This window comes from Physeter macrocephalus, chromosome 18 (assembly GCF_002837175.3).
Source record: "Physeter macrocephalus isolate SW-GA chromosome 18, ASM283717v5, whole genome shotgun sequence".
NCBI classification, from domain to species: domain Eukaryota; kingdom Metazoa; phylum Chordata; class Mammalia; order Artiodactyla; family Physeteridae; genus Physeter; species Physeter macrocephalus.
Window position 1 is genome coordinate 87465570 of NC_041231.1, and position 69816 is coordinate 87535385.

Genomic DNA, 69816 nt, shown 5'->3' on the forward strand with positions numbered 1-69816 from the left:
GTATTTCTACGAGTTGGCTTACGTGATTGTGGGGACTGGGAAGTCTGAAAACTGTAGTGTAGGCTGGCAGTCTAGAAAATCTCAGGCAGGAGCTGATGCTACAGTCTTGAGACAGAATTTCTTCTTCCTTAGGAAAACCTCCATTTTGCTCTTAAAGTCTTTAACTTGTTGGATAAGGCCCACCCACATTACTGAGGATAATCTCTTTTACTTATAGTCAACTAATTGTAGAAGTTAACCACGTGTACAAAACTACCTTCACAGCAACATCTAGATTAATGTTTAATTGAATAACTGGGCTCTATAGACTAGCCAAGTTGACATGTAAAACCAGCCATCACTGCGGTGGACTCTCCTCCTCCTCTGGGTCACAGTGCACTATTCTTCCAGTTTCTCTCCCAAGCATTTGGAAAATAGTAGCACTGCCAGCCATTTCCACTGTCAGCAGTCTGTGACACCACGATCTGCACCTTCTCCAATTTCAGTTGTGTGGAACAGAGCCATTGTGAGGGGCCTTTCCATGGTCTTTGCAGGTCACACCCAGATTTCTGGAAGTGATTGCTCTGAGTCTTAATTTTTCTCCCAAGACTTGTCTCTGGCTTGTTAAAAAACTCCTTTGACTTCCCAGAATTTCTGTGCAAATTTTGACAGCTGCCAGTCAAAGGAAAAACCCAGACCAAATATTGTTGGCTCTGTTGTCTTTCTGAATGTCTACCACAGTTTGGTCAAAGCCATGTTAGGTGTGACTCTGCTGTTTATGATTATCTTGGCTCCAAGCACATTAATAATACAATGGTTAATCTTATACTATTAAAGAAATCGGTGCTTATTTCATGGAGTGAATCAGACTGTGTGTTGAGTTCATAGACTTTCAATCGTTTCATGAAAAAGAAATCTAGCAGAGTCATGGGCTTTTTAACCTCTCCCCCAAATCATGTTTGTAGGCAGAGATTAGTGCCAATGGCTGGTTTAGAGTGAGACAGAGAAATCCTTCAATATTGATACAGTTCAGAAATACTGAAATGTTAATTTCAACATTTTCAGAACGGCAACAGATTTCAAGCACGCAGCCAATCATAATTACAGGTTTCATTTGGGAAGTTACTTTCACAGCTATGGCAACAACTTGTAAACTCTTCCGAATTCCACTAAAGCCCTTTGCCTAAGGACGGATCTATTTCACAGAGAATAGAATGAATTTGGAACAGTTACAAATACACAAGCCCCCATGAAAATATAGAAATTCTTGTGAATGCTTTCAATTTGACAGCTTGTCAAGCAGATCCTTTGGACAAGTTTTCGGACAAGAAAGCGTCTCTCTTCCTCTAGCTGCAGAGGAGAGGAGACTGCTCCTTTATCTCTTTCCAAACTAGGTTTTAATGATGAAGTCTTGAATTTTTTAAAGATGCAACTTAGTTAAGCAAGAAGCAGGCAGGTGGAACCCAATTTTACGGAAAGAAATGGGGTAAGGAAGAGCTGGAATTTTAATTAAAATCCGTGAAATAAAGAACACATAGCTTGCTTCCTGCAGGGACCAGTTCTTGGTGTTGGAAGTGTTCTGGTGTAAATGTGGCCGATTTCCTCTCCTCCAGGGCCCCAGGTCATAATTCACCCAAGGAAGCTGCAGCTGCTGAACTCTTGCCCTTCCTGGCAGTTCCTGGAAGAATTCTCTGTCGCCGCCTGAGGGTTCAGGCTCGCGCCAGAGTTTCCCTCACCCCACCCCCGCGCGGAGGGTCTCAGTTTTCCTATGGCTGCGCGGTCTCTTAGGTCTTTGGGGGCGAAGCAGAGGTTCATCTTTAGGGTCTGAGAGACCACCTGGGGGGGAATAACGAGGAAATAGATGCACAGAACAAAAGCTAAGATCATTCCTTTTCTATGTTGATTTGCAGCTTCGCGGACGTGTCGGCTCCGTGGCTTAGCTGGTTAAAGCGCCTGTCTAGTAAACAGGAGATCCTGGGTTCGAATCCCAGCGGGGCCTTTTGTGGTTTTTCCTGCCCTCGAGAAAGGTATGGGGGATTAAAATGTAATCAATCTTAAGGGTCAATTTTCCCTACGGAGTTTCACGGAACTGTACTATCTGAGTCTGAGGGTGGGGACAGTTTTATCGTTTACAAAAAAGAAAAAGAAGAGACAAAGATGAATTTGTTTTTCTTTCAGAAGAATTTCTATCTTTCTTGACGTTCTTGCATTTTTATGTATTGTTTTTTCAGCAAGCAAAAAGGGAACCAGGGAAAGCAGAAGGCAAAGTCGCCAGATTTAAACTATAAGCAACATCATAATCTCTGGTCATTCTATTATTTTTCCTGGGGAAATCCCAAATGGATGCACTTTCATAATCTACAGGCAATATTTTTTTAACAAGATCAGCCTCTGCAATGACTGATAAATGCGTTGTTGAGAAGGTTGCAGCATCTCAGTTCATAGCAGCCACTAAAATCCAACTATACAATGCAAGTTGTAAATAACTATTTTAAAAGGTGGTCTTGTGGTCAGAGTTTCTTGGAAGGGAAAATCAAAGAGAAAAATATTTGTCCCCGTGATTTCAGAAAAGAAGCTGTGAGGGAGAAGAATCCTTTGATTGCATATCCACGGAGTGGATAGCCCACTAGAACAGACAGACCTGAAGCTGTTAGCATGCAGGCTGACTTGAAGAAGCAGTCCAAGAAAGGCTGAGGTGCCTTCTTCCAAACTCTCTGTAAGAGAGAGGAAGGAAACATGAGAGGTGGAAAAGAAGTCTGGAGTTTTAATCATTACTGGGCCCCTTTGCATAGAAACTCAAGACCAGGGAAATGAAGTTCACTGTAACTGTTACCCTCTTACTCATCTCCCAAGACCAAGCCTCCCTCCACCTGGCCCAGAAAGTCCCACCAACCTGGCTTTTACCTTCAGAGCACATTATTTTATGTAGATGGTCAAGGGTTGAAATGTGATCTCCTGTTCTGTCTGCAGAAACAAAATGTCCCAACACTTTGAAGAATAGTTCAGGAAACAATTCTACTTTTATGGAGACTTTCTCCACTCACTCTGAAGCTTGATTCCCCACTTTTCTTTATAGGCATCACACAGCAATGGAGAGTACCAATGAAAATTCAATTAATAATCAAGTTGAGAAGAAAAAAAAGCGGATTTTATTTGAGCTAAACTGAGGATTATAACCAGGAGACAGATTCTCAGAAAGCTCTGAGAAATGTTCCACCTGTTCGAAGTCGAATGCACAGTCATATACATTTTCGAGACAAAGGATAGTACATCAAAACGTACGGATATGTATGCTGATATTTTACATAAAGTTCACCAAGGCTATACGTAGTCCACATAAGCGCATACAAAGTGAGCAGCAAGTCACCATGACCCTCTACAAATTTGGTAAAGAACGCTATTCTTTTAAGAAGTTACATCGCTAACATCAGCAGAAAGGGGGAAAATATGATCTTTATGGTGGAGCAGTCACTCCCATCTTTGAGGTGCTCTGTTTAATGTGTAATGCAAATGCACACTGCACATGAGGGAGGAGGTCCAAACAAACACAGAGAGAGAATATTATGTTTAAGTTTTCTTGCCCTGCCTTAAAATATAAATTTTATTTCATCAAAAGACAGACCCTCTTTTTCACATTCTCCTATCTTCTGCTCAAAAAAGTCTTTTTCCCAGGCCCGGATTGCACACCTCCCTCAAATGGTGAGGCCAGCTGCGTCCCAGTGTAGATGTCAACACTAGACCACTCCTTCATCCTGTCACCAAACCTGCCTTAACCTTCACCCTTCTGCTCCATCAGGCTCTAGGAATACCTTTACAAGGATGCTTCCAGCCAAGTGGCCCTCAATAGATTGCCTGATCTGTACCAGTGAGGTAGTGTTGCTGGCTACTGAAGCTATAGAATATTCCAGGTGAGGAATCTAACCATCTCTCCCAAAAGCCTAAAAATCTTCCTAACTCTCCATGTATCAATCATGAAAATGATTTATGTGTACAAGTGGAAATGGTTTACAATCAAATGCTTGTTTATCCACCCAGTGCCTATCATGTGGCAGGCACCATGCTAATCTCACATGGGTCATGAGTTCCGTCCTAAAGAGGCTGGTGGGAGGATAAGTCAAACAGTTCAATAGCAATTACAGTAGAGTGGGATATAACACCATTGGGAGTGGAGGGTACTGTAGGCCACGCTTTGATACTTAACTCAGACTGGGTGGAGATGGAAGGAGGTGGGGAAGACGTCATGGAAGAAGTGACACCCAAACTGAGCATGGAGGAGATGTAGGCAAGATGGAGGCAAGAGAGTGGGCTGGAGAGAGAAGTGGAAGAGGTGCTCCAGGCAAAGGGAACAGTGTGTGCCTAGAGGTGAGAAAGAGGACGCTCAGTTCAGGTAAGCAGAAGCAACTAGAGAATGGGGTGTGCAGATCTTGAAATTCTTCTTTGTCTGGCGATGACCATAGGCCCATAGGCATCCTCATAATTTGTGGCAGGGGTCCCCAACCCCCGGGCCACGGACCAGTACCGGTCGTGGCCCGTTAGGAACTGGGCCGCACAGCAAGAGGTGAGTGGCGGGCGAGCAAGTAAAGCTTCATCTGTGTTTACAGCCACGCCCCATCGCTCTCATTACCGCCTGAGCTCCGCCTCCTGTCAGATCAGCAGCGGCATTAGATTCTCACAGGAGCTTGAACCCTACTGTGAACTGCCCATGTGAGGGATCTAGGTTGGGCACTCCTTTTGAGAATCTAACGCCTGTTAGTCTGAGGAGGAGCTGAGGCAGTGATGCCAGCGCTGGCGAACGGCTGCAAATACAGATTATCATTAGCAGAGAGGTCTGATTGCACAGACACCATAATAAATCAATTGCTTGCAGACTCATAGCAAAATGCTATCAGTGAGTGACAAGTGAAAACAAGCTCAGGGCTCCCACTGATTCTGCATTACGGTGAGTTGTATAATTATTTCATTATATATTACAATGTAATAATAATAGAAATAAAGTGCATAATAAAGGTAATGCACTCGAATCATCCTGAAAACATCCCACACCCCCCTCCTTGGAAAAACTGTCTTCCACGAAACCAGTCCCTGGTGCCAAAAAGGTTGGGAACTGCTGATTTATGGCATCAAGAAAACCACAGATGGACTTGGTTTGACAGTTGATAAGTCTCAAGTGTTTCATGGTTTCTTTTGAAAAGACCATACATTACCAAAGCAGTATGGATGGAACTTGAATTTACAAGTTGTGGATTAAGTGGGACCTCTAGCTGGGCTGCTGAGATTCCCCTAGGGAGATGTAAAGCTAAAAGGGTCTTTATTTCCCATTTCTTCCTGGGTAGCAACACTCATCTACTTGCTCCATACCTGTTTTTGCTGCCAACATGTCTATTCCTCGGGGTAGGAGCTGCACCTGTCCTGTTCACAGGCCTTGGCAAACAGCGGGTGCTCAATTACAACAATAAAAAGATTTATTAGGCATTTATGCCAGGGATTTATCAGGCCTTTATTATTTGCCAAGCTCTTTGTATATACCAAATCATGCAATCTCACAGCATACATATGGGGTAAGTTTCAATTATTTCCTCCATTTTAAAGAGGGAGTCACCAAGGCAAGGGATACAAAGTCATTTGCCTGGAAGGTCATACAGCTCGTAAGTGGCAGAGCCCAGGTAGCCTGAATAGCATTGGACCCACCTAGTAACCCTCCAGGCACTTCTGAGTGCTTCTCCTATTACCCTAGGAGTTGTGCCTATTTGCCATTTCCTCCTTTCTCATGTTTCCAGGGCCCACGTGGGGACCCTAAACGGGCAGAAATGGACAATATGTGGTCACCTAGGCAATAAAGGGAAACTTCATTTGTTTGTTCTTTTCTAGCCTTGCTAATGAGCATCTTTCTAAGACATACCAATTCACTTTTCTTTCAGTGTATGTATGAACCTTTCTGTGAGTTCTGAGGAATTTAGAGGAGAGAGAGGGCAGAACAATTCTAGATATCAATTATCATAAGAGATTCACTCTATTTTCTGCCTTTGTAACCTGTTATTAGATTAGATTTCTTTTTTAAAAAAGAAATGGAGAGGAGAAAATTCCAGTCACCTGAGATTTTTGATTTTAGGGGGCTTTGCAATAAATTATGTAAAAATAATATTCACTATCCAAGTTTTGAGTTCAGAATAGAAACACTGTAGGTTAATATTTGTAACTGTAGTATTAATGCTCAAAATAAGCGGGCTGGACGTCAGGAAAATTGAATTTGAGGGATGTTTCTGGAGATGTCACTAAACATGAATTTGTGTGTGTCTAAATCTCCCTCCCAGGGTCCTGGGTCCTGGGTGCTGTTCTGAACTGCAAAATTTGTAAACTGTCAGACCCCCACGACCTGCAAGTCAATCCTGCGGAAAATCTTACACAGCTTCATAATGGAATACATAGGAAGATGTTCATTGATGGCACCCTTATTTGTGGTGGGAGGGCGTTGGACCTAATCTGGGAGTCATCCCTGGGTGAGGACACACACTGCAGACCTCTGTGCGGTAATTAAAAATAATAGTTCTAGATGTAGAGCTACGCACAGCAACACAGATTAAAAAACTGTGGCACGAAAGGGACAAAGTAAAAATAGAATGAGATATATGACACAGCGTCATTTATGTAAATTAAAAACGCATGTACCGAAACCAAAAATACATGTTCTACAAAAACATATAGCGAGAAAGAAAAGGACGATCTTTCCAGTGATTTCTTATGGGGGTGGGAGACGAAAAATGAAATTGAAAGGCAATTAAAAAGGAATCCATAAATAAATAAAACAAAAGAAGGGCCCTGTGGACATCAGTGATAAATAATTGAGGAGTAACATTCATTCGACTCCTTGAATGTGAAGGAGAGAGAGAGGGACAGACAACTAGAGACAGTGAAAGGAGATGAGATTAAAATGACTAGATCTTAAATTGTGTTCTGGGTACAGAGTGCTTTCATTCTAGAGCTTTCATTATTTTTTAAAAATATTTTAATTTTTTTATTTCGGAAAATTTATTTTAAAAAAAAAAAAAAAAGTATGAATCCACGAGGTGAACATGGAAGACTGCGATACACATACAGTCATTAACAATTCGAAAAGCGAACTGTCAGGAGTGGGATTCGAACCCACGCCTCCAGGGGAGACTGCGACCTGAACGCAGCGCCTTAGACCGCTCGGCCATCCTGACTTACTGTGTACAATCGCCGCTCGGATTTCATTTCCGTGTCTACCTCAACGCTAGTCAATTTTTTTTTTTTTTTTTTTTTCCTGAGGATGTGGAAATTCTTCGGTTAAAAAGCGAAACCACAAGTTTGCGAATGGCCCCTGACGCCGACCCAGGGTGGAAGCGTCAGGGAATAAGTGCCAGGTTGCCGGGGCCGCCGGGGGGCGTCTTCTGCATGAAAGCGGATTCGATTCCAGGCTGCTGCGGGCGTGGCGGCGCAGGCCTGGGTACCCAAGAGTAAGGGAACTTTTTCTCCATTCTCGACAGAATTCTTGTTCAAATAATGGCACCCACGTTGCTGAAGTTGCCTTACTTAAACTGACACCTGCTCCCAGGAGGTTTTAGGCTATTTATTCAGTTTGGTGCTCGCCGAGGCCCAGCCCTCTCGGGTGCTCTCTCACTCCTCCCTCCTGTCCTTTCTGCTGTAAATCTCCCCGCTGGGGTTACCCTGGGGACCGGTGTAAGGGTGTTAGGGTGTCTTGCTTCTTGTTCCGAATTATCTAGCTGTACACTGAGGATTTGTGGATTTTTCTGTATGGATGTTATACTGTTCTCAGAAGGAGGCCTCAAACTGAGACCAGTTTTGCCTTTCACTTTCTACAAGTGTATCGCTTTATCTTCCATTAATTCTTATGGCTTTCCTAAATCTCTGTTTATGTCCAGCAAAGCTACCAGCTCTGTACCACAAAGAGTTTCTAATTGGTATGGAACACTCCTCAAAGAGAATTCAGTTTAGGTCCTTAGAACTAAACCATGGAGATATAGTTTTGTTTTGTTTTGTTTTTTAAGGAGAGGATAAACCTAAATTTTGACATCGGTTATATTTGAGTGATGAGATTTTGATCATTTCTATTTTTAAAAATGAACTTCCATATGTATTCAAGGAAAAAGGCTATTTCCATTTTAAATTTTAAAATGAGTAAATGTGCATGTAGTTGGGAGTGGACTCAGAGGTTTTGAGAAGGAGTTTTGAGGAGACCTGAGTGGGTCTCGAGGCAGAAGGGACAGATGAATTGGGATATGCAGAGAGATGGCGTGGAAGAGCCGTTGTTGATAAGGGATGATAGAAGTTGTACAGTTATTTTTCTCTTAATTTGAATGTCTGAGCTCAACTATCTCACAGAATCTCTGTTAAAGAGAGGCAGGCCCTTTCAAACATGTGATGACCAGAGTTGGCATTTGGTGTGTGAAATGAAGTCTATTACTATCATTTCAGTAGCATTTGCGTTTGGGGGCTGATCTTTAGCTGTGGGGTGAGAGGTTTTTGTTTCTGGTTAAAAAAGAAAATCAGGCCTTGGAAATACTACAATTATTTGCAGTGGTGGAAGAGACACCTTTTTGGTGCTTCTAAAATCACAGTATCACCGATTCTGCTTCAGGTGATTAAGACGGGCTTTGGCAAAGCATCAGCAAGGCCACCTTTCTTCTCTTTTGGAAGATTTGAAAATAAAGCCAGAACGACCAAGACTGTTAATTTCTTCCAGGCACTGGTAGCTGGTGCCAGCTGGAAAGAAAGCCTCAAGGCTCATCAGATAAGTTCTCCCTCAGTGTGCCTCATGTAAAGCGGCTAAACCTGGGAGGGGGGTGGACATAGATGTTTCCTAAGAATCTACTACCAGCTCAGTACTGTGTTTGGTAACCATTTTCCTTGAAGATCATGAGGAAATAGGAAGGGGAGGGAAGTCGCAGAACTAATTAAAACCTATGACGATTTCTCTTTCTACTCTCAGAGAGGGGTTCCTGTGGCAGTCCCATCTATTCGGATATTTTACGTATACATTTCAGGATACACATTGTACATTAAACTAGCAAAACAACTGCTTGAGGTTCTCAAGTATTTTTAAAGAAGTTTGGACTTGGTTTTTTGAACTTTTTTACTTTCTAAAAGTACAATTTGAACACAAATGAATACTTTTAAAGCAGGGGTAAATGATGTTCTTCTCCCAGGAGTGCAGTGTAGGGTGGGGTGAGTAGGGTTTGAAGAAGGGGCAAGGAGAGGAGGACCTTGGGGGCTGGGGGTCCATAAATGATGGAGGGAAGAGCCCTTTTTATCTGGTTCTCCAGGTGCCGGCCCTCAGTTCAACTTTGGTAATTCCTCTAAACAATTTTCTGAAGCTCCAGTCCCCAGACGAACTGAATCTATATTCCTATTCAACTGTGGTTTGCTCAGTGGAAGATGTCCTGGACAGAGAGCAAGGACCCCTGCTTTCAGGTCCTGACATGGGCACATACTATGTGCCTTTAATCAAATCATTTCATTCCTCTTAGCTTCAATTTCCTCATCTGTGAAAGGAGGAAGTTGGAGTTAATGTCCACAGTCGCTTCTCATCTATTACATTTTCTTCTTGACCCTTTCCCAAAGTAAGACCTCTGTGGTCTCCTGATTCATAAGCCTGGATGTGGATTCACTTAAAAATAATCTAGCAATACATCCATGAATATATGATTATCTAGATATTGTTATGTAGGTCCCAAGTCAGTAGGGGGACACCAAAATCATAACCAAAAGCTGAGTGGAGCCGACAATGACAAAAAGTGAGTGGTGGAATATTGTTGTCCTTGTCATATTTCACTTAAAGTATCCCGAATGTGATGATAATAGACCTGTCTGGTGTTTAGAATTTCCACCTAAGAGAGAATGCTTGGTTTTAATTTGTCATAGTCCTCTATGAGGGTAGCAGGTAGACTGAAAACTTATAAAAGTTGGTTTTTAGCTTAATCATGAGAAATATAATGTGGTGCAATAATGGAAATAATATGTTAGTAAGAACATAACTTGGAGTTCTTGTCTGATGAGTAGAGCTCTGATTTTAATAATTTCTCAGCAAGAGGCATACATAGGAGGTGATCTCCCACCACTCGGTGAACCTTTGGAGACTCACAGTCTGTCCCTTTGGGCAACAGAGCTGCTTGATTTGCATTAAGGTCAGACCCTCTGTGAGGGGGACTATTCCTGATCCTTGCTTGGGGCAACATAGGGAAGAGTGGGCATCTCGCTGAACTATCAGGGCCTTCAAAGTAGGAATCCAAAGTGCCTTTCCTCTGGAACAGTGGTTTAAAGATCACCCAAGTTTGTTTGTTTTTCCAATTATGAGGCATCACCACTAAAATTTCCCAAACATTTCCTCCAGAGGCTAAAGGCGGGTAGCCATTGGCACTGTGGCCTTATTGTAAGTAGCTGGACCGTCCTGGGACAATAGCCCCTTCCCTGGTGAGCCCACTGCCATCAGGTCTGGGGATGGGTCTTGGATAAACAGACCCACACTGCTTTGGCTCACTGCATTCCCACACAGGTTTCTCTCCTCTGTTTTTGTTTCAGTTCCACTTGTTGGGATAAAGAAAGGAAGGTGCAGATGCTGTTTTCAGCAATCAGACAGACTTATTTATTAGGTTAAGACCATGGGCGACATCTATCCTGGAAACTGGAAAACCCAGTGGAAATGGAAGGTTGGAGCCTGGGTAAATTTGCAGTCTATTGGCAAGACAAGACACACGTATACAGGAAAACGCAAATACAGACAACTGCGATCAATCCAGCTGTGCTTAGCACAGTGATGCAGCCTTCAGGGAACCGTGAGGAGAAGCAGCATGTAGGAAAGCTGGGTGGGGAGAGAGCGATTGGTGGTGCGGTGTGGAAGTGGGTGGTAGTCGAAGCTAATTAAAGGTATGGTGGAGGGTTTAAACCAAATGTTGGGTTGAGGCTGAGACAATGGCTGATAAAGTGGTGATCTTACTGAACGATGATGCCCGGAAATGCCTCTGGAATGGAGAGATTCTAGATCAAAAAGAAGAAGAGAACCTGAGACTTGTGGAGTCAACAAAGTGAGGTTGACATGAGCCCCAGGCAAGGGAGAAACGCGGGTGCAGAGAGGGGAACAGGGCCGAGGCATGGCTGTGAACACAACCTTTGAATTTTATCTAAAATTCTCTCCTCTATCAAATGTTCTGTCTGATCCCTTAGCCCTGCTCATTTCATCTCTTCTTTACTCTCCTTGCCAATTGCTCAGATCCACCCCAGAGGATATGACTTAAAAAATTTGACATATAGGCCCTAAAACTCTAGGGGGCAGGCCAGATGTCCATCACTGGCCTGGGTTCACCTCACTTTCTTCTATCATGACTTCCCCAAGTTCCTTTATGGGATTTCAGCCTCGGATCTTCCCTTCCCAGGATCCTCTGGGTTTTCTGCTTGCCTAAAACCTGTTCCTCTACATATTCCTATTCTGGACACCAAGAGGTTTCTGTCACAACCCTAGGCCAGCCTAAGCCCATCTTGTTCCCTGACCTTCAAGTGCCTTCCTATAGGCTTTGGCCTCAAGGGCCAGGAGAACGCGAGAAGCAGTTTGAGTCATCTCTCCGCCCCCTGAATATTGAAACAGAAACGGAAGCAGATTAGGAAGGTCCTACACCCCACACTCTATCAGCAGCAACACAACCTTCTCAAGATTAATTAATCCCTACCCAACAGGAAGAAACGGGGGCTGGGTACAGCTGGCAGATGAAGCCCCAGGGGGTGATAGAGAAGGGGGTAAGAGCGAAGGGAAACGGTTGAGCTGGGGTATTCCTTAAGGTACCCGTTGGCTGGGCTGGGGAGGGATCAGTTTAGAATGGAGGGTGTCTGTGTCCCCAGAGGCAGAGTCCTGCCCTATGGGCGAGAGTGGGATGTCCTTAGAAAGGTCCTTGGGATCAGCAACCACTGTGACTCCCTCAAGCCCATCAGTGATTGGGCAGATGGTCAGGGGCTTTTTACCACAGGACCACAGGCAGAAGAAGGGCCGGAGGGGGCCTGAGAACGAGACATTAGAGAAGGTATAGATATGGGATCCATCAGTCATGTTGTAGAAGCAGACGTCTCCTGACTCACAGTCTAGGAAGATCCCAACTCGGCGGGGGGGTCCCGCCAATGGGAGAGGGGTCCGCGGGGGGGTGAGAGCCCAGTACCCGTTTCCATACAACTCCACAGCCCAGAACCCATTCTCGGGAGTCATGGGGTCAAATCCTTTCTTCATCACGTTCTCCCTACACACCCCGATTGCCCAGTCAGTCCTGTCTCCCACCTCCACCTCCCAGTAATGTCTCCCTGAGGTGAAGGCCTCACGACCCAACACACAAGGCCAGGAGTCAAATCTCTCTGGTTTCTCAGGCAGTTTCTGACGTGAATCTTCCAGTCGGACAGATTTTGAATCCTCATACAGAAAGAGGTGGGGGTGGGCGGTATCTGGATCCAGAGTCACATCAACTAGAGACAGAGAGAAAGTGAGTCTGAACATCAGTGAATGTTAAAGGTTGAAAGAACTATCCTTTCTTCTCCAAAGAAGTGGGACACTGCTCTAGCAGTTGACAGGTCTCCTCAGGAAGAGAGCTGCCTGGCCTGCTCAGCTGTCTCTAGTCCCCTCTTCCATCCACAGCCACAGGGTGATGTATGAACTGACTGTCCCCAGTGCCCCATGGGACCCTGTCAGAGGGGACTTGTCTTCTAGCCATCTTCCAAGGGCCCTCCGTGTACCTCAAGGAAAATGTTGAGGCCATTTGCCATCGTCTATCCCCTGTATATCCTCATCACTAAAATATGTTAGTGGTTTTTATTTCCAAGTACTGTAGGACTTTGAATCCCTGCAAGGTAGATCCTCGGAGCCCTTGAGATATTTAGTCACTGACCTGCGTGCAGTGTAGCCTTTTTCCATTCTGCAAGGGGGGAGGGGGGAAAGAGTGTTATTGACACGTTTTATAATAAGAGAGAAAACCTTGTGGATGAAATAATTAGAAGAAGATAGAACTTACTGAGCTCTTCCAGGAGTTTCTCTGGAAAACAAACAGAAATACCTTAGTGACATTCTAGAGTGGGCATGAGGTAGGGGACAAAACAGGTGTAAGAAACACACAAAGAAGTAACTGTTTACTTCATGACCACCTGATTGTTGAAGCATTATCAATAAATGAAGAACAAGGATTATGTTTTGTTTTCTAAGAAATATGCAGGAAGTTCCTACTGGCTTGGGATCAGATCTTTAGTCGTTACTGGGAAACCAAGTTAAAAGTAAGGATAGAGTCTGAAGGTGAGTAGTGAATAAACATCAGGTCTGTTCTCTCAGTTAGAATTGGTTTTGACTCGTCTTGTACCCTAAACCTCTGTTATTCTTCATATTGGGTGCCACTGACTTCAGGAGCCTTATAATCCCCTCTGACTTTCAGAATTCTAGAATCAATTATCTTCCCATTGGCAGACATCCTAAAGGACTTGGATCCAATCCCACTTGGAAGCACTCCCAAAAAGAAGACTGGGATTCTATGACTTACCCTTAGAGCTGAATTCATGCCTCTTCTGTCTGGATCTTTCCTTGTATAGTCTCCAAGTGAAAAATATGGACCCAATTGTGAGAAGTCCTAGGACCATCAAGACGACAGCCACAGCCACCATCCAGGGAGTCAGCCTTGGGAAGAAGGGAGCTAAAACAAAATCCCCAAGAAGGACATTTGTTGAGAAGCTCAGAGCAAGTCCAGCTCCTCTCCTGATTCCAGAAGGGGGTGGAAGAGAGGATGACCTGGACCTCTCACATTCCTCCCATGGAAAAATGTCCCTCCAATGCCACTCTGAGCTTTTCAGATAAATTTTGATCTTAGGTAACAGAGAGCAGAGAAAGAGAGGAATGAAGATGAACAAGAGTCATTTGGGGACAGGACCTGTGAGATAAAGAATATAATGGACCAGTTCCTGTTTTCATGGAAATTTCTCCTTAGCTGTCAATGCAGGATGGGAGCCAAGGGGTTGAGGGAAGTAAATAAGGAAGGGGAAATGTCACATCTGAGTGCAACAGAATGGGACTCAATGACCAAAGAATAAGGAAAAGTTCCTGCCTGAACTAGAGATAGTGTGTAGGGAATAATGAGAAGATTTGCTTCCCTGAGGACCCTGGAAACTTAGACAGAGCTCTAGCATGGAATGGGGAGGAGGGCGAGGCAAGGGTGAAAACAGGAGAACTAATTTAGTTAGATCCAGAAGACCCCCCCCACCATAGAGACAAAGCTTCTCTACCAAGATATATCCCCAAGATAGAAAATCCGGACTTTGTATGAGATCTAGGTAAAATTTATGCCTTCAGAATCTCTACTCTTCTAGTGAGGCTGGTGGGGCTCAGTGAGCAAGAGTTTAGGTGGGGGAAAGCTTAAGGTGAGGAAAATAGACAAGTCTGCCATGAGGTTACAGCCGGGCAGGTGTCCCATGTGATGTGGCCCTGAAGCTGTGTCAAAAAGGAACCTAGCACTGATTTCATTGACCTGGTATAGAAATCTCTCCTTCCTTCTCTTGGCCGAGAAGGAGGTTCCGGATACAGCAGGACACATTCTTCGTGGAGGTGTCCCTGACGATCACTGAAGCTGCCACGGTGAACAGACCTTCTTCATCAGGGTTCCTGGACTCTGACACGGATGGAAACTCCTCTCCCTTGGGAGTTCGCCACTGTACCCGGGGCTCTGGGTACCATCCCACTGAGGTACACTCCAGCCAGATCTCTCCACTCTCTTGAACTTCCATGTGGATGTGAGGATCAGAGCCCAGAGCTATGGAGAAAGGAGGCAACTTACTCCTTTAGCGGACATCCTTCTGGGAGGCTTATAACCACAGGACTGCATAGTTTGAGAAAGAGAAACCCAAGGGAACTGGGGATGAGAGGGACTCATCTCCATATTTTATTACACAAGGAAACAGAGGTATCAATAAAAGAATACATCTTATCAGAGAGAGGTGCTGTGTTGGGATTTAGTGTTGGAATTGTGGGCAGGAGTTTGATGGACAGACAAGGGGTCCAGTCAGTGGGAACAGCAAGCCCAATGGCTTAGGGGTGGGTTAGTGAGTCTAGGCTGGGACCTCCAGAGATGGGAGAGAGCTCTGTGGTTGGAAGTATCATGAGAAGGTTTTGGGTAGGAAAAGGGCTAGGATTGAGAATGTAAGGATAAACAGAGAAGGAGTATCCTTGAGGAGAAGGGGGATTGGAGGTTCTTTGCACTGAGATTGTAGTTGACAATTTAAGTTTCACTTACCTGTGATACTGATTCAGGAATTTTCTTAAATGATTTCAACCTCATCTACCCCCACCCCCCAATTAAATTGACATAAATCAACATGAAGCTGTTTATTATGTTGACATAAATCAACATGAAGCTGTTTTTCCTTTCTGTTCAGCCTAATTATTTTCTTACAATTCCACAAAGTACAGGAAAACAGCAAGCTTCAGAGAAGAGTTCTTAAACACATATCCACAACTATTGGTTTAAATCCATATCCCAAGTTGTGCGTGTACGTGAAAATGTGTATTCTTTTCATGAAAAGGGCCACCACCCTCAGCAGATTCTCAAAGGTGTCTATCACTCAGAAAAGGTAACAATGACAGCTTTATGCTATCAAATCTCTAGGGCTTTATAACCAACCTTTAAGATACTTCCCTAAAAAGGAAATATGAGTTATATATGATGCTGCCACGTGGGGCACTCTGTTATGAGGCAGGGACCCAGATTTCACCCAGGTATTTTTCAAACTTTATCTTTATTTGACTACATACATGAAAAACAATATAGTTGTATATTATACATTGTAGGGCAGTCTGAGGCACAGTAATAATATCTTACAAGTACATAATGCTTTTAGAATTGACAAAGCAGTTTCTCATATATTGTCTCATTTTTTTTTCATTTCTGCAAAACCTTGTTTGAGAGGTGGTGCTTTCCCAGTTTTACAGTAGGAAATATAGCTCAGAAAGAGATTTGTTTGATGCCAAGTGGGAAAGTCAGACCTCAATGCATACTTTCCTCCTGAGTGTTGACCATATTCCTTGTTGTTTTACTCTGAAATTCGGCTTGAAAGGAAAAAGGAAACAAAAACAAAAACTTCTGTAGGTAGATCAAGACCCTTAACAAGCAGCCATGCTCCATGATTCTAGGAAATTGGCCTTTGGGTACTAATCCATAAAGCGGCATCAAAGTATGCATTGGGGTTGCTCACCACAGCCTTAATGTAATGGTGAAAAATAGACACAACTGAAATGGTTAATTCTGGGCTTTGATCAAGCAAATTATGGTCTATTAATAGAAGAGAATGTTATACAGTCATTACATCTTACACTTATTTAATTAATAACATGGGCAAATGCTTATGTTATAATTGAGAGAGAAAGGCAGGACATCATCGAAATAAAGCTCCGCCCAGAAAGATTATTCCGCCTCTCCCTCTCCACTCTCAACTCAAACCCCCTTCCTACTCATCTCCTACTCTAGGCCTGCCAACCTCTTCCAACCTAAAAGGGATTTGGGGAATGAATCTGATGGCTTCCAAAGTAACAGATCCATAGGAAAATATATTCCTCATGGAGTCACCGGAGAAAGTCAAAACCGGTCTACTCACCAGCCACCTTCAGATGCACGGTGGCCTCTTCGTAGTTTTCGTCCTGCCTGAAAAAGCATCGGTACTCCCCATCATCAGAGGCCTTGACGTCCTGTATCCTCACAGCGACGCGCCCCTCCGCGATGCCGTCCTCCACCAGCGTCACTCTCCCCCGGTACTCGGCCATCTGCTCTCCGGGCTGCTCTCGCCCTTCCCGGCGCACGAACACCGCGGGAGAGACCTTCTCTCGGAACCACCGCAACTCCATGCGCTCGGCGCTCACGTTGGGGGAGAGGTGACAGGGCAACTCGGCGTCTTCACCCACCACCGCCAGGATGGGCTCCGGGGGTCCAATCACGTCAAAGGGAGCTGCCAAAAAACCAGGAGGGTCAGACAGAATGTGGAGGTGGGAGATGAAGACTGACACAGACCAGGATCCCGCCGAAGGGCGGAGACTCTCCCACCATTTCTCTTATTCCTACGACAGCCCGAGGGAGTCCATCTCGACCCTTACGGAAGTCGCTAAGAACCAAACGGGATTGTTAACAATTACTGAGAAATTTCAACCTTGTAGGCCAGAGGGAGAGAGAGGAAGAGAGAGAGAGAGAGAAAGAGTGAGAGAGAGAGAGAAAGAGTGAGAGAGAGACAGGGGAGACCTACCAGAATCCAGCTTGGGCACCTGGAGGAGAATGAAGACGAGCAGACACCCTGGGAGACAGGAGTTTGGAAAGACTGCCATCTCCAACCTTTGTGGGCAGCAAGATGCTGGTGGACTCGAGTTTGTCAGGAGCTTCAGCCTAGGAGACAGATGAACGGATAGGAGATAGCTATGGGTTGTTGAGACACTGTTCTCCCGCGTCCTCCCAGCACTTCTTTCCAACTTGGAAAGAGTCATTTGCACCTGAAGCTTCCTTCTCACCTCCCCCAACAGGGCAGACTTTCAGTCCAGGCGGCCCTCAGCACGCTCTCACCTCCCACCCTAAGTGTAGTCAATCTTGTCTGTATAAAACAACAAAATGGGCCCTAAACCCCCAAGAGAGACTTAGGAGAAGGGAATTGTGAGGCATAGTACCCATTAATGGGTTTCATATAAATAGACAAACCTTGGAACCACCGCCCTAAAAAACCTCTTCTTTCAAATACAATAATTTGGCATTTGCTTTTAGCAATGATAGTAAAGATACAGTGATGGAGGTAGAGATGGAGACCAGGGGAGTAAGTTGGAGGAGAAAGGAAGAAAGATTGGGAGCAGGTGGAACAGGAAAGGGAGCTGAAGGGCTTGAAGAGCAGAGGGCCCGGGACTAGGGAGCAAGGAGCCAGGGGGAGAGAAGATGCCTCCTGGCTGCTGGCTCTCTCAGCAGCTGAGAGTAATCCCAGATACTGACCTCTGATGTTGGAGGAAAAGGCACCAACAAGCTTCCGCCACCAAATGAGAAAGCTGGTTGTGGCCCCAGGAGCAAAAGTTAAAGGAGAAGGAAGGGGGAAGTGCTTTCAGGAAAGCCTGCCCCCAGGTCCCTGATGTATTTACTTTGGGGAAAAAAAAAAGTTTTCCAGAAAGGAGAAGGGTCTGTGGATTTGTGTCCTCAGCTGAGAAATCAGGATATGCATTGATGACCTGGGCTAAACAGAAGGGGACAGGGCAAAAAAGAAAGAGGATTCAAGAAAACACTAAAAGGAAATGTAAAGCCTTGGGCCGTTAATTCACCTCTCTCGAAGCCTCAGTTCTTTTATCTCTAAAATGGGAGTATTGTTAATAATACCTTCTTTGGAGTGGTGTTGCAAGGATTAAATGAGATTAAGCATGTTAAGTGCTTAGCATATAATAGGGACTTAGAAGAGAGAAAGTTGTTATTCCATTATTATTTATGTGAGTTGAAAATTAAAGATAGGCTAGGAATACATTTGTGTGATTCAGTTTTCAGGGCCCCAAAGTTGTCTCTCTGCCAAAGCTACTTCCCTAAAAGCAATTCATGAGGCCCGCAATTTCTTGTTTTGGGTTAAACCCCTTATCGTTATGGAAAATTTAAAAATATGTATATTTTTGAAAGTAGAAATCACTCATAATGTCAGCAAATAATGACAGCCTCTGGCACAATTGTTGCTACTTTTGTAAATATAATTTGAAACATTGTGAATAGCTACATAATATCATATTGAAGGTTCCTATAATTCCCAAGATTGTGGGACATCTTGAGTTTTTTGCCTATTATAAATAGTGTGCTTTATACACAAGTCTTTGTCCACATCTTTGATAGTTTCCTGATAAACTTTCTGATGAATTCCCAGAAATATTGTCATCGGGTCAAACGGTATGAACATATTGTCAAAGGTTCTTCCTGAAATGTCAAGCCTAGCACACCATCAACCGAAATGTCCTTCTCACCTAATTCCTGCCAGCATTGAGGGCTATTATTCCTCATCATGACTAATGGAATGGATGATATTGACCAAATTATTCCTTCACAATGCATTTATGTAATGAGGCTCATCATTTTCCATGTTTATATATTTTAATATATTCTGGAAGTGAATTTTTCAAGCTAATTGCCTTTTTTTTTCTAGATAGATTCTGGAGCTTTTTTTTTTTTTTTTTAATCAAAATGTATGAACTTTTTAGAAATTAAAGACATCAACCCTGTATTATATGTGTGGCAAAAACCCTTCACCATCCGTTTGTTCTTTGCCTTTTAATTGAGACTCTGATCAAGACCAACAAAAAATAATTCCTCCAGTGGACCCACCTGAGTGCTAGGAGAATGAATTTTCTCAAATACAAATCTGATCTTGTCACTTTTTGCTTAAAAATCCCTACATGTCTCCTTAGTGACCCCAACACCCAGTTCAGGCACCTTAATCTGGTCAAGAAAATGCTGTAAGATCTAGTGGCCTCCCTCTTTCCTTCCTCTCAGCCTCTTCTCCCCAGAGCCTCTCAGGACTGTCCAACTCACATGAGAAACACTTTTGAAGTCTTTGGTCTTATCTATAATGTTTATAGTAAGTTAAACATTTTGCTGCATTACACAAGAAATTTAAAAAAATATGACTCTGGCTAGACTTTGCCCCCTCCAAGTGAAATCACCTCTCCAGGAAGATGGGCCAGGTTTATCCTGTAACATGGACAACTTCCTGGTCCCTCTTTGCGGCACAAATCTGACCTGAATCCTACTGTGTGATGCAGATATGTTTATTTTTGTCTTTTGTTTCCAGGTCTTCCTTCCCCTCCTAAACTGAGCTCTTTGAGGTCTCTGACCTCTTATCAGCATATAGACCGAAGTAGAATTTGCAGCTTAAATCACACCCACCAGTCCCTGGCTTTCCTAGTTTGAAATGTGCCTGCCTCATTCTCAGCTCCCATTTGCGCTTAACTTTCAAAAATATCACCGATAATGAGTTTCCTCTCCTCAACCCATTCTGATTAGACTTCTATCCCTTGCTCTACATTGTCAAAATATCTTATAGGAAAATTTGGGGCAGGGGGAAGAGCTTTTACTTGCACCCAAGAGAGCTAGACTGAAAGAAAGGAGCTGGGGAAATAGAGAGCAAATGGTATTCAAGGTATTATGTGGCAGCCAAGGTTCTGGCTGGATAATATCTGAGTCATTTAGACAGAAACTAGCAGTTTTGGACAATCAGTGGCAGGATCTCTGAATTGTTCAGGCTCAATCAGGGAACAGAGATTCTAGATGGCCCCAGTTTTCATGGCTCCCATTGTTTTTTAGGTGCCTTTGTGATGTGGGGCTGCTATGAGCAAGTTCCTGTTATTCTGGGGCCCTAGAAACGGAAACTGTTTCCTCTTAGACATGAAACCGTTTGGGCTGAGGAGTGTGATGTGCTCCGGATAAGAGCAAATCCAATGACAAGATGTCAGGGCTTCTCCCCCTACACTCCCCTTTGCACCACACGATTCAAATTTCCTAATATTATAAATTAGTCAGATCCAATGATTATTCTCTTCCTCGTCTTACTTGACATCCAACAGCATTTGACCGAGGCAACCACTTACTCCTTTTTTTTAAGAAGTAGTTTTTATTCTGTCAAAGTAATTCATGCAAAGCATTTAAAAAAAAATAGTATAAAGAGCTTTTAAGAAAAGCACTAGTCCCACTTCCACCCTATCCTTCCTCATTCCCTAGAAGCAGCCTCTTCAAATGCTTTGTTGTTTTGTCTGGTATTTGTCTAGCTGTGTCTCAGGAGTAATATTTATGTTGCTATTTCTTGATGAATCCATTTTTAGATATTCCTTTTCGATGCTCTATCATGAGCAGTGATGATTTCTTTCTTGTGGTGGTTGAGTTTATGTTTCAGCTTGACTGGGCTAAGGACTACCCAGGTAACTGGGAAAAGGTCATTTCTGGGTGTGTTTGTGAGGCTGTTTCCAGAAGAGAGAAGCCTTTGAATCCATAAGTGAAGAGACCATCCTCACCAATGCAGGTGGGAATCATCCAATCCTTTGAGGGCCTGAATAGAATAAAAAGATGCAGGAAGGGCGGATTTGCTCTGTGCCTGAGCTGGGACTTCCAGCTCCTGCCCTCAGACATTAGCACTTCTTGTTCTCTGGCATTTGGACTCTGACCTGGACTTACATCATCGGCTCCCCTGGTTCATAGTTCTTCGAGTTTGGACTGGAACTACACCACCAGTTTTCCTGGGCCTCCAGGTTACAGAGGGCAGATTGTGGGATTTCTTTGCCTCTATAATCATGTGAGCCTATCCCTCATAATAAATCTCCTTCTATATATCTGTATACTGTATATCCTATTGGTCCTATCCCTCTGGAGGACTCTGACTAATGCCATTCTTTTATATCACCAATAGAAATATATCGTTTTTGTTCAGTGTTTCCAATACCATGGTTTTGTGGCTATATTTTTACGGAGCTGAGGATCACATATGATTACATTTACTTTCCTGCACAACTTTTTGTGTTTGAGGGGGATGGGGGAGGGAGGGAGTTAAATGATTCACCTTATTTCCTTTGTTTAGTTTTCTGTGTTCCCACCACAGATTTTTCCCAGCCCTTAACAGTCTCTAAGTACAGTTTCCATAGTCAAACGTCTCAGGTGATTTATTAGCGCTATTACAATCCCTCCCTAGCACCCTCCCCATCCCTCCCAGAGCAGCACTTCTCTAACTTAAGTGAGCATATGCTTCACTGGAGGGTCTTATTAAAAATACGTTCTGATTTAGGTCTGGACTGCTACCAGGATTCTCCCTGCTGACGGCTGCCGGTCCACAGGAGCTTTTTCCTCTTCCTTATTCAGAATCCGCAGCTGAAGAGGCAGCTGCTGGCTCTACACGAATTGCGGAGATGACCCTGGGGGATGGTTCTGGCTGAGTCTTGGGCTTATTTCTTTTGCACGTGGCTAAACCGAGCTAAGACAAAGGGCTGGGTGCGAATGGGCACATCATGCATAGCACCGTATTCTGTGGCTTGTAGTGAGCTTTGTGGTCAGCTGGTCTTTCTCAGGGCACACACTATTGGCATACTGGTAATAACTAGATGTGACCTCATGATATGTTGACATTATAATACTGACATAACCCCCCTATTTACCAAGCCTGTATTAAATTTATGTGCATCGTGTAGTGATTGCTTTGTAATGTATAGAGATATTGAATCACTTTGTTGTGCAGCATGGACTAACATAGTGCTGTAGGTCAATTATACTTCAAAACAAACAAACAAACTCATAGAAAAGAGATCAGATTTGTGGTTATCAGAAGTGGAGGGTGGGGAGATGGGGAATTGGATGAAGATGGTCAAAATGTACAAACTTCCAGTTATAAGATAAATAAGTACTAGGGATGTAATGTACAACATGATAAATATAATTAACACTGTTGTGTAATACATATGAAAGTTGTTAAGAGAATAAATCCTGAGTTCTCAACACAAGGAAAAAAATTTTTCTTTTTCTTTTATTTTGTATCTACATACGATGGTGGGTGTTCACTAAACTTATCGTGGTAATCATTTTACGATATACATAAGTGAAATCATTATGCTGTACACCTTAAACATATACAGTGCTGTATGTGAATTATGTCTCAATAAAACTGGAAGAAAATAAATTATGTGCATTGTAGCCCAACGGAGTTTGCATATGTGAATGGGGGTTAGAAAGAAATTGAAGAGGTCTGAAGAAGATGCGATGGACTTCTGTGTAGAAGGGGCATTCGTGGGGGTGGAGTGAGGTTAAATGTGTTTCCTGGGAGCAAGAGGCTGAGGTCTGGTTGAGTGGTGACATCTCTGAGTCATATTCTGGGAAATGCTTTTGAAATGGAGAGTTCCTAGAACAAAGAAGAGGGTCAGGAAAGGAACGTATGGGAGTCAATAAAGTGAGGTTGGATTGTGCAAGGGAAAAATTAGAAGATTTAGGGAAGGGAACAGTTGTATGGACCACTCTGAGTTCTTCCCAGAATCCACCCCATTGCACCCTCTCTTCCCATTACCTGGTGGGGCAAATTCCTCCAAAGCAGGGCTCTATCCACCCTCTGGAGGACAGGCTATAGAAAACATGAAAATACAGAGTTTAGTATTTTAGAAGCAGGCCATGAATTCACTATTGGTCTGATTTCACCTTGTTTTCCTCTTATCACAGATGTCACTCCATGTTCCCTGATCAGACCTTGTCTTAGTTTGAGTTCTCCCTGAAACAGACCCTCAGACACAGATATGGATGCAAGTAATTTATTTGGGAGGTGATCCTAGAAAACATGGTGGGGAAGGGAAGAAATGAGACAGCGAAGAGCCAATAAAGAGTGTGATAACACCCGGATTACTGTTATGGGTCCCTGGGACTCAATCTTGCTGGGGACTCTCTGAGAGATTGTGTGGAACTGGAAACTACCCAATTCAGAGTTGTCACCGAGGGATGAGAAAGCAGAAGGATTTATCCATAATCCAGCCCCTCATTGGCTGAGGATTTTCTAGGTGAACACCAGTAGGAAGGGTATATGCCGGTGACCACCAAGGGGAGAGAGAGAGACAGGCAGAGAGAGGGGAGACTGAGAATCAGTGAATGTGAGAGATTCAGAGGGCACCTCTTTTTCTTCAAAGAAATGAGACACCGTGGTAGGAATTGTCAGGTATCCCCAGGAGACATTTTTCCGCCTGCCCCCTGGCCTCCACTCCCAGCCTTCCCCGCCCCAGCCCCACACCAACTTCTTTCCTGATTACCAACTACCGATTAGTGTGCCTGAACTTCAAGTTTCTTGGGTTAGCTAATCTTATGGTCATATTCCAAGGGACCTGTATGTCTCCTAAGGAGAACGTTGAGGCAATTTACCACCATCTCTGTTCTCTCCACCCTCATCAGTGAAATGCTGTCAGTATTTTTCATTTTGTGTGCCCTGAGGCTTTGAAGCCCTGGGAGATATGAGCTCTGAGTCCCAGAGAAATGAAGAGCCATTGACCTGCACACGATTGTACTTTTTTCTATTCTGTAGAACAGAGAGGTTTTATAAGAGATACAAAGCCTCGTTTATAGAACAAGGGAGGGAACACCAGAATTTTCTAAGCTCTTTTATGAGTTTCTTTGGAAAAGAAACAGAACAAAACCAGTTAAGATTTGAGTTAAAGATGGGGGAAGGAGGATGGAATGTGAGCATGAAACGCACAATGGAGTGACTGTTCCCTTCTGTGAATACTTGATTATTGAAAAATTATCAATAAATCATGAACAAAGAATACTTTTTGTTTCAATTTTTGTTCTGAGAAATCTGCAGGAAGTTCCTCTTGGCTTTAGATACCGAGAGATTTTGTTGTATCTGGAGAACTGAAAGTCTGGGGCCAAATTTGGGGTGGATGGGAGTGAGCACTGGAGGCTGATAGTGGGGTTCTGCTTGCCTATGACCATGTTGAAGGTCACCAGCCAAAGCCCAACTGCAGTTGAACGAAATTGGATTTGTTGCTACTTGTTACAGCAGCGTGGATTCAACACATCATGGGGGCTTGGGGGAGGGGTGTCTCAGTGAGAGGGTGTGGGAGAACTTATTACGGGATTTAGGTTTGTGTTGGGTGATTTGGGGGAGGTTCAAAGAATGAAGAGTTTGCTCTGGATGACTGCTGCAAGAAAGCAGCGGACTGATGTATGATTGAATATTCCAATTTTTATTAGGAAGTGGAGGAACAGAGTGGGCTGGAATTTCCTGGAGGTCCAATGGTTAGGACTCCATGCTTCCACTGCAGGGGCCAGGTTCAATCCCTGGTCGGGGAAATAAGATCCCACAAGCCGCAGGGCACCGCCAAAAAAAAAAAAAAAAAAAAAAAAAAAATTTAAGCGGTAAAGAAGCAGCAATTACTGCAGTCAGCCGAGAGAGGGAGGTGTATAGTCATTTTTGTAGCTTGCACGGTGTTCTTGTTTTTTGGTCTGTGCTCTGACATGACTGCAGAGTGGATTTGTTTTTGTCTCACTCCATCACAATCACAGAATGGTCTTGCCTGATGTTGGTGTCTGTGAAATCTTTAAGTGGAGAACGCTGGAGCCGCTGCCAGGCTTTTTTCTTCCTTCCTCAGTCAGAGGCTGCCTTTTCCTTCAGATCTAAAGGTATTTGGGGCTTTATAACCTTTAGAGTCCCTTCCAACTTTGAAAAATCTAGAATCATATTTCTAAATTTCTAAACTAGGATGACTTTTGAGTGGAAGTCATCTCAGAGGGTATGGCATCCCAGCACATGTCTACGGATGGGAGGAGTCCTGTGGATGGAAATACTAAGAGAAGGCTTTGAGGAGGACATAGAAATTTGGTTGGATCTTGAACAATGGTGTGAAAGATTGAATTACTGACCTCAATCCTTCAGTCCTCCCTGAATCCTCATCTTTGGTATGGCCTCATCCTGGGCAAGTCACCCCTTGACTTTGCCTTTGCCCACATGATTTGCTTTGGCCAATGGCATGTGGGTGAAAGTGACAATGTGTCTGTCCCAAGACCTCTTAAGAGGCCTTGCATGTTTCTACTCACTCGTGAACACCATAAGGAACTGTTTATCATAAGGAGAAACTGCTCTGATCAGCTCTCTAGTCTTAGGAGGATAGGAGACAAGTGGAATAGTTGCCCCAGCCAACTCATAGAGCTGTTTAGCCACTGCAGCTTGAAGCAGAAAAGCCCAGCTGAGCTGAGGAGTAGATTAGCCACACTCATCTGACACCCGGACATAGGAACAATAACAAATGAGTGTTATTTTAAACCAGTAAGTTGTGGGGTGATTTGTTGCTCAGTAATAAGTACCCAATGTAGAAACTGGTTCCTAGAAGTGCAGTGCTATCATATTAAAAAACAACCTTCTAGGGGGGAGGAGCAATATAGAGGTTGGGGTATGCTATTAGGTATAAAATGAACTACAGGGATATATCGTACAACATGAGGGATATAGCCAATATTTTATAATAACTGTAAATGGAGTATAACCTTTAAAAATTGCGAATCACTATATTGTACACCTGTAACTTATATAATATTGTACAGCAACTATACTTCAACAAACAATTGTTTTAATAAAAAATAAAAAAACAACACTCTGAGGGTCTCTGGCTGGGTGTGAAAATTAAACTGATAAAGACAGATTAACAGGAGAAAAGCATCCACATTTTATTGAATTTTTACATGTACATGAGAGCCCTCACAAGAGGATGAAGACCTGAAGAAATGACCAGAGCAGGAAGCTTTAATACATTTTAGGCAAAGAAACAATAAATTTGTGAAAAATTGACATGGCAAAGGGGCTTGGGCTAGGGGTAGTAAATGGTGAAGAAGTAGCAAGGTTTGTTTATATAGCCTTCTCTCTGGTGATAAGGATATCTCCCTTCCTCCTGGTACAGGGAGGGTACCTTTCATATGCGAGATTTATTTCCTGCCTTCAGGGAAAAAAGGCGAGAGAGGGAAGCCTTCCTCCTGCAGTTTTCTCAGACTTTTTGGAGCAGCGTGCCCAATACCAGCTTCTAGAGGCTACCCATTTCTCCAACTTCAAGTCTGGTAGCATAGCATCTTCAAATCTTTCTATCTCTATCCTCTGCTTCTGTTGTTCTGTCTCCTCTGACTCTCTTTTAGAAGGAAATCATTAGGTGTTTTTTGTTTTGTTTTGTTTTCTTGTTTTTTGCTGCAGCGCGACCAGGAATTGAACCCGCTCCCTCGGCAATGAAAGCGCGGAGTTCTAACCACTGGACCTCCAGGGAATTACCGGAAATCATTATGTTTCTTCCTTGTTTAAAATCATACAGTGGCTTCCCATTATATTTAGAAGAAAACACAAACTTCTTTCGCTGCCCCGAGTCTACACTGATCTGGCTCTCCCTGTTTCTCTGGTCTGCCCACTCTTTTTCCTACCATCCTTTGGCTGCTCTCACCTTTCTGTTCAGGTAGTACCCCAAATCCAATTGCACCCTAGTCCTTTGCCCTTGATGTTCTTTCTCAAACTGTGTAGTAAGAGGTCTGCTTTGTCCAGGCTCCTGGGAAATAACCTAAACCCTTGGAATTTCCCGAGTGTTAAGAGTGTTGTGTTATTCCTGGTGAGCTCTCTGGAGTGTACCTGATAGTTTACTCTAATGAGATGACTCATGGGGAATCACCAAGCCAGAAAGTCCAATCATGTGATTAGGGGGTTGGGGCTTTGGGCTATGTGCTGTCAGCTTGACTCAGGAAGAGAGAGGGGCTGGAGATGGAGTTCAATCTCTATGTGGTCAATGATTCAATCAATCAAGCCTACGTAATGAAGCCTCAATAGAAAGTATGGCCATCGAAGCTTGAGTGTACTTCCTGGGCTGGCAATACTCCACGCATGTCACCTGTCCCAGTCACTGTTATTTTCCTCAGTGCCTAGACAGTGCTTGGCTCACGGCCAACAGCCAGCGATTGTTGGATGGATGTAAGAATAAGCTGCAGGCGTGTTGACTCATACTCACCGGAAAGTGCTTGGATATAAATGTTAGCTTATTTACTGATCACTGTACATGTACCTTATCTGTGTCAGACTACTTCTGTCTCTGATACCAAAGGCCTCTAAGTTTGATTAGTAACTGTAATTGAAAGGTCTGGGATAATTATACATGCACCTTGTGCTTTGTGGTACAAAAGGGTTGGTTTGGGGCCCAGCATGGGGGAGGCTGGGGAGAAAATGAAATGATCCTGTGAACCGGCCTGGCAGCAATGTGCCTGGCTATTTCCTGTCAGACCTGTGTAAATGGTTATATGATTAAGGAAAGCTCTTCACGAGTCCAGGGATATGTAAGTTTCACTTTCCCAGAAGTTGGGAAAACTTCTTAGTATGGTAGGATATGCCAAGAAGACCTAACTTCCAATATCCCCACCCCATCTCCCTCCTTGGCCCAGCCTACTCTCTCCCACACGGGGATCAAAGGGTAACAAGATTAACCATTGCCCAATAATAAGCACTGACGATAACTCCCAGCCCATCCGAGGTAAAAGGTTAAAGTCTCTCTTTAATCCAACATGCCAAAATCTGAAAAACTTCCACTGGAAGGTCTTGATTCAGAATTCTTTTTTTTCCCCCTCCTCTTGGGGTTGATCTAAGTTACAGAGCCAAGAGCGCGGGTGGGATCACAGTGGATCTCAGCCACTGAGGGTGCTGGGATCACTACGCCATGCCTGAGCCGTGACACCCAAAGAAGGGGAAGAGTCCTTGGGGGGCGTTCCCCTTTTCTCCATACTTTACTCCACCTCACTCCCAGCCCCCAAACCCAGGAAAAAGGAAATTCTGGAAAATTAAATTACTCATGCTGCTAAGAATGAGTAACCCAGGAATTGCCTGGCGGTCGGGCTGTTAGGGCTCCGTGCTTTCACTGCCGGGGCGGAGCCTGGGTTCAGTCCCTGGTCGGGGATCCAGCAAGATGCGCAGCGCAGCCACACACAAAAAAAGGTAATCCGTCTGGGAAAAGGAAATAAAAATAACTCTCGGGTGACTCCAGACATCTTCTGTTCATTGAGCTTTGGTTTTCAGTAAGACTCTGATTTTCAGCACTTTGCTACGACGCCCCAGATAGTCTGCTTTCTACTTGTTTCCTGCCTGTCCCATTCTCAGTCTTTGCCCTGACTATAGGCGTTTATGTTCCTTTAACTAGTTAGCTTATTTCTGCTTTGGGGCTCGTAATGCACAAGATTCCCGATGCTCGGGAATCTTTCTTAGTCCTCAAGTCTCAGAAAAACCATCACTTCCTCCAGGAAGCCCTCCTTAACTTTGCCATCTAAAGTGGTCCCCCTCAGCCCCCACCCATTCCTCTCCATAATATCACCCTGTTTATTTCCTTCGTGACACAACAGACTGTACATGGTCGACACATTAAAGGTGATAAATTTGTTGAGAGTAAATGAATAAGCAAAGATATGAAAGAAGACAGTAAAGGATAGGAGCCGAGTTTTATACTATTTACATATTTTATACAGTGACTAGCAGAGGATTGGGTTCATGCTTAGTTTCAATAAATACTTAAAACATTTGAAATTTATGTTTATAAGGCACCTTAAGGATGAGGCATGATTTATCAAAAAAAAAAGTATGAATGAAAACTCTATTTTCCTTGAACAAAAAAAAATCACTTTAACTTGCTAGACCTCACTATTTCACTGTGAAATGGGGATCAATATATTTGCTATGAGCAAGCAAGGATACTGCATAAGTGAAAGTGTTTTGTAAACTATAATAAAAGATATGCAAACCCATTCAAAGCCTTATTTTACAGAATACCAAAACACCGAAAAGCTCTAACTTGCCTAAGATTAATATAGGCAGTTATTAGTAGTACTTGTTTCCTGACTCACAGTCTGGTGCTTTTAGTTAAAACTGTTCAGATATTATTATAACAACAATACCAAAAATAAAAACAACACACGCACATACACATTAATAAGCCAGTCTTCCATCTCAACAAATTACCTATTTCAATGTTCCTGATTTTTTCCAGAATGTGTCCATTTGAAACTGCAGTAAAACAATTTTGAACTTTTGAAATACCTTGTAAAGTTTTCAGCCAAGTTTTACAATTGGATGGCTGAATTATGTAAAGTCCAAAACACTGCCATTTATGTCATCATTTTAGATGACTGACTCAATTCCAGGATCCTCTATCCTGGTTCTCAAAAGGTGTTTTGCAGATTTCTGGGTGGTCCCTGTAATACTTGCAAAGAGTCTACAAGATTAATACTATTCCATAATAATGATACTAAGATATTATTTTTCATTTTTGCTCTCACTCTCTCACTAGTGTACAGTTACATTTTTTAGAGCCTACATGACCTGTGATATCCCAGCACTGAATACAGAGGCAGATGTGAGGATCTAGCCACCTTAGAGAAGCCAGACATTAGATTTGCAAAAGAAATACCACACTTCTCAATAAACTTTATTTTGCATTGGAAACAACAGACAGTTATTTTTCATGAAATTTTTTTTATATTAACCTATAATTGGCTTGTTGCTATTTTTAATATAAATTAATAAATAAATACATTTTAAACATTTCTCAGTTCCAATCTCTAATGCCACAAATATTGATAGATATATAACCCAAATGAGCAAAAGCTCTTTAGGGTCCTCAGTAATTTTTAAGTGTCTAAAGGCATCCTGAGGCCAAAAAGCAGGAAAGCACTGCTCTCCCCACTGAACCTGAACCTTGAGATGCACTTGGTCCAATGCTTACCTGCTCAGCTGGGACCTTAAACCTTAGGCCACTCTCAATAACTAAGTACTGACACCTTGTTTATTGTAGGGACACCTGAGCCAGGCCACATCCAGAAGTATCCTCATCCTTCGTCCTCCCTCATACGGATCTAGGCCTGGGGAGGTTTACTGTATGCCCTGGAAATCTTGGGGGTGGGTTGGAAATGGACCATCAGCTCCTGGGACCCCTTAGCTGTAATGGTGGGGCTTAACCACATCCATAGCCTCGGCCCACCTCTCAGGTCTCACTTCCTCTATCTCTGACTTCCATCTGTGGTTCCCACTCCCCTCTTACATCCTAGTGCATCCTCGCCCCAAATCCACAGTATCTGATGTCAATTCCAGTCTCAGGCTGAATGTGTCACTCTGACGTTAAAGCAACCGGTTTTCTGCCTGTCACTTTCTCACACTTCTTGGTTGGGAGCCATGTGGCAGCACTCGTGTTCCTGAGACTGGCCCCTGCCCCATCGTTACGTGCAAATGGGTTACTAAAGCAATAGCCTAATGAAGGAGAGATGGGGCTGGGGCTTGAGGAGGTGTCCAGGGGACCTCTGGAGGAGATTCTCTTCCGTGACCAGAAGGAAGGAGGGTGGTTTTCCTCCAGGGGGTGCTGTGCTGTGGTAGTAGAGGTGGCCTGGGTTCTCTACTTGGCTCTGAGACGGGGGAATTGGTCCTGGAGGCTGCGGTGGGTCTCTGCCCTGTGAAGGACCAGGCCGCCCTCAGGCACTGTGACCCCCTGCGCCCCTGTAAACGCTGGACAGATAAAGAGGGGGCTGTCATCAGACCCCAGCCTGAAGAGGGGCCTCAGGGGCCCAGAGAAGGGCGAACGGGGACACGTGTAGATGTGCGACCTGTCCCTCATGTTATAGAAGGACACGTCTCCAGCTTCATAGTCCAGGAAGATACCCACCCGGCGAAGGCGCTCTTTCAGGGGGAGAATCTTCTCCGGGGAGGACAGGGCGCGGTACTTGTTCTCAAACATCTCCAGGGTCCAGAAGCCGTTCTGAGGAACCAGTAGGGCTTCCCCTTTCCTCTCAACACTGTCTCTACAAACACCCACAGCCCAAACCATCACGTTTTCGACCTCCACCTCCCAGTAGTGTCTCCCTGAGGAGTAGTTCTCTAGGCCCAGGACACAAGGCTGACAGTTAAATCTCTCTGGGTTGTCAGGCATGCTCTGCCTGGAGGGACCCCGTCTCACACTTCTCCGGTCCTCTGACAGGAAGAGCTCGGGATGAGCGGTGTCTGGGTCCAGGACCACATCAGCTGCAGAGGAAGTCTCAGGTTTAGGCCTAGGATCTCTGGAGATGGTGAGATTCCTGGTCCCCAGAGAGATCCCAGAAAGCTGGTGGGAGATTCCCCCATGTAACCGCCTTTTCCGTGAAGGCCCCTCGATCCCAGATCCCAGGTAGCTCACAGAGAAAATTCCTGAGGCTGCACTTCTATCTCTTAAGTGGCAAGAGCGCTGCCTCAGGTCGAGGAGAACTGGGGCTCTAAGAAATATAGAAAGTTCAGCAAATGAGCTGAAATTAATGGCTCCCGCTTTCTCTTAATGTTCTCAGATCTGCCCCCTTTTCTATTCAAAATATATGATCTCTGGGACTCTCTTTAGTTAAAAAGTTTCCCACATGGCTTCAACCAGCAAAGAGGACCTATCCCCCCCCTCCTCCCCTAATTGAGCCATTAAGGCCAATTTTTCCCTACACAGATAAGGGCAATAAAGTGTCCCTACCCAGGTCCTCTGTGTTCTACCAGTTTAACCAGGTGACAACTGATTTAAATGACTAATAAGAGCACCCTTCAATGGGTAAGAAAGAAGGATAATGTCCCCCAAAGTCTACCTGCCATACTTGCCTGAGAGGTGAGTATGGCAAAAGGTAGTTTTGTTTTAATAACATTGGTGTGACACCTACAGCTATGACCTCTCTGGATATAAGAAATGCCTCAGACCCCCGATGTTCTGCCGCCCTCTCCCATCTGCAGTTACTATTACTTAGTCAGTCTACATCTAACACAAAATCATTGTGTTAAAATGATTTTCTTCTTTCTCCAGGTTGTTATGTCTGATGGTGATAATTTTGAAATTCGAAAGAGGAAAGGTCCAAGTGCTGTGGGATCTCGTAAAGCCTGCATTCTTTGACGCTTGTGAGCAGAGGCGACAAATCATAAAACTCAAAGTGCTCATGAGGACCAGGCAACTGGACCCTGTGTTCTCCCACCTGCCCAGGTCCTCTCCACTGGCAGGCTATACACAGAGTTATCAGCATTCTCTTGGAGCAGGAAGGCATTTCTGGTCCCTATTTGTACACCCCTCAGCCAGGCCTGGGAAGCTTATTGCTTTTCCCACACGTGGCTCTTCCACTGTGCAGTCTATACCATCTCCCAGGTTATAAATAGCTAAGCCAGTATTGTCTTCTTTCAGATTAATCCAGGATCCAAAGAGCAACAGCTACTAAAAGGTAACCTTTCGGGACGTCTATTATGTATGGTAGACCTTTGGTAATCATGGATGAAATTATTCTAAAAAAGAAAGGATGGTGGGAAGTAAGCTATAGAGTTGGTTAAGAGCTGCGGGGCTTCCCTGACAGCAGAGATAGGCTCCAGCATTGGGTGGCATACTGCTAGTGAACCGACCCCAGGTTCCTGCTCCCCCTAGCCAGCCTTGGGTCTCCTTGTTCATCTCCTCTAATGTGTCCTGTTGGCTGCCTGGTGGGGAGAAAGCTCGGGATCTGAGGGAATGTCAGAGGCGCTCACCCGCATGCAAGAGGCTTCTTCTCCATCCTGCAATGGGACAGGCAGAGAGGTGAGCTTCAGGAGATAATGCAGGGAAGAATGCAAATCATGCAGGGAGTAGTTCAGGAAATGCTCAACTTACGCAGTTCTTCGTGAAGTTGCTCTGAAAAAGAAATAGAAACAAATGAATGTCCTCAAGAGAAGAACTAAGAGAATTTGAGTTTGTCTTAAATGATGATGGCTGGTCTTCTATTTGAATACCACTGTCCCCATCCCCTGCTGCCTTGGGAACTGTCAAGATACCAGAAATAACATATGATCCGGTGGCTGGATATTATCAGTACTTATTTGGGTTTGCTCTTGTCCAACAGTATAGGGCTATACGTAGCCAGGTGAATGGATGCAACATTTGCAGACTGGAAGAAAGCGAGGTCTGAGGGATTCATTACTAGGACATGAAGAGTTCTAAGCCCTTGCCGCTGCCTTTATTCATGTCCGCTCTCTCTTTCTCAGGCTTTTAGCTGCCCAAGCCGTGTCCTTTTGTATGACAGTGAACCGTCTTCCTACTCTTTTACCTTTTATTTGACGTTCTTTCTCTTTTTCCACACGTTCTTTCCCCAGTTCCTTACGTGCAATTTCTTTCTCTTCATTTTCAACCTCTATTTGCATGGACAGAATCTTTTTTTCCATTTGGAGTTTCTTGATGAGACAGATGGTCCCAGCGATGAGGACGAGCAGAGAAGGCAGAATGACAGTCAGGGCCACCATCCAGGGAGATGTGCTGGGAATAAAGGATTCTGAAAAGGGAGCCCCAGAGTCCCATTTAGTGAGAAAAAGGAGCCCTGGGATTAGAGCCCCTCCGGGCGCAGATCTGAAGAGTGCCTCCCCTGCACCCCCTGGCCCCCACCGGGTCCCCGCTCCATCAGCTTCTCTCTCAGAAACCCCAGCTAGGGAAAGAGACTTTGGCTCTGCACTGGCTCGCCCTACAGTGATTGCCAGGGTTGGGGCCCCAGCAGACAAAAAAGCAGTAACATCTGGAGTCACCATGGGTAAGACCAGGGTGACTAAAAGCTAACCAGCCATACTGAATCAGCACGGCCACCACATGGTATAAGCCACCATCCCTTCTTGCCTGGAATATTGCAATGCCTTCTCCCTGCTTCTGTCCATATCCTCTGCTGTCTGTCCTCAGCACAGCGGCCGAAGTCAACTCTCCCTGCCCTCAATCCATTCCAGTCACACCTGTGTCTTGGGGGGGGGCGGTCCTTGAAACTGCCAGATATGCTCCTGCCTCAGCCCTTTGCATATGCTGTTCCTGTACCTGGCTTGCTCAGTCCTCAAACATCTTCATGGCCCCCTCCTCACTTCCCCAACTGCCATCTTTTCCGTGAAGCTTTCCCCGATCGTCCTATTTACAATTACAACTGCCTTATGCCCCTGACACTCCCTATTCCCCGCCTCACTAATTTTTTTCTACGGTACTTATCACCATCTGATAGAATCCACAGTTCAATTAATTATTTCACTCCTTGTTTTAATTCATGATTTCATTTATTGCCTTCTGCTGTTCTAGAATGTGAGCCCCATGAGGGCAGGTATCTTCATGTATTTTGTTCACTGATTTACCTTCGGTTTCTAGAACAGTGTCTTGAACATATGAGACGCTTGTTCAGTATTTAATGAATTTATGAATGTCTACAGACAGAGAATTTCTCCAGCTCTGTCCCTTGGGAAATCTCCTGGGCAGGAAGGGAGGGCTTCAGCAGATACTACCTGCCCATAGATTTATGATTGTTCTAAATGTTTGAAGATTGCTGCAGGATAAGGACCATAACAGAGAAAAACAAAACAAAACAAAACAGAACTATCAGGTTTACCCTCAGAGAAGAGGCTTGCTACTCCTGTGTTTTGAGACGATTTGGTTTTCCTCTTGTGACAAGGGGAGAGGCCTCAGCTCAGCTGTAGTCTCTAGCTCTTCAGGGCCCAGGACCCTTCCACTCCACGCCCCTACCCCCCATCCCCATGCTGGGCTCCGGTCTGTCTGCTGAGGATCCCGCCTCCATGAGATGAGCCTCCAGAGAGCAGGGAACTAACCTGGAATGAAAATCACAGTTTCCTTCTCCTGGTTGAGCAGGGTATTGTTGACGGAGCAGGTCACGTTTCTCACAGACTGGTCCCAGATGATCACAGCCATGGTGACCATGAAGAGGCCATCTGCGTTCGTAGTGTAAGCCTCCTCCAGGGGGGGCATGATCTCGCCATAAGGGTCTCTCCACACGGCACGGGGCTCTGGGTACCACCCTACAGATGTACATTCCAGCCGGATGCCTCCATCCTCGTGGCCCGTCATTTCAATAACAGGCTTAGAACCCACGCCTGGGGAGAGAGACCAGCTAAAGAGGTAATGGTGTCTTAGCCGAAGTGTCTTAGCAGATCAGCTCTTAGTGATGAGGGCCAAGGGAAGCCGGGAGAGAGCAAGAGGCTGGTGTCCGGAGAAACTGATTATGCACATTCCATGCACTCCCTTCTGTGAAGGGAGAAAGGAAGGAAGGAAAGGAGGGAGGGTTGGAGGAAGGAAGGAAGGAGACAGTAAGGAGGAAAGGAAGGAAGAAAACCTTGATGTTGGAGAACACCAGGTGACCAACATGTCAAAAAAATAGTGAGATCTCAAAGTGGGGAAAGGATTACATTGTACTTTTCTTTGTGCTCCACCTACGGACCCCATCACAGGAGCAAGCATTTATCTGCTTCCTAATAAATGTTGGTTGATTGATTCATTCAGCTAGAGATTTTAATTTTCTCACTTCCGGGTGGGTGTGTCCACTGTGACCAGAAAGAAGCAGGCTTTCACTTTCTGCCCTGAGAGGACTTCTCAGTAGCTCTGGCTTCCTGAAGTTCTAGGTCAATACAATAAGGACAGAAACCTGCCAGGCTGGCAGAATCTCAAGAAACTTTTTGAGTTCAAGGCACTGACCCTCTTCTCCTGGTTTAGGACTTCACATCGCCACAGCTATCTGATAATCATAAGCAGCTGTTGGTTTTTAGGAAATTGACAGAGCCAGTGTGCAAAGCCAACCCTTACCCCAATTCAGAGATGTTTACCTTCCAGTCAATTGGGCTCAGTCAATTAGGTACTTTTCTTACAGTCCCTTGACAACATTCTCCTATTAGATCTGGATGCCCCTGGGATCCTTAAGATTAAAAACATCACCTCCTTAATATCAGCAGGTCATCGTCAAAAGTCCTAAGAATCCAGACTCCTCCTAACTTATTCTATCTTTCAGAGAATCCTCAATAAAAGAGAATACTGGGTATGAGAGAGCTGCAAATGCATGGTCCTGGGAGACTTCTGCCCCTTTAGCCAGGTATCCAGCAATCATCCAAACTTCTTTTAAGGAGTTCCTTTGTTAAGCCTATCCAACAAAGTATACCAAAGACAAAATTAAAGCAGTCACTTAAGTCTTACTGCTTCTTGCTCAATTTGATCATTTCAAGATGGAAAATAAAAAACAACTAGTTGCATATTGAAAGGCTCACACAGAAACTTTGAAGTGGGATAAGATTCAAAAGAACTTGGCAAGATGGAAAGAAATCCTACAAAATGTTCCAGGGGGGTTCGATAAGGGCAAGCAGGAGACAATAGACTTAAGGACAAAACCAGCCAGCCAATTAACCAAACCGGAAAACAGTAAACAAACAAACAAGCAAACAATTGTACACCAACTCACGTCAGAGTGGGGCAGGTCAGGGTCATGTTTACAGGGGAAGAATGGAAAATTCCTGCCACATACAAACACATGGTGGTCAGCTCTGTAGTGCTGCTGTGAACAGAGTCAGGACACAAGGGTGGAGAAACCCTTCTTCCATGATATTCTACATTAATCAGATACAAAAGTGTCCTTCTGAGTAACGAAGATGGGATCTCCTGCCAGTTACGTTTGAGGCCCACTGGGAAGGTCGCACTGTCCACAAACCTCGCTTGGTCTGGTGGACTGAAATGCCATTGATTTATGTGTGTCTTAAAGGCTTTTCCATTCTTCAAACATTTCTTTTAAAGTATAATACTCTGACACCGGAAGTGAGGTCACACCTTAAAGCCAATAAACTTGTAGAAATCCCAGTTTACATGCCACCTCAATCCTGAAGCCTGGCCAAATTCTCACTCATTTTCTCTGTGGGACCACTAGGCTTAGTATATAATTTACATGTCAGTCACTCACATGACAACTAGTACTTGAGGAAAGGGAAAGAAGGCAAACAATATTTATCAAGAAATGAGATGTCCATATATGCTGTAGTTTCCTGGGCAGTCCTTGTTGATTCCACTTGTCCCTGTGCAATTATTGACAGTGCCTCCTCTCACTCTCAAACCTGTGCAGGTTGCGTGATAAACTATATGGTCCCCTATCAGGAGCCCACACGCCCTGTGTTGTGCTAGATGGGACTTCACACTGGATGCTCTCAGTAGCCCTAGACGTGCATGGCTCACTTCCTCACTTCATTCTTGTTTTGTTCAATTGCCATCTTTTCCGTGAAGCTTTTCCTGACCATTCTATTTCTAATTACCTTACCTCCATGCCTCCTAGAACTTTCCATCTCTTCCCTGCTTTATTTTTTTCTATAGTACTCATCGCCATCTGATATAAAATCCAGTTTAATTATTTCATTTATTGCTCTGTGCACCCTCCAGAATGTGAGTTCCACGAGGGTAGGGATCTTCATGTATTTTGTTCACTGATTTATCCTCAGTTTCTAAAACAGTGACTTGAACATAAGAGATGCTTGTTAAGTATTTGTGGAATGAATTTATGAATGTCCGCAATGAGGGGTGCCCAAGGGTAAATTTTTCCACTCTGATTTTGATATCAGCCTTTCATCTCTTTCACTCCTTCATTTTACAACTACTTATTAAGTACCTGTTAGGTGCCAAGCAATTTGCTAGATGCTGGAGACACAGTTGTGAATAATTGCTGGTTCTGATTGTGATGTGGACTATAACGCTTTAAAAGAATGTCTAGTAACAAAAACCTGAAAGAGTACTTTTTAGTGCTGTCTACAAAAATTTTCAGTTCACCTGGGCCCATGGTTAGGCTTGTACTTCCCTCTCCTGTATAGTCAGGCATAACCATGTGACTTGCTTTGGTCAATGAAATGTGAGTATAAATAACATGTAGCACCTCCCAGGCAGAAGCTTTACAAACCAGTGAGTAATTTGCCGGGCTCTCTTTCCCTCTGCTCAGGCGAACCTCGAAGCTCCAGGCAGATCTGTATGAAGTAGAGCCCCACCAGACTCATGAACGATATATTTCATGTGTTAGAAATAGACCTTTGTTGACTTAACGTACTGAGACTTGAGGGCTGCTTGTGACCAGAGCATAACCTTGACAATCCTGACTAATGCATACTTCAAAGATGATTAAAAGCATGGACTGGTAAGAGGCTCATGGAAAAAGGTTAAAAAAAAGCAGATCTCAGGCTTAGAATACAGATAGCTCAGGCACGATGTGATGACCACTTACAGCTTTATGGAGCAGATTCATTTAATCCTTCAATAATATTTGTTGAGCACCTGTTATGCTCCAGGTTCTTTTCTAAAGATGTGGATACAGCAGGAGCAAAATAGAAAACAATCCCTTATGAAATCTACATTCTAGTGGAAGATCCATAATAATCTGGATAAATAAGTAAAATGCATATATGTAAGAAGGTGACAGGTGCTGAGGAAAAAAGTAGGGAAGGAGGGTAAAAAGGGTCAAGGATGGTGTTTGATCCTCACAGTCATGGAAAATAACTTACGAAAAAGAAAAAAATAGATTGAAATCACATGTGAAAAACTTCTCTTTGGACTTAATGAAAAAGGTACGGAGCTCATATATGACTGGCGAGAGTGTATATTGGTACAAACACTTTGGAAAACAAATGTGTAGTACCTATTAAGGATGTATATTTCTCATTATACAGCATGTCTCTTCCTAGGAACCTGTCTAAATTGGGGATTTTGAGAAGCGGCATGTTGTGGACTGAACTGTGCCTCCGCAAAATTCATATGTTGAGGCCCTAACCTCCAGTCCCTTAGAATGTGCATGTATTTGGAGAGAGGGCCTTTAAAGAGGTAATTAAGTTAAAATGAGGCTGTTAGGGTGGGCCCTAATCCAATCTGACTGGTGTCCTTATAAGAAGAGGAGATTAGGACACACAGAGAAAGACACCAGGAACGTGGACCCACAGAGGAAAGGCCACATGAAGACACAGAGAGAAGACCACGTGAGGACCCAGTGAGAAGGTGGCCGTCTGCAGGCCAAGAAGAGAGGCCTCAGAAGAAAACAAACCTGCTGACAGCTTGATCTTGGACTTCCAGCCTCCAACACTGTGAGAAAATACATTTCTGTTGTTTAAGCCACCCAGTCTGTGGTCCTTTTGTTATGGCAGCCCTAGCCGACTAACACAGTCAGTAGAAGGCAGTGTTCTAGTTCTTGACATGAGTAGTGGTTACATGGGTTATAGCTCAAAATAATTCAGTAATCTGTACATTAATGTTCTATGAGTTTTTCTGTATGAGTATAACACTTCACAATAAAGATGTCTAATTCTAAAACATGTTACTGAGGAAGATGCTTAGAGATCTCTCACAAGTAGGCATAAGAATAATTTGTAGGGTTTAAGCATTCGCCCCTACTCAAGGTGACAGCTGAGTTCCGTGTGTGCGTCTCAAGAGTCGATGCTCACCATTTAGCAGAGCAAACCCACTCATTGGGTCCTTGAGCAGGGGAAAGCCACCCTCCCTCTTTCAAGGGGATTCTTGGCAAAAATCTGCTGGTCTGCAGGGGGCCTGAGGTGAGGAGAAAAACTTTCCCTAAGAGTCAGGCTGTGAAAAAGCAAGGGAACAAAATGAAAGGACGTACCTGCCACCATCAGGTGCATGATGGCCTCGTCGTAGGATCTGCCTTCTTGGAAATAACAGCGGTAGATGCCGTTTTCGCGGGCTGTGACGTTGTGTATGATCAGCCCCACGCTCCCTTTGCTGATAGCTTCGCTCACAAAGGTTGTTCTTCCCCGGTACTCCTCCATCTGCTCCTCCGTTCTCTCTCGCTGGCCCTTGTACACGAACACTGCAGGGGAGAACTGCGTCCGGAACCATCGCACCTCCATGCCCTCAGCGTTTTTCTCAGGTGACAGGTGGCAGTGTAACTTGGTGTCTTCTCCCACCATGGCCAGGATTGGATCAGCTGGTCCCAGGACAGTAAATTGGACTGTTCAACAAAGCGGTAGAGTCAGACAAGGGCACCAGCCATCAACTCTCTAAGGTGGGAAAATAAGTGGATATGCCAGGGCACAGACATGTTCTTTCTAAGGGGCTTCCTGGGCTCAGGATTCTGGGGGCCAAGAGATGTGGCTGGTTGATAGTAACAGACACCTAGCAGGGGTAGGAGGGGTGTCTATTGAGGATGCTAATGCTTCTTGAACAACACATTGAGAAGCATACCCTGATACCCCCCATGGACCCTGAGCTTACAGAGATCTTTTTCTATTTCCCAAACCAGCACAGTGCCTGGAGTATGCTATAAACTTGAGCTGTCCAATATGATAGCCGCTAGCTAGTCCCAATTGGAGTGTGCTGTAAATGTACAATACACACAATTTTGAAAATTTAGGAAAAAATGTTAAATATCTCACTGTTAATATTTTACATTAATTAAAAGTTTAAATAATAATATTTTGGTTATGTGGAGTTAAAATAGATTATGAAAGGTCGTTTTATCTGTTTCTTTTTACTTTTTTAAACGTAGCTACTAAGAATTTTAAGTTATATATGCAGCTCGCCTTTGTGGCTCTCACTGGATTGTTAATGGAGGGTGCTGGGATCCGTTCGAAGACCGTGTGCAGAACGAAAAGGTGAGCGAGCACAACTGCAGCCCTTCTTTACCCTTCCTCTTTGCAGACTGAAGTGCTGATTTTCCTTTCTGAGAAGTTGATAGGAGTTAGTGGCATGCACCCCTACCTGAGACCGCTGCAAACAAGTTGAGGAGGTGGAAGAAGAGAAGGGAGCGTGGCAAGGAGAAATGCAGAGAAGCAACTGGCTCCATAAGCACCCACGAGAGGCAGGGACGGGAAGCCTAGAGAGACGTGGAGAATCAGCCAGGGAGACTCTTCCGATCTAGGTCAAACTTTCCTGTAACCCGTGTTGGTTATCATCAGCGCCCCATCTGCTGTCTTGGGCAGCCCCCTTCCTCTCCCGGTTCGGGGATTTCCCGATAGATGGCGTCATTAAACATTCCATGGAATAAGCCAACAATACAACGATCGGGAAGACAGTTTTCCGCCCTCCTCGGCTCACTTCTCCGGCCAGAGTTGAGTTTCTTCAGACGTCACTCGATATTCTTCCAAACCCATCCTCCCTCCCTTCCCTTCCTCCTCGCCGCGAACCTGGCTCGGCACCAAGTCAAGCCAGGGGTGGAGAGCCTCCCTCCCCTCACCCCCGCCCCCGGAAGCATCCCCTACCCGGGACCCCGCCTTTCCCCTTAACAGGTTCTGTTCCTCCCGCCTACCGCCCCCCACTCCCCGCCCCACCCCGAGCGGTAGCGCGTCCCCTCCCTTTCTTACCTTCTAGAATTAACTTCTGCGTTTTCTTTTCTCCTCTGACGCTCAAATGATGATTTTCCGGTTGTCCGTCTTCCCCCTAAACCCGCCCATGGGCACAGGCACAGCCGGACCAAACCTTCCCGAAAGCGGAGAAGGAACTTTTCTTCGCCTCCTGTTAGTCGCGGCCTGGGGGCTGCGGTCCCTGGGACCCGGTCCACTCGGGGACCACAAAGTCACAAGATCTCCAATGAATGATTTAGAGCAGGCCGTGGGTCAGCCAGCCAATGGCATCCCTGAACCTGCTTTCTCACCAGTTACTGGGTAGAATACACAGAAACAGCTTAGGACTTAAAAACGCACAGCTGCACGGAGCCTTTAAAAAACTTTCGTAGACAACGTGACTCCGAGTCCTTGAGTCAGAGTCAGCTTTCGGGGAACCCAAACTAAGAGATGGATTCGGTAGAAAGTTCACCAGACATCATCAACAGTGAGAATTATCTTTTCTGCAAAAGGACCCTCTGACATGTATGCCTGGGTTTAGTAAGTGAACGAAGGGCTACAGATAAAATTTCCAAAAAGAGTCACTCATTGAGATTCACGGGAATCTCCAATCATGGAGGCCCTTAGTGTATACAGGACAGAGGCCTCCTCCAGAGTGAGTGAGGCTGTGACTACGTGTGCTAGCCTGAAGAGTTCACACCAGAATCTTTACAACCTGTGATTATGACACATTACATGGCAAAAGAGACCTTAAGGTTATGGATCTTAACGTAGAGAGATTATCCTGGATTCATAGGAAGATTATCCTGGATTATCTGGTTGGACATATCTAATTACATAAATTCTTAAAAGTGGAAAAAGGCAGGAGAGTCAAAGAGATTCAGTGGAAGAAGAACCAGGGTGGATTCAAAGACTGAGAGGGATTCAACCTGCCATTACTGCTTTGAAGCTGGAGGAAGAGGTCCACGAGCTGAGGAACGTGGCAGCCTCCAGAAACTGGCAGTAGCCCTCAGCTGACAGCCAGCAGGAAATGACAGCCTCAGTCCTACAACTGCAAGAAACTAAATTCTGCCAACAATCTGAATGAGCAAGGAAACCGATTCTTCCCTAGAGCCTCCAGAAAGGAATGCAGCCTGCAGACGCCTTGATTTTAGCCCGCTGAGACCCATGTTGGACTTCTGACTTACAAAACTGTGAGATAATAAATTTATTTTGGTTTAGGTCACAAAATTTATGGTAATTTATTATGGCAGCAATAGAAAACAAATACAATAAGGACTTTGTGAAAATGTTGCGGTGAGGTAAATTGTGAAACTGTGGTGAGTAAACTGTAGGGGCTTAAAATCTAGAAAATGGTCAGTTGAAGAGTGAAGATTATTAACACATTTATTTAACAAAGGTAACTTGACAACCACACGGCCGGTAGAGGGGATACACTGGTGAACAAAATAGTGATGATAATGAAGAGTAACTTCTGCCTGGTACCCATCAGCTGCAAGGAACATCCGTTAACATCAGTAACTGATCAGGTGTGGAAATATCCCTTCCCTGGAGATGGACTCTACAGTGTGATCAAAATACTGCTAAAGTTCATCTAGCTGCATTCCTCCCAAATTCTTGTTCCACAGGCAGTCTTTAGGTATTAAGTTAGGCTTTCTAGAGACCTTAAATGTAGGAGGACTGCTTCTGGCTCCACGATTACCTATCATATTGGCCGGGGCGGGGGGTGGGGGTGGGGGGTGGACAGGGGGTGGGGCGGTGGTGGTACTCATGCCTTTTAGTAGTTAAGATTTTGGCCTTTAGTCCCTTTGCAGTCCTGTGTGATGCAGTCACTGTGAATTCATTCTCTGGACCAACTCACCCGGCAGAGCCAATCCAGCAAAGCGCTGGACCTATGGCTCTGACTGTTGACCCACTGGAGGAACCCAGTGGGGTGTGGCCTCCATAGACACCTACAGTGATCCTTACCCTGAGGCGCCCTGGGAAGGGACACTCAGGGCTGCACATGGTCCCTTCCCCACAGGGGCAATCGGGCTGGAAAACAGGCTAGGGGGTAGAGGGTGGGTGGAGGTGGGGGACAGGGACCAAACATCCCCCGGCAGCACAAACTGATGAATTATGTAAATCGCTTAACTTGGCCCTACCTCAGTTTCCACACTCGCGCAATGAGGCTATATCACAGGGTTGCTGTGAGGATTAAAGGAGTACATTTATTTAAAGCTTTGACACAACCCCCAGTACACTTACGTCATCCGTAAATGTTTTATAGTCAAATCCCAGCTGTCATTTACTAGCTGAGTGACCTTTGGGAAGTGAATTCACTTTTCTGCACCCTGGTTTCTTTCTCCATATACAGGAGAAAATAAGGCGGTATCAAACTCAACTGTCCATATGGAATAAATAATTGTATTAATATTAGTGAAGTGCTTCACACAGTGTGTGTCTTCGGTATTTTATGGTTGTGATTTGTTGCTGTTAGGGATGAGGCCCTCAGCTTCAGGCCGGGCAGGGAGAAGCAAGGACGTTACTTCAGCCTGAGGCTCCCCATTCTCATCAGCTGAGCCCAGGGCCACTGGGGTCTCCGGAGAAAGGTCAGGCTCTAGGTCAGGAACACGGGAACCCCCCGCTCCTGTCAACGCTGGGCAAATGGTCAAGGCAGTGGGCTCCAAGGTCAAAATCCTGAAAACAGGCCACAGAGGCCCAGAGAAGGAGGTGTGCGGGAAGGTGTAGACATGAGATCCATCTGCGGCGTTGTAGAAGGAGACCTCACCAGTTTCATAGTCCAGGAAAATGCCCACTTTTCGAGGAGGGCTGGCAATTGTCAGTTTGGTCCGGGGCTCAGTGAGAGCCCGATAGTCATTCCCATCAGACAGCCCCATAGTCCAGAAGCCATTCTCAGGTGTCATTTTAATCCAACATTTTCTCTCCACGTTCTCCCTGCACACCCCGACGTGCCACTCTTTCCTGTCCCCAACCTCTACCTCCCAATAATGTCTCCCTGACGTGAAGCTCTTGCAGCCAAGCACACAGTAATGCCAATCAAACCTCTCGGGGTTGTCTGGCAGATTCTGTCGTTCGTCTGCTCGCTGCAAGCTCCTCTGGTCATCAGAAACAAGCAGGATGGGGTTTGCTGTGTTCGGATCCAATATCACATCCGCTGCAGAAAGTTTGGGGATGGGGTCATGGGTCAGCCATTGTTCCTAGATCTCAGAGCCTCAGCCCTCAAGGCCTGGGTCTGGTTGAGGAAGCCCAAGTCCAGAGGTGGGCGTCCCCAGCCTGCCCTGAATGTGACCCCCTTAGCAATACCAAAAGAAAGCCCCCAGGGGTCTTAAGTTCAGTGGGAAAGAGGAGGGTGATGAGGGTCAGGGTCTTCTTAACTGACACCTGGAGCTGGCTCTTTCCTTCTACCTTTTTCCTGTTTCCCTCCCCGAAATGACTCTGCCCACCTGTGCTTCATAGGCACGTAGGTTTAAATTTCAATCCTTGAGCTACCACTCATGAACTGAATGTCTTTTCCTTTTCTCTTTTCCCATAGACCCAAGCTATATAATATCTTTAAGCCTCAACTTTCTTAACTGAAAAATGGGGATAAAAATACTAATCTCTAGGGTAGGAAGACAACACATGTTGCGTATTTGGCTCAGGGCTGGGCATGGAGGAAGTGGCCTGATCTTATAAAAGCTGCCAGGCCTTTTCTGTGCTAAGGGCCATGTTGGGGGCTTTATGTGCTCCCAGACCCACTCTCCATCTTTCTCCACCCTCTTCTGGGCCCCGGGAATCTGTCCTCTATGGACAGTGTCACTGGGTTCTCTTGCCTCTGGTCACCTGTTGGATTTGGCCAACAGGAGGTACCAGCTGAAGACTGGAAGGAGAAAGAAGAGAGGCACAGCATTTATTTTTCCCCCTTTCTTCCCTGCCAGCTTCAGATGGTGATGCTCTAACAAAAGGATGACTTTTCTCAGGCAGCCCTCTCCTTAAGCTATAGCTTCCTCTGGGCTGCACCCTCTCCCTGTCTCTTCAGGTCCAGGAATGGTGACAGCTCCCCACTGTTGTGAGTCCTGGGGGACGGAATGTTCCTTTGTCGGCTTCCCTTTACTCTCTTTTTTGCCTTTGTAAATAGTTTCTTCTTTAAACCCTCTTCAACCACCCATTTTGAATATACCATCTCTTTTTTGCTGTTTTTTTGACCAAATACACATTCATTAGCTCATTTAGTCTTTACCTCAACTCTCACATAAATAGGAATTACAATCATCATCTACAATTGCGGAGACTGAAGCTCAAAACATCAAGTAACCTGAGGACACACAGCGGCAGGAGGTGGCATACGGAGCTTGGGAAAGGACAAGATCTTTGAGCATTGCTTTCTCTCCTTGGTCATGTTGCATCCTCGCTCTCCCTGTAGTATTAGTTCACTCTGCCTGTCCTTCCCCTCAGCTCCACCTTTGATGCCTCTTCCTTCCCATAAAGGTCTATAGAAGCCCAGGAGAGCAATTCTCCCTGGTTCTCTGGGCTCTCAGTGGGAGGGCATGGGAGATGGGCACAACCTTGAGATCGAGACCTCAAGTCATCTGCCTGGAACTCTCCCAGTCATGGGGACTTGTCCCAGAATCTCAAGACTTGGAGAAGAAAAAGGGAATATGGTCCCTTGGGTTGCTGTCCTAGAGGACATAGTGATTCACTCACCAGCTTGGAAGAGGGCCTTCCTCCACGCTGAAAGAAAGGAGACACAATAAGGAAAGGTCATGAATTCTGATCTTTCCCTTACCCAGTCTCCTCAATAAGCCTTTTCTGTGTCCCTTCAGTCTCTTCCAGTATCCAGCTTCCTTCATCTACAGCTCTGACAGATTAGGCATAAAAGGTCTCAAAAATGGTGGACTTCCTCATCATGCTGGGGCTGCAGGTGACATGGCCAGGCTATAGAAGGCTGTGGGCTGGTGTGCCAGCAGGATGGGGAGTGGCTGAAAGTGCCCAGATGCTGTATCTGAAGGGCCTCTCTGAGGCTGCAGAAAAGCAGGGGTGGTATTCCCCACAGAAAATGAGCCTCTTGGTTAGATCTGAGTATTCCTACTGGGAACGCCAATGGGTCACACAGCAGGGAAAATGTTTGAATGCTTATATACATGTGCCAGGAAACCCAGAGGACATCCAGGTCACTCACCAAGATAGGCCTGAGACTTCTCCCCACCTACAAGGGAAGAAAGGCAGAGATGTCAACTGAACTCTGTCATTTCGGAGTCATTTCCTTTCTCCTCCTTTTGCAGCCATCTCCTTCTTTTTGACCACCTACCCTTCCTACTTCCTCCCTCTACCTGTTCAACCCTCTCCTCCCCTCTCTTCCTTATGGGGGCGGGGGGAGGGGGAATGAAGGCCCCTTTCGCCATTAAAAAACAAAACAAAACACTCATGATTCTCTCCTTCTTTCTCCCCAACAACCACTTCCCCCCAGTCAGCCTCCCGTATTTCTTTTCCTGGGAAAAAGGATCCGGAACATTCCTTCAGCCCAGGGCAGAGTTAGGGGCTGAGGAAACCGGCTGGAAAATACTCAGGCAGAGACAGTCTTGGATGAGAATTCAGAGAAAATGTCAGAGCCACTCACGAGCCAGGTACTGGATCTTTCTCCACTCTGCAATGCAAGAAAGGTGATGAGTCATTAAGAGGCCCAGCAGGGGATAGGAAGATGAGCTTGGGTCCCCGGGGGCATCAGAACTTACTCAGTTCATACTCGAGTGTCTCTGGAAAAGAAGCAGAAAAAAAAAAAAAAAAGTACTGTTATGGGGATGGAGGGAGGAGGACCTCTAGAAAAATAAACCTTAAAAATGACCTAGTGCCGGGTTGGGCGCACAGGATGCGGACGGGGAGAGGTAGTCCGGCTCCCTCCTGTAGGCAGAGGCCTTAGATTCCCTCTCGGGGTCAGATACCTTTTATTCTTCGTTCCTGCTCTTTTTCTGCCCGTGCTGTTTCTTTTTCCTCTTCTGCTCTCTCTTTCTCCATGAATAGAGCCTCCTTTTCTCTCCTCTGTAACCACAGGAAGTAACCAGCCCCTGCGAGAAGCAGCAGACAGACAGGCAGCGTCCCCGCGAAGACAGCGATCCAGCGCTGGGCCCTCCTGAAGAAGGGATCTGCAATGGATCCAGTCTTAGCCTCTCACCCTCAGGACAGGGGTCGTGGAGTTTGTCTCCTGCCGTCAAATGATCTTTCTCTTCCTAAGTTCTCAGAGAACTTTAGGGAAGACTGCAGTAAACCCTGGTAAGGGTTTATAGCTATAGCAATAGCAAATACCATTACTTGTCTTGAAAGGTCTGCCTCTCACATGTAAATGTGATACTTGAGCATTGCAATCAAGTTTTTTCTAATTAAAATTTACAATAGGTTATATTCACTTGGTTCAAGTATCAAATAAAAAAACATAAAACATCACCCAAGTCTCCTATTCACTTTCTCTGCCCGCCTCCTTTAATTAGACTCATTAAATCAGCCTAGTATGGTGACTAAGAATGTGCTCTTGGGAGCTGGGGAGCCTGGGTTCAGATTCTGATTCCTCCACCTGACTAGCAGTGTGACCTTGGACTAATTACTTAACCATTCTATTCCAGGTGTCCTAATCTGTAAAACGGGGGTGATAATAAAATTAATAATAATAATAATAGAATAATAAAACCTAACTCATAAGGTTAAAGCATTAAATTAATGTTTATAAAGCATTATAAACACATAGTGAGTACTATGCAAGAGTATATTAAATTGAAAAATGTAAATGTATTCTTATTTTTTCTTGTTTACTCCAAAGATAACATTCTGTATAAACTGCTCTGTGTCTTGCTTGTTCTGTTCACATTGTATCTTGCAAATCTTTCCATATTAGTACAGACAGAATGCCTGTGTTTCCTTTCAGAGCTGGGCAATATTCCACTGCATAAAAATTCCCCATTAATGGATATTTGCATAGTCGCTAACTTTTTGCTCTTATAATTAATGCTATAAGAAATAACTTTTTACATGGGTAGTTTTCTACACATGCAAGCATATCTGTCAGATAAATTCCTAGAAGTGGGATTTTGGATCAATAAGTAGGTAGTTTGGATATATATATTGCTATATTGCCCCCAATAGCAATTGTGCCAATTCATACCAAAAATATATCAAATTATGTATACCAAAAAATGTCTAAGAGTGACTGTCTCCCCACAATCCTACCATCAGAATGTTTTATCAACCAGCACTGTTTTGTTTTGTTTTATCTTGTTGCCAGTCTCACAAGAGGAAAATGTTTTAGTACACACGTTTCTCTATTGAGTGAGGTTGGACACTCTTTCATATGTCATTCCTTTTCTGTGAACGAATAATTCATATCCTTTGCTTTTTTTCTACTGGTTTGTTTCATATTTTAAGGAGATTAGTGCTTTCTCTAAATTATGAGCTGTACATATTCCCCCGTCCCCATTTTGTCATTTGTCTTTGCTTAAGGATTTGACTTTACCATTTCTCCCCCCAGTTCCCATCGCCTGTCACAGTTTCTGGCACATAGGAAATGCTCAGTAAATACTTGTGACATTAACAGGGAAAAAGAAACATCCCCGGAGCAAGAAGATGCCTCTGGAACCCTGCTCAGTGCCTCGTTTTCACTGCAAAGCCAGCACAGAGAATCACACGTCCTCCTTCTTTCTTTTCTTTCTTTCCTTTTTAAAATTCATTTTTATTTCATTTTATTTATTTTTATACTTTTCTCTTTTTAATATGGCTATGCTACATTTCAATTGGTTAATGTTTAAATGGTCACTTTTTTTCCAATTTTCTATAGATTAAATTTTACATAAGCCTCTTTTAAGGTGCATTTAATGGGATTTTAAAACTTGAAGTATAATTGACTTATAATATTGTATTCGTTCCAGGTGTTCACATCTTTCTTCTTCCAATAGCCACAGCTCAATATTCCTGAGGCTAAGCAGGGTACTGACCTGCAATGGAAATCTGGGCTGTCTTTTCCCGGTTGAGGAGGGGACTTCTGATGATACAGGACACCCCTTCTCCAGAGCTGCTTTTCACAATTAGAGATGATGTGACTGCATACAGCCCTGCTCCATCTGTAGCTGGAGGTGCTGCCACAGCCGGCATGTTCTGGCCCTTGGCATCTCTCCACTGTATTTGGGGCTGGGGATACCAGCCGGTGGATGTGCACCCCAGGTGGATCCCTCCGTCCTCATGGCCCTTCATTTCAATGTGAAGATCCGAACCCAGAGCTGTGGAAGGGACAAATGAGCCTCAATTCTTGGGAGCCTCCAGTATCAGTGAGGGTCTCAGCAGGAACTGGATGGCACACCCACGTTAGATAATTAAAGTAGGGTGCCATTAAGAAGCTGTTTACAAAAGGGTGGTCATTAGTGAGAAAACTATATGGGGTAGAGCAATACCCCAGGGCCAGGAACAATAGAGCTGTTACCACCCACCCCTAAACCCAAAGGGAGGTGGAGAGGAAGCCGTTTTGAAGACCTAAAAGGAGAGAGTCATGTAGAGAGGACTTTCTTAAGAGGAGCTGTGATCTTTGGGAAGAGCAGGCAGCCAGCTAGAGGTGGCCCTGCAGGGAGAAAGCCAGGGGCATAAGTACCCGGACTTCTCTCCTCCTTCCCTCCTCTATCTTCAACTATGGCTCCCCATTGACCAAACTCAGCCAGAAGCCACAGTGCAAGAGAATGCTCTGAGAAAGAGAAATGCAACCTTTGACATTGGATATGGGCCTGGTCTCGGTGTTCTCCTGGGGAACACAAGCCATTTCATGGAACGTCAGCGTCAAAGGGCCCTTTGTCACTATGACGGGTCAAGACGAAAACAAGACCAACAGCAATCATGTTTGAACATAGAGAAAAACATGAACACTGTCCAAAACACAACGAAGACCAAACATCCTCCTGTCCTGGCTGTGACGATGTTCCTTTACCAGTCCCAGCTTTAGCTTCACCCTAGTCTTCCTCCTGGGTGAGATTTATGAAGATACCTACCCACAGAATTACACGCCCCCTCCTCCCTGACAGCATCCAATCCAGAGCAAAGCCTACTTCCATAAACGCTGCCCCAAATCCCCTAACAGAAGCCCAAAGTCTGTACCAAGTCTCCTCTAACAGCCTCTTCCTGAGACCCCCGGTTCCCACATGGCATCGACTCCCCCTCCTGCAACAAGGATTAAAGTCAACTGGTACAACTGCAGTGGTGTTCCTGGGAACTCGGGTTGGAGAACAGTGGCTGTACAGATGCTGTCCCTACAGGTCAGCCTCCCAGGGCTCACAGCAGGGTCAACCAGGAGCTCTGCGAGGTGCATTTGGAGCATGAACTCTGTGTCTGCCCCCAGGCCCCACAGAGGAATGAGCTCAGGACAAAACCCGGAGGCTCACCTGCAACTTTCAGCTCCACCAAGGCTTTTTCGTAGAAGTTGCCATCTTGGAAATAACACAGGTAGTTTCCACTGTCAGAGGCTCTGACGCTGTGAATTCGGAGAGCAGCCTTCCCTGCAGTGATGCCATCTCTTAAAAACTCAGTTCTCCCTCGATACTCTGCTGTCTGTCGGTCTTCTACTTCCTTGCCATGTGCATACATGAAAACTACCTGCCTGAGGCTGGATCTCACCCACTTCAGTTCCATGTTCTCTGCACTCATCTTCGGGGACAGGTGACAGGGCAGCTCAGCGTCTTCACCCACCATGGCCAGGATGGGTCCAGGGGGTCCAATCACAGCAAACTGAGCTGGTCAGCAAAAGGGGGAAACTCCATGAGAGGGAGTTGGGGCCATGATGGTAAGGGGGTGTCTCAGGCAGAAAAACCTAGAGAGGAACAGGATCCTGACAGAAGGACATTTGTCTTAATGGCATGTGTACTTTCAGTTTGTGATGGGACTTCCAGGAATGAACGGTCAAAGGTTCTGACTGGGTGCTAACAGGTAATTGCCTGCTTCCAATACCTAAAAGCAGCATCGTTCCCTACCTGAGCAAGAGGCGAGCAGCTGGGCCAAGATGATGCAGACAAGAAGGTTGTGCAGAGGGAGGTCCAGGGACCACGCCATTTTCATCTGTGCTGCAAACAGAGAGAGGCCAGAAGGAGTCAGGCAGAAATACGGCCTGGAAGAAGAGGGATAATTCTGCGTGGAATTCTGAGGTTTCCACGCGGAATTCTCCACCTCAGCAGGGCCAACTCAGGGCGAAACCCAGGATCACTAGTGTGATGACCCAAGATCTTCCTCTGCCAAAATGTCTGCTTGGGAGTCTCTTCACCTTTGAGTTCCAATATGGAAAATCTCCCATAAAAGTATGTATGTTAAGTGTACAGACAGTAACCCTAACCCATCATGAAATCCTTGGCTCTACTGTCTGAACATGTTCAGAATCTTTACCCTTGCCCACACTTCCCCAGCTATGCCAGGTCCAAGCCTCCACCATCACACTCTGATTAATATGGGACCCTCCTCTCTGGGTCCCCTGATTCTGCTTGTATCCCCTACAGTCTCAACACAACATCCAGAACATTCCTTGAGTCACTTCCTGTCACTCCTCTGCTCAGCACTTTCCAGTGGCTCCCAATTCACTCAGAGTAGATGCTGAAGTCCTTCCAGGGGCCGGCATGGTCCTCCAGGACCTGCACTCCTCATTTCGTCTCCCCTACTCTCCCTGTCTCTGCTCCAGCCACACTGCCCTTCCTGCTGCCCCTTGAACAGGACATGACAGAGGACCTCGACCTCAACTCTTCCCTCTACCTGGAACCCTCTTCCCTGCGTATTCACAAGCTCACTCTCTTGCCTCCTTCAAGTCTTTCCTTTAAAGTCAGTTCCTCTATGGGACCTTCTCTGACCACAGAATTATGGCAAACTGCTCCCATTCCCCTGAACCCGCTCTCTTTTCCCCATTGAATTTTCACCAGTGAACATATCATACATTTATTGTCTGTCTCCACCTGCTAGAATGTAAGCTTCACAAAGCAATGATATTGGTCTGTTTTGTTTCCTGATGTGTAAGAAGCCTGTAGCATGGTGGTGGTTCACATGGAAACCTCAGTAAATATTTGTTGAATGAGTGAATGGATGAGGGGTTACATATTAAACCATCAATACTCACTAGCATTTTAGTTCACTTTAGATGATCAGATTAGTTGGTGGTCATCCAACTGATGGATGGAGAGGAGGGGAGGTGAAGAATTTATGAGAATAAGTGTTTTTCTCCATAATGACAGTGCTCTTTTGGTCTGGCTTAGAGAACAGAGCTTGACCTCTTGTGGTCCCACTGGGCCTTGCCTATATTAATGTGTTTGTTCCTATTTTTCAATAAAGTGGTTTCAAGGAGCAAGCCTGTCCTGGACATGCAAGTGTTGCCACTTGATGTGCCTTAGTGCACGCTTTTCACAATTGTTCTGGGAATTCCCTGGCGGTTCAGTGGTTAGTACTCTGCGCTTTCACTGCTGGGTTAGATCCGTGGTTGGGGAGCTAATCCCATGCGTGGCCCCCCAAAAATTGTTCTTTGGGGGAGAAACATCTGTTCTTTGGGGGAGAAACATTTCTGGAAAGGAAATGATTCCTTTCTTTTCTTCCCTTTCCTCATGTGTTCACCAATGCTCCTTGGCAGATGGCCTGCCTCTGGGCTCACCAGCAATGGATAATTTTCCTATCTTGGTCTTTGCACTGCTAGAGAAGTGCCTTTTAGGGGCAGAGATGTATGTGCTAGCACTTGCACAGAAGGGGCAAATATGTCAACCGAGAAGCACACAGCAGCCCAACACAGCTCACGCCTCTATGCAGTGCTGGTGTTCTTCCAGCTCAGAGGCAGGGCCCCTGCAACTCCCCAGTCCCAAACCAGTGTTTCCAAATGTATCTTGGCTCCGAAAAGCACCTTTACCTCCTTTTAGGCATGGTCTGTGGCATCACTGTGAACTTTTGTGTTAAGGGAAGTGTGTGGCCCTTGCCGACTAGCCAGGCTTGATTCTAGCTGGAGTTCTAACTCGGCTTCCATCCCAGCCACCCCAGAGCTGGTTGCGTCCCTAAATAGTAGAGACCCTGAGAGTCGGCCTAGGTGAATTACTCCAAGACAGGACTGAGAACTCCAGAAGTAGCCCCCTCCCTTCTCCCATCATGTATTCTTTCCTTCCCTGAAAATGTCAGATGGAATGGTGTGCCGACAAACGACTCAGGGTGTGCGCGTCTGCGGAACAACACTGCTGTCTCCTCTAGGCCCCAATCCATGGCCATCACCAAGTTCAAATCACTCTTCCATCAGACTCTGGTCAAGATCCTGGCAGATTCCCTGGGTCACCCAGAGGCTGAACCTACCACTTCTTTTTTTTTTTTTTTTTTTTTTTTTTTTTTTAATTTTGGCCAAGCTGCACAGTTTACAGGATCTCAGTTCCCCTACCAGGGACTGAATCTGGGCCACTGCAGTGAAAGTGCCAAAACCTAACCACTGGACCACCAGGGAACTCCTATGAACCTATCACTTCTTAATCCCAAGGCAAGTGAATGGGAGAGCTAGGAATAAGACCAGGTCTCACCCGTGTGTTTTCCTTCATTCAACAAATGTTTATTGAGCACTCACTGTGTGCCAGGCCCACTACAGGTTCAGTGTTGGAAATAAAAAGGGTGTGGAAAGTAAGTAATGGCACTATGATTCACAAGCCTTGTGATCTCAGTCATGTGACAAAACCTATTTGAACTTCAGTTACTCATGAAACATTGTGAAATAGGAACTTTAGAATGTACGTAATTGGCTCAGCAATTTCACTTCCAGATATCTGGTCCAGCAAAGCACTTGCATGGGTGCAGAAAGAATTATGTGTAAGGATGACACTGAAGCATTATTTTTAAAAGTTAAAAAAAAAAAAAAAGATAAACAACCTAACCAGCCACTCTAACCACTAACAGGAGACTGGTTAGTTAAATAAAGGCTCATCTGTATGAGGGAATTCAATATGGCAGTTAAGAGTGATTTACAGTCACTAACTCAGATAATCAAGATATATTAAACAAAAAGCACACTGCAGAAAAATCCTAATGACTCTATTAAAAAACAAAAACAAAGCTATAAATTTGTATATACATTTTTATGGGCTCACCTTAAAAGAGTTCTGAAGGGCTACATGCTAAAATGAAAATCAGAGATTGAGTGAGAGACACTTTTCCTTTACCCCCTATACTTTGAAAATTGTTTGGATGTTTTCAATTTAAAAGTTTTCACGTTTTACTTAACAATTAAAAATTGTTACAAATAATTATTGACTGCAACATATTAGCTGTTCAGAAAATACCGACTCCTGAAAATCAACTATATGTCAATAAATAAATAAATACAAATAAAATACAAACTCTTCACACCAATTCCCCCAAAACAAACCAGAATGAGGCCGGCATTCATAGTACCTGTTGCCGTGATACCTGCACCGGGAACTGCCTTTGAGAACAAGGCCCGCAGAGGCCGGTGGGTGGGTTGAAGAGGAGCCAGGAGCAGAAATCTGTGCTGCTGGGAATTCTCTGGAGCCTGCCTGAAACCTGGACAACCCTCAGACAAAAGATTGCCTTTCGCCATATCCTCTGCTCTTCAAAACTACTCTCTAAGCTGCTAGAGAGAGGACAGTATTATTATTATTATTATTTTTATTATTATTATTATATAGGTAACAATTTCAGTGCTGTCCTCAGAGTGAGGAATATATTTTCACTAATTTTTTTAGGATATTTATTGGTTTTTGTTCCTGATTATAGACAACTTCAAAATGGAGAAAAATATGAAGGAATAAAATTTAAATAATCTGGGATGGTAATCATATACTTTGCTTCATGGGAATATAACTATTTCTGGAAGTATTTTGGCCATAGATATATACTAAATGCCTGAAAATTGTCAAAATTATAATTTGACCCAGAAATTCCACTTGTAGAAATTACTCCTAAAGAAAAAAAAATCAGGTATTAACACAAACATTCATGTTTAAAGTGGTTCATCATAAGTAAGATCTACAATAGCAAAATGTAGATACAATTTAAATCTCCAAATTCGATCCAGTTTTGTTACAATTAGAAATAAAAACTCTTTATTAAAAATATGATTCCTAATGACTATATGAAAATCCCTCTTATGATTGGACAGTGTGTTTGTATCCATTCTCCAACTCTTGTATGTGTAGGTTGGTTCAGATTTTTGTAATTACAAATAATTCTGTAATGCACAGCTTTACATATAAATCTTTAAGGCACATCTCTTTTTAGAATCTCTTAGAACAGATTCCCAGAGATGACTAAGAGAGATAAGATCCTTTGCTCCTTTCTGACCACAGTAAGCTCCTAAGAACATGCAGTTGGCAAGTTTTTTCATTCACGTTGTCTCCTTCCCATACATTTTCCAGTTCAGGTCTTTAGCCTTTGCATTGTCCTGCTGCCTCCACCCCCTCATCCTCTGACTTTAGCACACACAAGCACCAATCCCTTTCTCTGGATAAGCGCCTCCCTGGAGGCCCACTCAGCTCTTCAGCCTCTCTCCCTCTAGGGCTCGTGGCCCTGGCTTTTACCCATTTTCCCACACTTACCTCTTGGCTATCCCATCTGAAAATCACAGCCCTCAGAATAAAGGTAATCAATAGAGGCTCTGTTACCTGGAAGAAAGGAAAAAGAAATCTGCCTGCTCACTATGAGAAGCAGTAACAGGGTCAATTCTGTGGAAGAGTTAGTTTTTGGATTGGTTCAGAGGGGTGTTTCTCATCAGTTGCTGGGCAGAAACCTGTGAGGAAGTTTAAAATGAAAACTGAAACTGTATTGGATTGTACACGGTGAAGAAAAATTCCAGCCTAATTCTCACACTGTGTCACTCTGTGTTTTCCTAATTGAACCACTTATGTATATGTATGTGTATAATCAGTCTTTCATTATATATACCTGTTTTCCTTCTTCTATATGATAATAGATTTATTTTATATCATAAAAGATTTACTGAGTAGAGAAATAAAAGATTTTAACATGTGAAGAGAGGAAGATGTGCGTTAATTAAAATGTTTCTGTGGCTATTTGCTAACATCTGTTTGCACGTACACAGGCACATGGAGGAGGATTTATCTTTTACAACAGAGCCAAATGAGAGTATGAACAGAAAACCAGACCCACTCCACCTTTTTTAGCACCTCTGAAATTCAGGTCTCGGATCCATTACCAAATAACATAATTTTCAGATTTCCCAAAGCAGTGTTGCCGGTGACCGATTGGCATGTTTTACATTTTTCAGAAAAATTCTTATTTGGGGTGTTGCTCAGAAGCCTCATTCACCCTCTGAGCCTTATTTGTGCTTCATTTGTATTTTCATGTGTATTTCTTTCTACTCTGCCAGCAGGATTCTGTATTTTCCGAGGTTAGATTCTGGATAGTCTGTGGATACTGTTTCTATAAGGGGTCTCTGGGACAAAGTGGTCTTACCTGTGGCCTAGAGCCTCCCAAGACAATTTATTTGCCTCTTGAGACAATGATTAAAGCTCAAAGGACTTTGATATGACTTGGCTGATGGAATTTAATTATATATTGGGCTGGCCAAAAAGTTTGTTCAGGTTTTTCTGTGAGATAGTATGGAAAAACCTGAACGAACTTTTTGGCCAACTCTGTGTGTGTGTGTGTGTGTGTGTGTGTGTGTGTGTGTGTGTGTGTGTATTTTCCTTTTTTTTTTCCCCCCGACCAGGGATTGAACCCGAGCCCAGCAGTGAAAGCATGGAGTCCCAACCACTGGACCACCAGGGAATTCCCGGAATTTAATTATATTACAACAGTTTGAATTTAGGCTCTGTGGTAGAGATGGCTGGTTGCTTGTGCAAGCTCTATTTCCTGCTTTTTTTTTTTTAAATGCACAAAGAGCTAGCATTCTTTCTGTGGTAAGGTAGATGTCTTGGATGGCCCATTCAAGGAAGTTCATGGAGTCCAGCTTAATGAAGCCTATGTACCTCGCATCCTGATGGAACACTGGCAGCCCACATTGAGGCAGTATTTCTGGATCAGAATGTGAGGGTTTGAGCAGACACGGCAAGACAACCCTGGCCAAATTTTCTCAGATGGCTCCAGTAGAGCTGGTGGTGACCCATCTTGCTTTCTCATTTCCAATGAGGCAAAAGTTCCCTGCTTCTTAGTACTCAAACCCAATTTTGGGGAGTAGTGCAATGTGCCCATCCTTATAGATAAGAGACGCCAAGGGACTAAGTTTGAGCCACTGATTTGCAGGAGGAAGTTGTTGGGTTATATTTCTCAAGACAGGTCCATGATCTTCTACCTCTTTCTTCCTCTTGCCTAGAACATGGTCTTTGGAGCTGCAGTGCAGTGACCAACTTGTGACCATGAGGCAACCTTGAGAATGGAAACTACATGCTGAGAGGGCAGAGAATAAAGACAGTAGGAGGCTGGGGCATGGATGCATCTCTGAGCTGCTGCACCAGCTCTGGACAGCTGCCCTCTGAATTCACTTTACGTGAAAGGAAAATAAATCTTGTTTTATTTGAGCCAGAAGTACTTCTGGTCTCTATCATCAGCAGCAAAATACAGTTCATCCCTCCCCAGTCCCCACTTATCAACACTTTATCTTGAAACTTTTCAAACGGATAGCAAAGTTGAAAGAATTTTTCAGTGAACGTCTAATACACCTATGGTCTAGATTCTACAGTGAACATTTTACTATACTTGCTTTATTATAATCTATCCTTCTGTTCACACCCCTATCAATCCTTATTTATTATTTATTCCAATATTTATTGATTTATTTGGTACCTTCTAAAGTAAGTTGCAAACATCAGTGAACTTTCCCTTGGAGACTTCAGTAGACCTATCAGGTAGAACATAGTTCTGAAATGCTTGAGGCACCAATGCTATGTCTGAAATATAAATGTAGGAGTATCTTTCAGTTATATGTTCTAAAATGATCAGGGGGTTATTTTTATCTGGCTCTCCCTAGCTCCTAAATGCCCAGCCATCCCCAAAGATATTGATGATCTGGCCCCAGGTACCTGGCCACTCTTACTAACAGTCAGGGCTACCTCCAACAGGCTATGTGTAAGCAGGAGGGCTCCAGGACTACCTCTCAGGAACAACCTGAGGCAGGGACAAACACTGCCTCAGGTCCCTTTTGTCCCTTCCCTGGCACCTACTCAGAGAAATGCTCTTTTCTCTGCTGATACCACAAGAAGGGACTTGAGGTTCTTGAGGACCTGTAGGATTTAGGCCCCCAAATCTCATGAAAAATGGCAGGCATAAAACCACTTATAAAGGAAACTGAGGAAAGGCATGGGATTGAGTTCAGAAATAAAATAAAATAAATAAAATAAAATAGAAGAGTGGGCATGATATCACAGAGGGGTGAGAAGGTAAAACTTAGCTCAGAAAGTAAAAATCTGCCCTCCCAGTCATCAGCTGGGATAACAGACATGCCTGGTAAAGCCAACTCCATACTTAACAGGAAATAGTATTTCTCTCAAGGTCATGTTGCAGCTGCAAAGGGGCAAAACAGCGCCCTTCTCTGAGTGCTTCCTACTTTCTGACTCACTGGGAAATTTCATTTTTAAAATTCACAGTCTATCAAAAATCTTTGCTGCTGGAAATCATATCAATGAGAATGAAACATTCCCCTCTTGTCTGGAGGATCCAACCTACTTTGACACAGAGAAGCAAACTTGATTTCCAGCCTAGATGCTAAACTTCAGAGAAGGGGTTTCTAGGCACAATATTTTGTACCTCTTAACTTTATGGTTTCCAAAGAAATAGGCTCCAGATCCACTTCTCATCCAGACCTTTACATAAAGCCTGGGGAGAGAAATGTATATAAAATGGAGCAGGAAAGAATTCATTTGCAGGAAAGAATTCATTGATTCAGCACACTCTTATTGAGAACCTACAGTCTAGTAGGTATCAGGCATTGAAGTTAATATTGGAATGGGTAAACCATAGACTTGGAGGCCAGGTTGCCTGGGTGAACTTAACTAGCTGTGTGACCTTGGGCCAATCACTTAACCTCTCTGTGCCTTAGCTGTCCTATATGTAAAATAAGGGTAATAACAGCACCTGTCTTTTGCGTTATTGTTGTGAGGATGAAATGAGATCATTCAGGCAATTTGTTTACAACCATGCTTCATAGAGATTAAGACATAAAAATGTATGTGCAGTAAAAGGTAGATTTGGTCCTCCTTCTTAGGGTTGATAGGTTGGATTGTCCTTTGAGGATGATGAGATGGCTGGGTTTGAAGCTGAAGGAATGCAAAACTGAAGGGTGGGCTTCTACTGTTGACTTTAGGAAAATGAGCCTGCTAGATACCAAACTGTATGCAGAAACTTCTTTTGCAGGAAATAGGTAGCTCTGTACCTAATAATATTTCAAGTCCCTTTTGTATAGCAATTGCACTTTTAAGAATTTATCCTAATGAGAAATGCAATTTGGAAATTTATTCCTTGGAAGTGACCAGAGCTGTGCAAAACGATTTACATACAAAGATGTTTACAGTAGCATTATTTGTAACAGGGAAGAAAGAGAACCACGTTGATTATGAATAATATAAGATTTTTATTTAAGATTTGGTGTTAAGTAAAAGAAGCATATCATGGGACAAATATAACAAGGCTCAGTTTTCATTAGAAAAACTGTGTGTGTATGTGTATTTGTATAAGCATAGAAAAAAGTTAAAGAATATGCACTTTACTGTTGATGAAGTAAAATATTCTAAAGGTAGGAAGATATTTAGGGAAAGGAGCAGTAAACAAATTCACAGACTGGAAAAGAAATCTTGGATCTTTTGAAAAGTGTCACTGAAAGGACCATTGCAATTGCTTTATAAGGAATGACTGGACCCTTAGAGGTGCTATGATTGGCATTAGATGTAAGAATGTTGAAGGCAGCATCAAGTCCCAGAGCAGCAGGGTCTGGAGAAGTGACTTTTCTCTGTGCACTTTGTTCAGTCTCTCCCTGGGTTGTACATGCATCAAAATGAAATAATGTCATTGTATGAAAAGACTCAGAAGACAGCCAAGGCCCATCCAGATCCAGCTTCCTGCTGTTCTATTATGCAGACATTAAAGACAAGGAGCTCAAGATCAGAGATCACTCTCCACTTAGCTAGTCTTTCCATCAGTATCTTGTCTCTGCTTTCTTTTGGGGTTCCTTTTTCAGTTTCCAGCTGGGATGGCAACACCAGACAGACTCTCTTGACAAGATTCTGTAGGGTCGCATTGTCCTTTCTTGGCCTCTGCACCACTCAGCCTTGGAGAATTATAAAATGTCCCTAGTCTTTATCTGCAGCAAAGGTCAGAGGGGCTCAGCCTCCACTGCTGGCTCAGCTGGAGCCTTGGGGGCGTTGTCCCCAGAAATACGGCACCTCAACCCCAGCGCCAAGTTCTCCCCTGGACGTTCAACCAAGAGAAAGTCTGGAGACAGATGGCCTCAGTGGCAGATAGTCAGAGGGGTTGGGTGATAGAATCAGAGGCAGAAGAAAGGCCGAAGAGGCCCAGAGAAGGCGACCTGGGGGAAAGTGTAGATGTGGGACCCATCGGCCACACTATAGAAGGAGACATCCACAGCCTCATAGTCCGAGAACATCCCCACCCGGCTGGGGGCCTCGCTCAGGGGGAGGACGGTCCAAGGGGAGGTGAGGGCCTGGTACTTCCCAGCATAGCATGGCCCAGAACCCATTCTGAGGTGACTCTATGATTCCCCCACATCCTTTCTATGTTTTCCTCACAAACCCCCAGCTCCCAGTAAGTCCTGTCGCCCACTTCCGCCTCCCAGTAATGTCTCCCCGAAGGGAAGGACTCGTGGCCCAGCACACAAGGCTCAAAAGAAAAGCTCTCAGGTTTTTTGGGGAGATCCTGCCACGATTTTCTCCGCCTAACACTTCGGTGATCTTCAGACAGAAAGAGTTCAGAGTAGGTAGTGTCTGGATCCAGAGTCACATGAGCTGCGGAAAGAGCGAGAGAGAAGAGAGGCCCGTCAACTCGGGCATCCCAGTGTCCTCAGTGACTGGGAAGAGGGGGAATAGAAGCTGGTTCTAACCCATGAAGTTCCCTTGCTTCCTCTACAAAATAGCTGGAGTGATAAGTATCTCCCCGAAACGTCCTCAAGACATGCTTCAAAGAGCTACTAGGAGAGCTCAGAAACTTACAAGGAGGAGATAATCCAGATTCCCCAAAGCCAGAGGTTCCAGGACCCCAGGAGCAGGGGGTGGCCAATCACATTTCTCCTGCTCCCCACCCCCGTCTCATCTCCCACAGCATTTTGTACAACCCCTTCTCATGTCACTGCACTATTATTATTTCACGTTTCTCTCCTCTACTAGACTAGGACCCCAAAAGGTAGAGACTATGTTAGTTCATCTTTGCATCCCCACTGTCTAGCATTGTCAGACACTGCCTCACAACTGGTGCTTAATAATACTTGCAGAATGAAGGGCTGGGGAAGGTCCCATGGACAGCCTTCAGCCATGCCTCTCTGCCAACCTGAAGCCCCAGGAGACTGCGTGGAGGACCATCTGGCCAGAGCTTTATGGCCAACTGTGTAAGATATCTGATCTCATCAATACCCATCTTTTTTTTTTTTTTTTTTTTTTTTGTGGTATGCGGGCCTCCCTCTGTTGTGGCCTCTCCCGTTGCGGAGCACAGGCTCCGGACGCACAGGCCCAGCGGCCATGGCTCACGGGCCCAGCCGCTCCGCGGCATGTGGGATCCTCCCAGACCGGGGCGCGAACCCGGTACCCCTGCATCGGCAGGCGGACCCGGTTCCCCTGCATAGGCAGGCGGACGCGCAACCACTGCGCCACCAGGGAAGCCCCAATACCCATCTTTAATAGACTTTCCCTGAATCTCCTAGCTTAGAAGAGTCATATGGGAGAAACTTTTACGTGTTCACCAAGCATTGGTTCCTTTTCCTCCTGGGGACACAGCTAGATGACATTTCCCAGCCTCCCTTGGGTATCCAGGAGAAGAGTTAGCTACTTCAGGCCTGGCCGATGAGAAACCTTCTGCACATTATTTCCACTCCTTTTTCTGCCATTTGCTGGCTCAGTAAGGAGTAGAGTGAGGCCCTGGGTCCATGTCAAGCAAAGCTCCCACATCCCCATATGATCTGTCCTGAACACTGAAGAGGTGGAGAAATACACTTTCATTGTGTTTACCTAGTGAGCTGTTGGGGCTGTTTGTTGCAGCAGTTAGCCTACCCTGACGAATACAAGCCATGACCCAAAGTCAGTTCCCGGCATATACTGTTTCTGTGGCCATTTCTTGCATGTGCTAGATACCGAGCACTCCCAGATGGTAAAACACAGGCCATGCCTGTCAAGGAACTCAGTCTTGAGACAAACAAAGAAACAAACAATATCACTTCAAAGAGAAAGTCTTTCAGTTGAACCAATTATTTGAAATTACTGAGCCTCCTTCATGTTAAGGATAAGGGATCAGAGCAGATCTATTCCAACCCTATGCCACATGGTGAGGGGAGGGAACATAGCCGGTGGGACCAGACTCCCTGGGCTGTATCCCAGTGTCACCACTTCCTGGATGTGTGATTCGAAGCCAAGGTTTTTACCCTCTTTGTGGATTAATTTCTTCTTTCTTACATTTATTATGTAAATGGGCATAATAATAGCACTTAACTCTTAGGGCTGTTGTGAGGATCCATAAATGGAAGAATATACGTAAAGCACTCAGAGCTGCTCCTGGTGCACAGTAGTAGCTGCTCAATAAATGTTAGCAATTTTGAAAGACAATTTACTAGATTTTACTTATCCCTCCTCTTTCTAGGATTCTCCATGGGGGAACTGGGTACTAAGTGGCACCTCTGCTCTGAGGGGAGAGGAGCTTAGGTGGACAGAGCTGCCAGATCTCCTCTAAGATGCACATAATCCACTAGAGACGGACCGTCATTTGAATGAAGCCTTTCTAGTTATACCCTCAGGTCCATGATGCTAAAGATATTGAAGCGTAGAAAAAGCCAAGAGAGAAAGTGGATGAGCAGCACTTTAAGAAGAAAAAAGAAGAACACAGTCTAAACTGCTGGAAAGGCAGTAGGTGCAGGTGCTGAACTGAGACTGGGCAGCACTTGATCTTGATGCTATGTGGATTCTCCCTGGGTCTCCATTCATTGCCCGCCCAGCCAGGCCACTATTTGGAGCTGGAAGATGGAGAAAGACCACTAAGATCTTCTTTTATGGAGTCCTGGGCCTGAGGCCATAAGAATTAGACAGACATTCACCAGCATAGGACCGAGCTGTTCTCCAACCTGCAATAGAAAAGAGAGAGGTGAGTGCTCTCTGGCCAGAGCCATACGTTTCTTGGCCCTTTCTGTGCTCTGGCTGCCTCTCCTTCCCGTCCTTGGTGCCCTCTTCACCCATCTCTAGCACTTGTCTGGCTGCCTTCCCTCATGTTCCTCACAAGGACAGTGTCTAGGAAGAGGGAGGCTGGGCGAAATGCACTCTTCTATTTCCCCTTCTTGGTTCCTAAGCATGAGCTTGGACTCCACTGGGAGCTCTTTACTCATCTCTCCTCATTCCCCAAATTAGACGGCTTTGTGCCTTAGTGGCTGAAAGGCACCAGCTTCTGCAAACTCATGTGAAGGCTGCCATTGCTTGGGACACAGGACACAGGACACAGCCCTGGACACAGGACAGAACTCTGCTGGATTCACTCCTTTCCTCACTGTGATCATGCTTCACTCATTTCCACAGTCAGGTACCTGACCTCATCTTCTCCTGCATCTTTTCCATGACCTAGTTTACTGTCCTGCATGCAGGAAGGATGGCCAGCTGCCTGGAAATCTGTCTCTTTTATTTAGTTAGTCTCCGCAGGAAGCATTTCTTTTTCATAGTTAATATGTCACCTCTTGCTGTGATTAGGGACTCCCACATGTTTTTTTGTACATTCACCTGGGGAGCTGCTAGTGTGTTCTGGGCGCTATGTCTTACTGGCTATTAGCTCACGGCTCTTCTGTCGATCCCAATATGTTACTAGCCACAACACATTAGCCGTGAAACCCAAAGCCAGTTTAATTAACTATTCAATGTTCCTGTTTCTTCATCTGTAGGATGGAGATCAGACTAACACTTGCTACTTAAGTTATCTGGGGAGGACTCAGAATAACACCTGCAAAAATACTGAATGGCCATGCTGCACACCTGAAACTAACACAATTTTGAAAATAAACTATACTCCGATTAATACAATTTTTTAATCTAAAAAAAAGGCACTTTAAGTTATGCAAGGTCACCACAAAAAGAAAAAGATACAGAGGAGCAAAAAGAATAAGTTATATTTCGAGCCCTGACCTCCTGCATGGACTGCACACTTGGTTATCCAACTGCCTACTCTGCGTCTCCATTGGATCACTAATACCCTCTTGCACCTTTCCATTCCGTGCTACCTACTCCCCTTGCACCCACTACCTGTTTCTCTCTCGGTTTCCTATCGCAGAAAATGGCAATTCCATCTTTACAGTTTCTTAGGCCTTGGACTTTGGCGTCATCCTTGATCCACTCCTTTATTTGCACGCCACATTGAAGTATATCAGCAAGGCCTTCTTACTCTATCTTTAAAATAAATCCAGCACTGACCCCTTCTCACCACTTCCAGCACTCCCCCTCGGTATAAGGCATCCTCATTTCTCCCCTTGATCTCTGCAGCAGCTCCCAGCTGGTCTTCAGGCTTCTATCCTGCCCCTCCTAGCCTCCCCTCTTCCCCCCACAGCCCAGTCTCAGCTAAGCATCTAAAGTAACTTCTCAAAACGTTAAGTCAAGCTCAGTTCCTCCTCAGCTCAAAACTCACTGGTGGCTCCTTTCTCAGAGGCAAAGCCAAGGCCAGCATGATGACTTTCAAGGCGTATGTGATCTGGCCCTCCAGGCCCCTCTGATCCTACCCCTCCTATTCTCCTGGTTACTCCCCGTCCTCTGGCTACGCTGGCTCCTTTGCTACTCTTCAAGCAAATCGGTGTGCTTCTGCCTCTGGGCTTTGGCACTGCGGTTCTCCCTTCTTGGAATGCTTTTCCCCCAGCCATTCCTGTGGCTTGCTCCCCTACTTCATCATCACCCTATTTTATTTTAATTTTTTAAATTGAAATATAGTTGATGTCCAATATTTTGTAAGTTCCAGGTGTACAATTCATCACCCTATTTTAAACTACACCTTCCAATGCGATATTCTGTTATCTCCTGAGTACATATTAACGTGTGCCAAACTGTATATTTTACTATTCCTTTTTTTTTTTTTTTTTTCCGTCTTCTTCCACTGGAAGGTAGGTTCTTTGTGAATGGGAAAGTTCTGTGGTGTTCATTTCTGTGCCCTGGGCACTTAGAAGAGTATCGGGCACATAGCTAATAGTCATGGATCTTTGCTGAGTTGATGAATGAATGAATGAAATGAATAGGGAATCCCTGAGGGAAGCTGGAGAGTGAGGGGTCTAGGACGAGAATGGGGAACTAGCCTCAGAAAGGCAAAAAGACATCTGCTCTGTTGAAATCAGAGCAAACAGATTAGAAAGGGCAGGTGCAGGTCGTGGGGCAGGAAGTTTGGCAACTCCCCCTTCTCTTTTCTCTCTGAGGTTGCATTACCTTCAGAGATGTGGGAAAAGGATGTGGTGATGAAGGATCACGGGTAATGTTCACTGAACTTAGCTACGTGCTACGTCTGTACTGGGTGCCCTCCACACCTTTATCTCATTTCCTAACATCTGCTCAAAGTAGTAGTTGTAATTAAATCAATTTCTGGGCGGGAAAAATAGAACTTCAGAGAGGTGAAGAAGCCTGTCCCAGTTTGTCTGAATGAGTAGAATAAACAAGGTCAACCAGGTGTGGTGAACAGGCAGAGGAAATGGGAACAGAAGTAGGAAATCAAATGATGGATTTGGGGCACTGCAGGAGGTGTGGTCAGGCCAGTGTAGGGCGGTGCGTGTCAGGGAGTGTCCAGGGATGGAGCAGAAATAGGACTGGACCATCGAGCGACTGCATTGCGGGGTTAAAAAGTGCACGGATTGGACTTTACCTTTTCGTGTAGCGTTTCTTCAACCGAGTTACGTAAGAACCTTGGTTAGGCAAAAATTAATTTCCAAATACATCTGAAAATATACCTTCAAAGTCCTGAGGGAGCCAATTAAAAAATGTAGCATTAAAAGTTAAAATCTGTCATTAGGGAGTTCCTTTGTCACTAATGCAATTATGAACATAGCAGTTAGCTTGGAAACTGGAACCACTCAGCAATAATTGATTACAAGGATGTTAAGCAGGTGATATAGGATCTGCTTAGGTTGTGTTTGTTTTGATTAAAATTAACATTAAGACAATTTTTCAAAAAAAATATTGAAAATCCTTTTAGGATTACAAATGTCCATAGCATCCCCCACCCCAGTAAGACTGCAGAAGGCAATGGGAAGCCACAGAAGGTTTGGGACTTGAGGGGAATGTAATCTGGTTTCTATTTTAGCAAATCTACTTTGAAGCTCTAGACAATGGTAAACTTTTCAGAAGCAACGTCTTGTTTATGCTGGTTGTTTTTCAGATTTCTCGTCTGTTTCCTAATATTTATTTAAACTAAAAGACTTGAAAGGAAAAGGGCAGCAGCAGCTCTTGGGGGAATGGAAGCAGCTTGCTGTTAAGAGAAGGGTCTTGGTAACCTAATCCCAGGGATCTGTGTTAAAAGAAGAAAAACTGGGGGAGGTATTCTATGCCTCAGAAGGGGTCCTGGGCTAAGCAGTAACAGGACTTGCCCTGAGGGGAGGAGAGGAGGCTCCTTGGGTGGGTGCTGGCAGCATGTGCAGCAGGGGGTCCAGGAGGAAGGGCAGGTTGACAGCAAAGGAGATGGAGTTCAGTTTTGGCCACAGGTTTGAACACCTTTGGGGGACTTCCCTGGTGGCGCAGTGGTTAAGAATCTGCCTGCCAATGCAGGGAACACGGGTTCGAGCCCTGGTCCGGGAAGATCCCTACTTGCCGGAGCAACTAACGAGCAACTAAGCCCGCGTGCGGCAACCTCAGAAGCCCGAGTGCTGCAACAAGAGAAGCCGGTGCAGTAAGAACCCCGCGCTCCGCAACGAAGACCCAATGCAGCCAAAAAGGAAAAAAAAAGAGAAGAAAAACCTTTGGGGCATCCATGAGGCATGAACAGAATTATTGGGATTCTATGGCGTAAGTCCAGATAGCGTAAGAGTAAGCGAGGCCTCAGGGGAAAGAATCGGGAGAAAGGCACCTATTAAATGAAGCGCATAAAGTCTTAGAGGAAAAAGAAAAATTCCAATTTACTCACCATCCACTTTCTGGGCTCTCCTCCAGCCTGAAGTAGGACAAAGAAACCTCATGAGATAAATGGCACATGAGAGGGTCTCAAATCGTATACACAGGAGAGGGAAGCACAGAACTTACGGAGCTCTCTTTGGAGTTTCTCTGCGAAAGGACAAGAAATGAAGCAGTACTGTCCACAAGAGACGAGCTAGGTTTATGTGGAAAGGGCCTCGGGGAGACCCCTTCCTGCATCATGTGTGCAGTGAGTCCTGTGAGCTGTCCTAGAGCTAGGAAAGCTAGGGCACGGTCAGTGTCACAGGGTGAGGGAAATAACGAGGTAGGGTTGCTGGTTTTGAGGGAGGAAGGACTAAATTAAAAACCTCACCTTCAAATCCCCTTAATCCTCTTCATCCTTGTCCTCTCCCTTCCCCTCTGTCCAATCTCTTTTCCACAGTCTTCTTTGGACCTCACTGCCTCGGTCTTCTGATTGCTTTACCTTTGGTCCAGCATTCTCGCTCTTTCTCCCGCCGAAGCTTCCAGATGAAACCAAGAGCAGCCAGCAGGAGAAGTCCCAGAAGAAGCAAGAGTGAAGTCTGAGCTGCTGCCCAAGGAGAGTCCTTCAGCAAGAGGGCGCCTGAGCCGGAAGTGCTGGCCGTTACTCCTGCAGAGAAAAGCAGGAAACGGCCAAGGACTGTGGGTGCTGGAGCGCACAGAGGATGTCTCCGGACGCTCCGAGATTCCTGGGCCAGGCCAGTGGCAGAGGAGCCCGGCTGGGAGAGTGGCTCCAGCTTTGCCCCATTCTCTCCCACAGGATGGCTGGGAAACCAAGATACCTTGAGAGTCATCATGGAAAACAACAACAAATAAACACAAAGGCTCTGGGACCCAGTGTTAAATCAAGGAGGCGCAAATCACTCCTGAAATATGGAACTGAAACTGGGATCCGGAGGAAGGGATGGAAATTGTTCCCTTTTCCTCAGATCTTGAGAAGAGGAGCCTTCCACTGAGAATCACCCCAAATGCGGGAGCCCCTCAAGTTACTTGCAGTCGTTGAGAGAAGTGTATTTTTGGTAGGCAAGTGGATGCTGCCGGGAGTCAGAAGCCCTGGGTACTAGTGCCACCCCCACTGCTTATTCCACCTGTGGTTTCAGCCAAGCCATCCAGTGTCCCTCTGTCTTGATTTCCTATAAAGTGGAGAGTTCAATAATATTGCCTGTGCTATCAGCACCACCAGCTCAATAAGAAAATCGTGAGAAGAGAACTTGGCTATCTATATGAACTTCTAGGCATGTGTTTCTTCTCAATCTCCCTTAGCACCCAGCCCATGCGATTCATTTAGTTAGCATCCAATAAACACCACTGAGTTGAAAAAGAAAAGTGAGAGCGTAAACCCTTTATTTCTCTCTCAGAAAAAGGATTCCGTGTGAACAGACAGCCTTTCCAAAGAGGCTTTACAAATTCAGTGACACATTATATGTGTAGAAAAAGTTAAATTAACAAAATAAAAACTACCTGTACAGCCAGAACAGAGTCATAACTGGACATAAATGTAACAGCCTAAGGTCAGTGCATGGAGCGTAAGCAAATTTCCTCCCAATATCTGACAAATGTCATTGTCGTGAGGATTAAAGGAACAGTGAAAAATCAGTTGTTGTTACCGTCCTAATACAGTAGAATTTTTATTGACAGAGTAGGTTCTGGCACTTTTTCCTGAAACTAAAGCATCGTGTTTTTTTGTTTGACTAGTCATTATTTCCCATTAGCAACCGACAGAGGACTTCCCCATTTCTGTATTTTTGTTCTTCCCTCCATAAAATGTAACCCTAGATTGTGTACTGTTTTGTACCATTTCCTAGCTATTTTGTACTGGTAATGGCCTTACAGTGAAAACCCTGTATGTCCTAATAAAGGATAACTTTTTAAAAAGGTAAATATATAAAAAGAATGTGTCACTGATTTATTTAACTTATTAATTAATAAGAAAACCAGTAAAAATGTTAAAAGTGGTTCAAATGAGGATTTGATT

The 69816-nt window shown here is 44.7% G+C and overlaps 3 protein-coding genes, 2 non-coding genes and 1 pseudogene across 23 annotated transcripts; 1 reads left to right on the forward strand and 5 right to left on the reverse strand.

Annotated features, from left to right (window-relative positions):
* Positions 1–1904: 1904 nt before the first annotated feature.
* On the forward strand, positions 1905–1978 carry TRNAT-AGU (transfer RNA threonine (anticodon AGU)). The gene has a single exon. It is a non-coding gene; the product is annotated as a tRNA-Thr (tRNA).
* A 5120-nt stretch (positions 1979–7098) lies between these two features.
* Positions 7099–7181, reverse strand: TRNAL-CAG (transfer RNA leucine (anticodon CAG)). The gene has a single exon. It is a non-coding gene; the product is annotated as a tRNA-Leu (tRNA).
* A 3940-nt stretch (positions 7182–11121) lies between these two features.
* On the reverse strand, positions 11122–17381 carry BTN1A1 (butyrophilin subfamily 1 member A1). The gene is made up of 7 exons (XM_007128593.2): positions 17251–17381; positions 16612–16959; positions 14493–14774; positions 13515–13664; positions 12999–13019; positions 12876–12902; positions 11122–12456 (listed from the first exon to the last, which is right to left on the reverse strand). The coding sequence occupies exons 1-7, from the start codon at positions 17327–17329 to the stop codon at positions 11783–11785; spliced, it is 1581 nt and encodes a 526-aa protein (XP_007128655.1). The 5' UTR covers positions 17330–17381; the 3' UTR covers positions 11122–11782.
* Positions 17382–29695: 12314 nt separating this feature from the next.
* Positions 29696–41805, reverse strand: LOC102996651 (butyrophilin subfamily 2 member A2). 8 transcript variants are annotated; one of them, XM_007128587.4, is made up of 8 exons: positions 40994–41379; positions 39897–40244; positions 35089–35370; positions 33570–33791; positions 33137–33157; positions 33016–33042; positions 31172–31527; positions 29696–31014 (listed from the first exon to the last, which is right to left on the reverse strand). In XM_007128587.4, exons 1-8 carry the CDS (start codon positions 41076–41078, stop codon positions 30763–30765), a joined length of 1593 nt encoding a protein of 530 aa, XP_007128649.2. In that variant the 5' UTR covers positions 41079–41379; the 3' UTR covers positions 29696–30762. The 8 variants fall into 8 exon arrangements, with proteins under 8 accessions (XP_007128649.2, XP_007128648.2, XP_007128653.2 ...); XM_007128586.4 differs by adding an exon at positions 41596–41805 and having other exon boundaries at positions 30787–31527; positions 40994–41108; XM_007128591.4 differs by lacking the exon at positions 40994–41379 and adding an exon at positions 41596–41805 and having other exon boundaries at positions 30787–31527.
* A 1104-nt stretch (positions 41806–42909) lies between these two features.
* On the reverse strand, positions 42910–56222 carry LOC102995273 (butyrophilin subfamily 3 member A1). 12 transcript variants are annotated; one of them, XM_007128580.4, is made up of 11 exons: positions 56121–56222; positions 54958–55153; positions 51546–51635; positions 50961–51308; positions 49533–49814; positions 47496–47696; positions 47289–47309; positions 47174–47200; positions 46736–46762; positions 46261–46287; positions 42910–44731 (listed from the first exon to the last, which is right to left on the reverse strand). In XM_007128580.4, exons 2-11 carry the CDS (start codon positions 55121–55123, stop codon positions 44028–44030), a joined length of 1893 nt encoding a protein of 630 aa, XP_007128642.1. In that variant the 5' UTR covers positions 55124–55153; positions 56121–56222; the 3' UTR covers positions 42910–44027. The 12 variants fall into 12 exon arrangements, with proteins under 12 accessions (XP_007128642.1, XP_007128641.1, XP_054936069.1 ...); XM_007128579.4 differs by having other exon boundaries at positions 54958–55156; XM_055080094.1 differs by lacking the exon at positions 56121–56222 and adding an exon at positions 54654–54680 and having other exon boundaries at positions 54958–55038.
* An 18-nt stretch (positions 56223–56240) lies between these two features.
* LOC112064294 (40S ribosomal protein S29-like) lies at positions 56241–57650 on the reverse strand (annotated as a pseudogene).
* Positions 57651–69816: the final 12166 nt, after the last annotated feature.

Coding starts and splice junctions, on each gene's coding strand:
- BTN1A1 (XM_007128593.2), bottom strand. CDS start 17,329: ATGGCAGTCTTTCCAAACTCCTGTCTCCCAGGGTGTCTGCTCGTCTTC. Junction 13,020..13,514: donor GCATGAATTCAGCTCTAAGG/GTAAGTCATAGA, acceptor TTTGTTTTCCAG/AGAAACTCCTGGAAGAGCTC. Junction 12,457..12,875: donor AAAGGCTACACTGCACGCAG/GTCAGTGACTAA, acceptor CTCTGTCTCTAG/TTGATGTGACTCTGGATCCA.
- LOC102996651 (XM_007128586.4), bottom strand. CDS start 41,078: ATGGAGCCAGTTGCTTCTCTGCATTTCTCCTTGCCACGCTCCCTTCTC. Junction 40,245..40,993: donor CTTGTTTGCAGCGGTCTCAG/GTAGGGGTGCAT, acceptor TTTGTTGAACAG/TCCAATTTACTGTCCTGGGA. Junction 33,792..35,088: donor AACTGTGATTTTCATTCCAG/GTTAGTTCCCTG, acceptor CTCCCTTTTCAG/AATCCTTTATTCCCAGCACA.
- LOC102995273 (XM_007128580.4), bottom strand. CDS start 55,123: ATGGCGAAAGGCAATCTTTTGTCTGAGGGTTGTCCAGGTTTCAGGCAG. Junction 47,310..47,495: donor GCAGGAACGAAGAATAAAAG/GTATCTGACCCC, acceptor CTTCTTTTCCAG/AGACACTCGAGTATGAACTG. Junction 46,763..47,173: donor AAAGATCCAGTACCTGGCTC/GTGAGTGGCTCT, acceptor CTTCCCTTGTAG/GTGGGGAGAAGTCTCAGGCC.